Source organism: Ostrea edulis, chromosome 6 (assembly GCF_947568905.1).
Source record: "Ostrea edulis chromosome 6, xbOstEdul1.1, whole genome shotgun sequence".
Lineage (NCBI taxonomy): Eukaryota > Metazoa > Mollusca > Bivalvia > Ostreida > Ostreidae > Ostrea > Ostrea edulis.
This window is the reverse complement of record NC_079169.1, coordinates 71,998,513-72,051,039: the sequence shown is the minus strand read 5'-3', so window position 1 is coordinate 72,051,039 and position 52,527 is coordinate 71,998,513. Positions and strand designations below refer to the sequence as shown.

General features: G+C 35.4%; 1 protein-coding gene across 4 annotated transcripts; it reads right to left on the bottom strand.

The window, feature by feature from the left end:
• Positions 1–6,475: 6,475 nt before the first annotated feature.
• LOC125647940 (APOBEC1 complementation factor-like) lies at positions 6,476–51,499 on the bottom strand. Of its 4 annotated transcripts, XM_048874811.2 has the most exons (11): positions 49,240–51,499; positions 43,871–44,051; positions 43,484–43,584; positions 37,935–37,985; positions 33,129–33,196; positions 31,033–31,180; positions 20,609–20,698; positions 17,512–17,607; positions 16,589–16,706; positions 9,761–9,982; positions 6,476–9,220 (listed from the first exon to the last, which is right to left on the bottom strand). In XM_048874811.2, the coding sequence occupies exons 1-11, from the start codon at positions 49,939–49,941 to the stop codon at positions 9,189–9,191; spliced, it is 1,809 nt and encodes a 602-aa protein (XP_048730768.2). In that variant the 5' UTR covers positions 49,942–51,499; the 3' UTR covers positions 6,476–9,188. The 4 variants fall into 4 exon arrangements, with proteins under 4 accessions (XP_048730768.2, XP_048730770.2, XP_048730769.2 ...); XM_048874813.2 differs by lacking the exon at positions 20,609–20,698; XM_048874812.2 differs by lacking the exon at positions 37,935–37,985.
• Positions 51,500–52,527: the final 1,028 nt, after the last annotated feature.

Sequence of the window (52,527 nt, the reverse complement as noted above, 5' to 3'; positions counted from 1 at the left end):
CAGCTCTTATTAGTTTTAACCAAAAAATTGCTTTAATTGAAAATAGCAGCCTTCATCCATCTCAAACTGGCATCATTCAGAAATTACATGTACCAATTTATTGCAAGATAACATTTTAAAACTTTGACCTTTGAATCAATATGCATCTTCCTAACAGCTATCAAAATTGTTGCATATGATTACGTAGTAAGTGACCTTGACTAATGACCATTTAAATCTAGATATCAAAGGTCAAATAAATTGACTGTGAACTTTTGACCCAGAAACCAATACTACCAGTCATTTCTGTACACAGTACGAGGCTGAAATTTGGAATTGTTCTCTTGTGGTTTCCAGAACAGTTTGACCTGACTGACTGACCTTGACCTACAGTCTTTCAATCCTCAAATCAATATATGCACTTTGGACAAATATCTGATATTAAAGTACAGAATTTATTCAAAAGTTTTTGCACGATAAGAAAATAAATCTCTTGTTGTGGCCAACATTTCCACCTCTTGATTAACAATATTCACTTCCATTCATATGTTGGTTAATACAACCAAGTGAGCTGAAAATAAAAGACACCACAAGGTCTTCCATATCTGCTTTATATTTAGATATTTTATTGAACATGGACGTTAACGGTAAGTTACCAACTTGGCTTTATACGAACGGGGTGACGTCAGTTTCTCCATCGTCGGCTCTCCGTATTCCATTAATGATTATCATCAGGGTGTTTATGTTCGATACGCGAGAGCGTGTTTCACGCATGATTAATTTTTTAAACCAAAGAAGACTCCTAACAAATAAGTTTATGTTACAGGGGTTTCAACAATCTCGTTTAAAGTCGGCATTTCCCATGCATGATATGGTGATATAATTTGCAAATACAACCTGTCGGAATTCTGTCTGACGTGTTTTACATCAATTGTAAGGTCGTTATTGTACATACTGATTTTGACTACGGATTACTCAGTTTGCCTAATCAATATATAGGGTTCACGACCGGTCAACAGGATGCTTGCTCCTCCTAGGCACCTGATCCCACCTCAGGTGTTTCTAGGGGTCTGTATTTGCCCGTTTGCCCTGCTCTCAATTTTATATTAATTTTTTTATAGGATTCAGTTATTTTCACATTTCCATTGTACTCTTTCCATTTCGTGTTCGAGGCTTGGTGGTCAGTGAATGGTAGGTTCCATATTTTGTTCACGAACAGAAATGATTTATATAATCATTAAGCGACTGACTTCGATAAGGAAGAGAGCATATCAATCCACACAATTTTTTAATGTGAGAGGCGTTCACTCAACCAGTGTACACTATCGGCACTTCTCCCCGCTTATAAATGTCTGTTCTGAAAAAAGGAAATTATAATAAATTCTTTTATTTAGACAGGATAGCACAATTAGTACAAATGACTAGTTTACATTGTGGTCCTGTATAAAACATAATCACAGACAGATAAATGAGAGAATAGAAAAATAGATAACATAATATAAAACATATACATGTACATAAAATATACACAAAAATTCTGAAGTACAAGAGAAAAAACACAAACTGGTAATGCGTGTCACAAAAACAGTAGAAAAGGACATGAAAACTGCAGAGAATAAAAGTGACTATGACAAAATCAGTAAAGTTCGAGTTATTGATTTGATTCAATCCAATCTGTAGAAAAACCACACGATGTCCGAAATTAAAGATGATGAATCTTAGCATCACGGAAAGGCATTTGACTTTACCCGACTATATAGAGATTAATATCGTGCAGAATTACGTGGTTGAGAGTATGACAACGCTCAGAGAAAGATACTTGTCATTTATCCCGACTCATTTGACAGTGATTACAAACCTTGGAAACTGAAATAAAAAATAGAGAGAAAATTTGGAAAAGTCCATAAGGCAAACTTTGATATCCTGCAGGTGTCTGGACTCGGGTTAGCCCTTCAGCCAAAAGACAAGTCAAAGTATCTGGTATTTGTATGATAATCAGAAGACAGATTTTCGACTGCCACAAAACTGCCAAGAACCTACCATTGCCACCTATCCATCATCTCTGAATATATAGAATAATTATCTTCGAAATATCTTATTACATTTCTCCGCTACGAATATTACCTAAAGATCTCACTCTTGAAATGACTGTGCGTCATCTGACCGGTAGTACTGAGTTAACTAGGAAGAATTGTTTTAGCAAACTAAAAATGATGTCTCCCCTTCCCCTATATTTTGACCAGGTAAACAGTGTAATCCGCAATCAATAACGACCTAACAATTGATAAGAAACAGGTCAGATGGCATTCGACATAATAGAAGGTTGTATTTTTAGATTAGATCGTTATGATAACGACTATAGAATTTGTAAAATGCTGACTTTAAACGCGACTGTTCAATCCCCTATAACATCTACTTATTTGTCAGTAGCCTGCCTCGATTTAAAAACTGATCATACGCAGAACATGCTCTTGCGTGTCGAATCAGTGTTAAGAGATATAGCACCACATACAAGTTATAATGGAATATTGCTACATTACATATGGAAAGCTGACGATGGAGAAACTGAAGTCATCCCATTTGTCAGAAAGTCGAGTTGTTAGTTTGACGTTAACAAAAATGTCCAAGTATGAAGCAGATATGAAAGACTCTGTGGTGTCTTTTATTTCGAATTCAATGGGATATATCGAATCAACATATGAATGAAGATAAGTATTGTTAATAAATAAAACGTGGTCGATATATCTGAATGTCGAGTTGAAGGCCACAACAAAAGATTTTGTCTTCTCGTGTAGAAGCTTTTGAATAAATTATGCCTTGTAAAAATATAAAAACAGGTCCGCTAATAAAGGATCACAATTCATGCCAATGAGAATTCCGGCAGACAGTTGGAAGACCTGATTACCAAAGACTACGTAGACATTGTCTATGAGGAACTCCCATCTTTTTAACACCAACTTCAGGGTATTTGTGCGCAGTCAGAGTAATGTTTCACCAAGTGATTTTTTGGATGACTGATCACAACATAAGAATATTTCCGTGTTAATTCCTGTTTTCCTGAAGCATCAAAAAGCATAGTCTTTAAGTTTATCGTGAGGAATGGTCGTGTCAAGTGTAGATAAGTCATACGTTTTGATGTTGATTTGGGAAAGGTTATGTATTTCAAATTGACTAAAAGTTCTTTGGAAATGTTTAGAATCCACGTTTTATTTACACCGTTTTCCGCAGGTTTGTAAGAGTTATATCCTTTGTAGGTACGGTAGTACCTCATATTGATTCATCCTGGGATACTTCTAAATGTCTTTACTTTTGTGGTAGAAATCAACGGGGGAAAAGAGATTTTCTCTCTCGGTAGAGTCAGGTGAAAAATTTGTTCTTCGTGTGTTATTTATAGAAAATCGTGTTTTTGGCAAGTATAAAAAGAAAATTAAAAACAAGATGTGTTTGTGAAACACAAATGCCCCCGATAATGGCCAATTCCAAAGATGGCCAAGGTCACAAGGACAACTATCTTGGTACCAGTAGAAAGATGTTGTCACAAGAAATGCTCATGTACAATATGAAAAGCTGTAATATTTACCATTTAGAAGTTATGACCAATGTAAAAAAAAAATAATTAAAAGTAGGTCAAATGTCAAGGTCAAAAGGTTTAGTACCAACGGAAAGGTCTTGTCACAAGGAATACTCGTGTGAAATATCATCTGAAGCTCTATCACATACTGTTCAAAAGTTATAAGCAAGGTTTTTTTTTTAGAAAAAATAGGTCAAACTCCAAGATCACTGGGTAAAAAATGTTGGTACCCACGGAAAGGTCGTGTCATAAGGAATACTCATGTGAAATATCAAAGCTCTATCACTTACTGTTCAAAAGTTATTACAAAGGTTAAAGTTTTCAAAAAGTAGGTCAAACTCCAAGGTCAAAGTTACAGGGTAAAAAATTTCGGCACCCACGGAAAGGTCTTGTTACAAGGAATACTCATGTGAAATATCAAAGCTCTATCACTTACTGTTCAAAAGATATTAGCAAGGTTAAAGTTTCAGACATGATTACAGAATGACAGACAGGACAAAAACAATATGCCCCCCATCTTCGATCTCGGTGGCATAAAAAGAAGTTCAAAATAATCTAATGTAGATTCATAAAGGCGCTTATTTGGTACGAAATATTTAATCACAATTATATAGAATGTAAATCGTACCTATTAACCAAAGAATGTGCATGTCCATACACATAATTAAAGATTTGTTTTATTGAATTTCCCAAAGAATACATAAAATAATGAAAATCAGTAACTTCTGGGGGCGTATTTGATATCTAAAAAGAAAATCAATGTCGAAAAGCAGGGCTACACGCAAGGAAAGCGCCAACTAATGGTTCTTCTGCATTTTCCCGGGTGAGGGGGGAGTGTCCGGTCCTGTAAATTCTGATAAGGGTGCGACCGTACATGGTACATTTTGTAATATTAGCCCATCCAGACTGCATTCAAGGTTAGAAATGACCTGTCGACGTTTGAATTCTAATATAATGCTAGAAGTAAGAGTCCGCTATAAGATTTGTTTGATCCTATTTCCTTACGATGGTCTATGTGTTGTAGTATGATGGTATTTCCTGGCTGCTGATGGGCGCAATGGAGATCAAGAAATGGTTAAACCAAAATGGGGAGTGTTACCGTTTCCCCACAGAATGAATTGGACAAACCAAGTTTCTTGATGTTTTAGAAATTGACTTCATAGTAATATTTTTACATATACACGAGATTGATCACTGTTCGTTCTCTTCACCTTTTCATATAGACATGTGTTTATTTCAGATACAGGACGTAAAGTCAGAATTATGATAAATCCAAGCGACACAGGAACATGTGAATACAGGATTTGGTGAACAGAAATTTGACAATCTTGATTCACTCGAAATCAATGAATTGAATGAGTGTAAGTAATCATGATACCTAACTGTACATTTATGACTTCACAATCTCAAAAATACCTGTCATTTGTACATGTACCAGGTATAACGGATGTTGCTAAAACGAGGAAAGGAAAATGTTATATGCAATATTGTTACGAGGAGGTCAGCAAAATTTTGTAAATTTTATGAACAAGGGAAGCAGAAATGAGAGAGAACGGGAAGTCATCCAGTTTCACGTCCTCCATACGCATTTTAAAACCATTATAACGTATTAGGAAAAATATTTAAGCAAATTAAGCCAGCGTCTGTGGGTATCATCCACTTTCCCGACTTTGTCATTTTCTGCCCCCCCCCCCCTCCCATTGTGACAATATGTTGTTTCACAAATGAAAAAAAAAATGCTGAAAAAGACTTGAATTATAATCTAACCCCTTTCAAATTTTATTAACTTTATTTTGGTTGCCACCTAAAGAAAAGATTTTATGAGCCTTCCAATTAATAAGGTTTTCAACACCCCCCCCCCCCTTTCCACCAAGAAGACATTGAAAAATGTATTAAAAAAAAAAAAAAAAAAAAAAAAATATTAAAAAAAAAAAAAAAAAAAAAAAAAATTTGGATGCAATCTTTCTATATCAACGGCAAAATCTGGGTTGAAATACACCTCTGTGTAGTAAAGAAAAAAGAAAAGTAGCAAGTTTTTATATAGGTTTGACATTCTATACAGCAGTCAGACGGAAAAATAACTTATTGGTATGCTTCTCGATATTTCGGGAATCAAATCAAATTAATATAGGCCTATGAATTTCAAATCATTGCATTATTCATGCCAAAAAAATGTGTAATATCAATTGAAAGTTTTATGTGTTGTAGATACTGGAAGTAAAAAGAAAAATAGCATAGATCCAAGCGACACAGGAACAGACGTGGATACAGGGCTTAGTGATCAGGAATTTGACAATCTAGTTTCACTGGAAATCTGTAAATTGATTGAGTGTATTCAGACTTGTATGCAAAATGATTAAATCTTCATTTGTTATTAAAATACAAAATGTATTCATTTTGTTCTTCTGCAGGCATGTTCACGAAGCTGTCTTAGGACCAAGGCGTGTATGTCTTAGGACACGTCTTAGTCTCAAGTCAGGTTGAAGCTTTCCTAAATTTAGGACACGTCTCAAGTTCATCCTAATTTAAGGACAGTATAACCCTAGTCCTAAGACCATCCCAAGTTTAACGTCCCCCTCGAGAATAGTTCACTCATATGGAGACGTCACCAATGCCGGTGAAGGGCTGCAAAAATTTAGGCCTGTGCTCGGCGCTTTTGGGCTTTGAGCAGGGAGGGATCTTTATCGTGTCACACCTGCTGTGACACAGGACCTCGGTTTTTGCGGTCTCATCCGAAGGACCGCCCCATTTACTCGCCTCTTACGACAAGCAAGGGGTACTGAGGACCTATTCTAACCTGGATCCCCACGGGAGTCCATAGATCAGAAAAAAAATATACTGCACAGACACTAACATATCATTGTAGATCCACTACAACCTAACAATATATCTGGTAGAACACTATACTTAGGTAGAAGCCAAACATTTTGTGTACATAGATGAATAACTTTTATTATTTAAGCTCTGATTGATACAATGGAATGTTGATACATATATATCAATTGTTGCATTTGTTACATATTGGAATGTAATATTACAAAAAAACCAGTTAGATTATGGTGAACAAATCGTAACAAAATTTCCCTCTTTGCAATCGAAACCAATCTCTGCCTTGAATCATTTCTCAACAAATCATAACAATCCTGAGAAAAATAGTTAAAATACACTAAAAGTAAAGAATTCCAGCTTTTTAGTGGAAAGCTAATAACATCACGATTACTGTCTTCCTGGAAAGTCTACTTAAGTTTCCCATTTAATATCATGATCTATAGTTGTTTTCTTTATGAAAAGGACTAAAACAGGATGTATATAATGGCAGCCTTTTGTGGTTGTGATATCTATAATATATTTAAATTATCCAAGTTCATGGAGATTATTTCCACTTAGGATAATAACTCAATAAATATACTTACCAGACCAAAAGATATCTAGATGATTTTAATTCTAAAAAATTTTTGATCCAATTTCAAAGGATTATGCAAATACACTAGCATTTCTTAAATTCCCTGGTCCCATTTTAATCTAAAATTGAGGGCTGCCATATTCAATTTATCACAGTTATGCTGGGCAAGGAAACAAAATAAATCCTGAGTTTTAAACAACCACCAAGATCACTTCTATGTTAAGCAAAAAGTCAATGAAATATCTTGTGCTTCAAAATCACTATGTAGTCATTTTAAGTGGTTGATACGGAAAGCTGGTTGATGAAAGTTGAGAAAACTATTTCATCTGGTGGCTGCCACGCAAGTTTATGGTGGCCTCCAAACAAGTTTCTGGTGGCAGCCACATATGTATCTGGTGGCTGCTGATAAATTTAAGGCAGCAGCTAGATAATTTTAAGTGGCAGCCACCAGAAACTTGTTTGACGGCTGCCATAAAATAATCTGGTGGCCACCAGATCTTATATTCTTCCCATCTAGCAACAACCGCCTTTGTTAGAGATAATGAGCGGCATCTTTCTTCAGCAAAAACAGAAGAAAAAAAATCTGTTAAAACAATCTTTTCCATTTGAGCTAGAAGCTTCAGTTGATGGCAAACTACATGTACATACACAACATTGAAAAAAAAAATCTATACTATAATGACAAAAACTATGCCTAATACATAAAAACTAACTATGCCTCGATACAAGACAAACTAATAATAATAATGATAAAATCAAAATTCTGAACATGACTTAAAATCTTAAATTGTGTACAATATTTCACTAAATTGACTTAAACAGAATACAATGTGTACAATATTTGATCAGGGACTACATCAATAGGTCCCTGATCAGGAGCTACATCAATAGGTCCCTGATCAGACTGCACAGAATAGGAAATGTAATGGTTTCCATTTTCTACTAAATATTAATAACAGAAACACAAATCAAACAAAAATCTGGTTATAAATCATCAAGACTATGAATTCTACTCTACATATCAAACATACCATCACCAACTTTAAACTAAGAAAGGAGACATGTCTCTGTTTTTTTACCCAGCCGGCAAGATGAAAATTGTTCAGTACCTATACTGCACATATATACAGGTAATTATACACTGTACTGGTAAGATATAGCACCACTGTTTATAGATCTACCAATAGTCAAAAGATTACTTTGCTGACAGGCTATGAGCTTAATACCCAGTACATATAGATATCAACTATAATTATTTAACAATGCAAAATTCTATCGGCAAATATTCCCCCCTAAAATTGGCAAGTTTGTGCTACTTGTAAATTTGCTTACTACACTTTAATTATGGATGCACACAACACTAGCAAGGTAAGAGAAAAAGAGCGTTTCTTTGCAATGCCTACTTCAGTTTCATTAAATACCATATAATGAAGTATTATATGGTATATACATAGGTATGGTCTATTGAATTGTAACAAGCATTTTGCTATTGATCTAATGATTATCTTCTTTTCAGTCACAAGGATTCCAAATTTTCTAACTAAGTAAACTAACAAGTTCATATTATATACTTGTAAGGCTTTTGGCACTGTACATGGCATGCACTCTCGGGGGTTAAGTGTATAACATTCAGAATCAACAGGTTTTTATCAACAAATTAAGAGCACTGTATGATATTGTACCACAAAGATTACTGTTACAGTACAATATAATGATACTTATAATTAAGAATGCAGATACACAGATGATCACGACAATGATGTAAGTATACATTAATTAGTATGGAAATAGGTGTTACTTTGTGGTACAATATCAATGGTCACTCATTCTAATAATTAATATATGTTAAAATTTGACCTTTGTATAAGTAATAAAAAACCACTTCTCAAAAAGAGAGAATAAAATCCTGTGAACATGTGTGTTCAATAGAACACTGCTAAAACTTAAAACAATTTCAACATTTAACATCAAAATTGCATGCAATAATACACATATAACAACTAGAAATGTAATACCATTAGATACAATATCTCCTGTCCTTCAATAAAATGTAAACATACATCCTGACCAATTGTAAAATACAGCCACTATTTTCCTTAATCAAAACTATAGATTAAATGTTGGAATCATTTCCAAAGACACCGACTTATTCTTCTTAGATTGAAAAAATCCTTCATTACTAAAGTAAAAATATTATGCAAATCTGCCACAAGAAAATTATGGTGACCTGTAATCTCACTTTATGTATCCTGTGTCAAAACCAGCAACTGTCAAAAGAAAACATACATACTTTCTCATAAAAAAACATTTTCTCCAATTTTGTATTCCTTTGCAGTTATAACTTGTGAACTTTAGTATAGAAGCAGTATATTTACAATCTATCTGTCAACAGTTTCATCATGTTGAAAAAGTTTGATACTTGTATAAATTTCGATCTCCGCAAGCCAATGCCTCCGCAGTTATAACTTTTAAAGTCTAGAAGCAGTATATCTACAATTTATCTGTCAATAGTTTTTATCATGTTGATAAAGTTTAGTACTCATATATACATTTCCATCTTCGAAGGCCAAGTGTCCGATTCACTTCAAGAGTAAGGGAACTGACACTTGGCTTGTGAAGAAAATACATTTCTTTACTTTTCAAAACTGTACGAGTTATTCTTTAGAATAGAGTTATACTTCAATCACTTTCCTAAGAAAGGATATTAGGTCTCTGAAAGAGAAAATTGAAATATACCACCCCTGTTACAGACCTGAAGTTAAATTCCTAGCCAATGTGAGAAACACAAGCCCTGTGAATGAGCTTACTTTGAGGTTGATGGGGTGGTGGTGGTACCTCGCCATGTGCCATAACATAAGAAGGTGGTGCAGTAGTCACCACTGGCATGGTAGAAGCAAAAGTCAAGTCTGGACGGGCAGACACGCCACTTGGAATAGATGCATAAGCAGGTCCTATAGGCCTACCCTGATATGGGTTAGGGGCAACAGGTGCTGAAGCCACTAAAGGTCCTGTAGGCATTTCTGGTGGACCTGTGGAAGCATTCAGAAATATCTAACAAAAAGTATCTATTCAAAATGCATTATAAATTAATACATGGTATTTTGGTATTTATAAAAGACATCACATCCTATTTCCTACATGAGACCTATGAGCTAACAGTCACCATAGTATCACACAACAAAAAACTTGTATTAGAAGAGCTGTATGTTGTTGGTGAACTGAATGCAACAAACTTTCGAAATAAAAGAAATGATCATTACAAATCCATGGCCTGGACAAACATTTCTGACTTTCTTATCTGCAACCTAGATCTAGATCAACCTCTGCATAAACAAGAGGTACTGTGAGCAATGCTCACTAAGAATACCCCCCGCTTACCCCAATCTCCCAAAGGGTGTTGGTAATAGGTATAAACTACCTCTTTTCTGAGTGTAAAAAACAAATGGCATGACAAACCGAACCATTTTGCTACTTCGATGTCCAGTGCGCTTGACCTTTGACCTTTTGACCCCAAAATTGATAGGGAACATCTTCATCCTATGGGTAGTCCATATGTATGATATGGTGACTGTAGGTGGAAAGGATAACGCTTTAGAGCTCGGAAACATTATTTCTACTTCAATGTCCAGTGCGCTTGACCTTTGACCTTTTGACCCCAAAAGCGATAGGGAACATCTTCATCCCATGGGTAGTCCATATGTATGATATGGTGACTGTAGGTGGAAAGGATAACGCTTTAGAGCCCGGAAACCATATTGCTACTTCGATGTCCAGTGCGCTTGACCTTTGACCTTTTGACCCCAAAATCGATAGGGAACATCTTCATCCCATGGGTAGTCCATATGTATGATATGGTGACTGTAGGTGGAAAGGATAACGCTTTAGTGCTCGGAAACCATATTGCTACTTCGATGTCCAGTGCGCTTGACCTTTGACCTTTTGACCCCAAAATCGATAGGGAACATCTTCATTCCATGGGTAGTCCATATGTATGATATGGTGACTGTAGGTGGAAAGGATAATGCTTTAGAGCCCGGAAACCATTGCGTCTACAGACGGACGGACGGACAGACAGACGGACAACCCGATTCCAGTATACCCCCCCCCCCCCCCCACAACTTGTTGCGGGGGGGGGGGGGGGTATAATTATGAATTTTTAATCATCTCTCCATTATGGCTTGGAACAAAGACTTCTAACATGCTTACAAGTTACCTTGACTTGGGCTAACTGAATGACATTGATCCATATATGACAATACATGTATCAACACTTCGCCACGAGTTACGTCCCTTTGCGGGGTCAGCCAAAGGTCAATCGGTGAAAAACCAAGTTTTCCTTCTTTACCTTACCAAATGTAAGATGTTCTTACTTTGAATTTTAGCCAATTACCAAGTTTTCATACAAGTTAATGGGTTGCCCCAATCTGGGGCATTATTGGAGTTGACTGCAATTGATGGAAAAATAACAGATGTCAAAGCTACAGATAGGAAAATTACAAAGGCCAATGTAGGGAAATACGATTTTTATCCGGGAGATGGCGGACAAGGGACGTAACTTTTGCGAAGTGTTGATACGTGTATTGAACTGGACCCAGTTGCGTGATGGTTACTTAACTTTAAAAGACGTTAACTTCACATTAACTCTTAGATTTATATAGCATTAACTAAATGTTAACTGTCAGTTTAATTTAACTCTTCATGCAACTGGGCCCTGGTCATAACTAATCTTCGTGCCTAGTTTAAACTTCTAATATCCTTTTGCTGTAAAGTTTAAGACCACAAACATATTTAAATGCTCAGTTTCCTGACACCTTGACCAATAACCTTGGTTCAGGGTCATGACATACTCTTCAGTTAAAAGAAATCTTTGCATCAAGTATAATGCTTTATTGTAACATGATAAGAGGGTTGTGGTCTAAATAAGGTAATTATTTCTTAACCTTTTAATTTATGTTAAAGAACTTGATAAAATATTCTTGGTTCGGGCCCAATATACCTATTGTCTGGTTACTTGTGACCTTTGTACTAAGTATATCTGTATTACAAAGTTATAGCCTTCAAAAATAATTCTAAATCGTTCAATTAGTGACCATGACCGTGTCCAAAATGGCCTGGTAGAGGAAAATACATGTATTGACATTTCCAATATTTTTGCCTTTTGTGAACAATGTGCATATGAATCTTGATAAATATAATACATCTATCTAAATGGCTGGAAATTCTGATAGAAATGTCAGTAGAATGTAAATATAAACAGGTAGCCCACAGGCCTCATCGGTCATCACAAGGTCCAAGGGCTATGAAATCTAGAAAAAAATCCTGTTCTGCATATCTAATCTTAATTCTAATATTCAGCAACAGTATATATACAGTAAACTTGATCTGAAAAGTCAGGCCACATAGAGTTGACAGGCGCAGATCATCAGATGAAACAAGATGCGAAGTGTCGAGTTTGATCTGATGATCCGTGTCTGTCAACGAGACGTGATAAAACTCTTCGGCTAAAGTTACTGTAGTAATGATAAGTTTATTATATACCTCATGTATTTAGAAGATAATAAATGCATTTCAAATTATCAAACAAACATACAGTGAAATTATTTTTTGTGTACACAGATTTGTTTGTGACACTGTGAATTCCTATGTGTATCAACATTTGAACATTTTTAAGTTCTTGATAACATCCTATTCCATTTTTTTCAAATTTAGTATGAAGCATCTTTTGGACAAGGGGAACATGAATCATGAATTTCAGGACTCCTGCACTTATGGGGCTTTAGGGGTGGGACAATATTGACCAATTTTCAAAATCTTCTTTACAAGTGCACATCTGTAAGAAAAACTAAATACATAGTCATGTAGAGCAGGTAGGCCTCTACCAACATTGTAAATTTCTTGATTTCCAGGATTGAGGTTCTGACTTCAGGGCAGGGCCAAACTTGATATAAAGTGTTATGTGTAGAACATTTAAATAACATCTTTAATGTGATTGATATTGATTTGAAACTAAATACATATTTTGAAGGAGCAGGTAGTCCTTTAAAAAAATTGTAAATTTCATTATCCCAAAGGGTATGGGGTTTTGTTCCAGAGTGGGACCCAAATTAGTGATTGTCTTTATCATTTGAAAGGCTCCCTCTTTAATTTTGCTGATATTGTATAGAAGTTGGATACATATTTAGGAAGCAGAAAAGGATTGACCAAAATAGTGAATTTTGTAACCCCAGGGTTTTGACTCTAGGATGGGTCTGTCCAAATTAGTCCCATCATGTTAATGTTAACATTATGTAAAGTTTTCACCAGTATAGGCACTTTCAGGGGCATTTAAGTTTTAAGAACACACCTTTTTTAATCACTGGGCGCGCATGTGCCAGCGATTATTAGGAGGGTAGTCAAAAGTCTTCCAATCAACGACACCTATCGGCAAATTTATAAAGTATTCAGAACAAATAGTGTAAGGAACAATAACTCTGGGTAGACATTGAAAATGCCCTTCTCATGCCCTTCTGTCAAAATACCGACGCAGTATCTTTCTTTAAAGTACTTAGAATATTCTTGTGCTGCAATAGCAAGCAAGTGTTTTGTGACATGATTTGAAACGCGTAGCGTAGGATATAAAATCTGCATGGGTTGGTTTGGAAGTTTGTAAACAATCATCGGGTGTTGCTAAAACGTGGAATGGAAATTGGAACGGAACGTAAACTACTGTATGCATAGTTGATATTAATCAAAAGGCTTATTGTATAATTACGAACAAGGACAGCAGAAATTAAACGTTTACCAGTTAATGCGAATTTTAAAAATCTGAAACACGTTCACACGGAAATTTTAATGCGTATTCATGTGGACGCGGCATAAACTTAATCAATTTATGGTGCAGAATATTTTAAAAAGAAAAGTTTTTACCGCTTGTAAAGAAATTCCTGAAATTTTGATTTTTATGAAATTAATGTATTTGCCCGATCTAAAAAAAAAATCTTAGCTGCATATATTATTTTAAATCCCCATTAATCTTGCGTACAAAAAAATCATTGGTTGCCTTTATAAGAATTTAATTAACGGTTTCCAAGTCTTGCAATTCAGCGTTGACAGAGGTACATGTATTAGTGAGCAGCTACATACATAATGAGTTTTTCACCCCACCCACCCTTCTTGAAATGGAAAAGAACAATAGTAAGAAACGGAAAAACATCGAACCGACCCATGAACGAACTACTGACATTTGTTAATACTAGTAACTGAGTGTTGTGAGTAGTTCGGAAATTTTGTTCAAATGATTATACGCACTGGTCACTGCGTCATATATCGTTATATTTCTTTCAAATATTTAAAATGTTAGATATTAAATTGGGGAAAAATTTCTTTAAAAATATAAAAGCATGTAGAATGCACACAATATTTCAAGTTTGTCTTTTAAGAAATCATAAGACTTCGCTGCATTTGTCATTTCTATTCATCCATTTTGACTAGATCACCTTTGTATGATTGCGAAATTGTATGAGGACAGAAAAGATAAGCCTCCTTTTGCCCCTTGACGGTAGTGTCTTTTTGAAACGTGTCGGCTGTTCTTTGAAACGAGGACAGTTCAAGGTTTAACTACCCAGACCTCCATTTTTTCCTGAAGACAGATTGAAGCATGATGTGGATAATAACTGTGATTAAGTATTATCTTATGTACGTGCTAGATATTCCTCATTAAAACGTAGAATTGCTGGCTAGTGCATTTTTTGTAATTTATTTCTTAATACAGTAGTATTTGATGCTGACAATGCTTTTTTGTTTGCAAAATTTCGAATTATATACAATGCGCTAATTGCTGAATGTATGGAAGGTATGCACTCTCTATTATCAGTGTTATGGCACAGGAATATATTTTAATACATTTTGTAGAATAATATCATATTTTCATTAATATAAATCATCCCGTGGGGATCCGGGTTAGAATAGGTCCTCAGTACCCCCTTGCTTGTTGTAAGAGGCGACTAATTGCGACGGTCCTTCGGATGAGACCGCAAAAACCGATGTCCCGTGTCGTAGCAGATGTGGCACGATAAAGATCCCTCCCTGCTCAATGGCCATAAGCGCCGAGCATAGGCCTAAACTTTGCAGCCCTTCACCGGCAGTGGTGACGTCTCCATATGAATGAAATATTCTCGAGAGGGACGTAAAATAATATTCAATCAATCAATCATTAATATAAATCAATGTGCATTGATATTCATTGATGCATGTATAAAGACAAAATCTACCTCTGTTATATTTCGTTAAGAAAACTATATGATTTGTATATTTTGAAAATCCCGATCCGTTTTTTGTTCTGTTTTGTTTTCCGTTCCGCGTTATGTTTTTGCTTTTTTCTCGGATCGAATATCCTACCCGTGATTTGTATGAATTAGACTACTGTAGAAATATTAACAATATTAACTTTTGACTGTGCATGAAATGATTCTACCGATGTTGATATATCAAATTATCATACATCATACATGTATTCATTGTATTGATAAGAAAATGAAAACAGTGATGATGCCTGTGGACGTTATTGTATATTAAACTTTCGTTCAAAGTGTGTTATATGGAATAGCAATTTTACTGGTATTATATCATAATATTAAGCAAACATATTTAAACCCTAACTTTTAATTTAGAGATAACGTTATGTGATTTTCAAATTTGATACAATTATCCTACAAAACTAATATCAAATTTGGATATTTTTTCTTTCTTCTAGTAAATTGAGAAGAATGAAGTTTTATATGAAAATTAAAGAAAATCACAATATTGTTTTGGAATCATTCTCAAACAAATTCTTAATTATACTAGTTGTTTGAGAAAATGAAATTTAGCATCATTACAAGCCAAGCCTAGCGATTCTCAGTACTTTCAGTACTTTGATTTTATTATATACCCACCATCTGTGTTTTAATACTGTAAAATTTACAGAGTGTGATCCGACTTTCCGGATCACCACACTGGTTTTCTGATTTGGTATCAGTATCCTCCGAAACTGATGACATCACAATGCATCAACGCAACATTTTTGTGTGGAAAATATCGACCCTTACAATTTTGGTAAAGCACTACCTTATCCTCCTAAATGTCTTTCAAAGTAATGTCTTTTTAGTTTCACAGTAGTATCAATAGCATTAAAGAAGATGTTACTAGTATTTAGTAGAGTTTGTTTCAGATGACTGCCAATATATATGGACAATTTTTGTGGACACCTAAAAAGCAAAATGAAGATAATTAAAGGATCTAGTTGAAAATTGTGTGATGTTTAGTACTATACTATTCTGTTTTTTTATTCACACAAAATGTTAAGAAGAAAGGACAGTGTGACTTTCAAACCAAAAGTCTATTGGAACCTTTGTTTTTCTGCAATTTGACATCTCTAAAGTTCGACGAGACTTTTTACTAAAAATGTACAAAAGGGTGAACCCAATGATTACAACTATATCTCCATCACATCTTTATTGTAAGAGATAATAACAATTAAACTTTGCCAGATAGAATATGTTATGTTCAAAATCAGCATATAGGATTCATTCACTTTAAAAGCCAAAACAGAAAAGAACAATGTAAAGAAAAGGCCACAGTTTTTCTACAGCTACACAGTCATGCGAAAAATAACTTACCATCCATTGGAATGCCCATCTGAGACATCACAAATTCTGCTGCGTAACATTTTGCATCTTCAACAGTGCGACATAACTTGTTGGGTTGGAATGAACTTGGATAGGCAGGAACTGTTACCTTAAAACAAGTATTCACAAGTAACAGTGGTGTTTACAATACATTTTACAAAGGAGTACCAAATCTTGAGTGAATCACCAGTCCCCTAAGATTAAATGTTCAATATTTTTAAAAAAAATATTTGTTTGATCTTTTTTGTAACTGATGTTTCTTGAAAATTTGAGCCGTATATTTAAAAAATGTTAACAAATAAGGTTTTTAACATTCATAAACATCGAAATCAAAATGTCCTTCTGTGAGTCTTTTAAGCATAGTTAATTAGACATTCATATCATGCATCAAATCTGAGAAATTTGGACTCTAAAATATCTTATTTGCAAATAAAACACCTTTTTTTTAAAATCCCCCCCCCCCCTCATCATATAAAATAATTGAGCTTGAATTCTTTAGATGATATTAAAACTATACTTCATATGAGGTGCTTTAATAAGCAATCTTTAAAATGAAAGAAAGCAGAGGTGAGCAAGCTCACATACCCCACGCTCCAACATTGCTTGACAATGCCTCACATAATGAATGATAATGTTATGCAATACTGCAAGAACAGGACAGACAGGCTCAAAATTTTAAGTTCAAAAGGGGCATAACTCCAAGAAAAATTATTGAATAAGAATTTCCTGGGAATATGCACATTTACACAGTGGGTCCTTATTAACTACAGAGTTTCACAAAATTCTGTTGAGTGGTCTCAGAGGAGTTGCACTGACAAGAAATGGACTGACAGACAGGTCAAAAACATTATACCCTCTGCAACTTCATTGCGTGGGGTATAATGAAAATATGGTATAATGAGTAATGTCTTTACCTTGTACAAAAATAATTGGGCATCTCCATTCAAAGTGGAATGTAGTTGGTAAATTGGAGAACCAAGTCCATTTTTTTGGCAAAAGTCATCTAAAATCTAAGAAAAGATTTAATTTGATGATATTAGTTTGTATGATTAAACTATAGACTATTAAACCATAAAATACTCTTTTAAATAGAGGCCCTTCACAGTCACTTGAGTTTCACACACTTTTGAGCCATTCTTAATCTTCTACTATTCCTATATCACATACCTAGTTATAACTGGTCTTTCCTATTTCACAAGGTCTTGACCTTCACAAAATGACACTCGTTCAGAGTCAAGACACAATTTTTAGTATGAGCCTCCAGTCTCTCTAACAACAGTATGTTGGCCTACACACATTTATAACAAGAGGTACTGTGAGCAATGCTCACTAAGAATACCCCCCACTTACCCCAATCTCCCAAAGGGTGTTGGTAATAGGTATAAATTACCTCTTTCCTGAGTGTAAAAAAGAAAGGGCATGACAAAACCTTGGGTAGTCTCTTCTCTAGGAGTGCACTTGTCCTTTGACCTTAGGGAACATATTCGTCCCATGGGTAGACATATGTATGATATGGTGACTGTAGGTGGAAATGATAACGCTTTAGAGCCCAGAAACCATATTGCTATTTCGATGTCCAGTGCGCTTGATCTTTGACCTTTTGACCCCAAAATCGATAGGGAACATCTTCATCCCATGGGTAGTCCATATGTATGATATGATGACTGTTGGTGGAAAGAATAACGCTTTAGAGCCTGGAAACCATTGCGTCTACAGATGGACAGACAGATGGACAACCCAATTCCAGTAACAACCCCCCCCCCACTTTGTACCAGTGTACCAAGTTTGATGAATGTCAAGTAAAGGGTTCTCAAGATATTGTGTGGACCCTTGATATTTGACCTCTGAAAATCACTAGAGGTCATCTACTTCTTTGGTAGAACCAGTGTTCCAAGTTATATGTCTGTTAAGCAAAGGGTTCTCAAGATATTAAACAGACAATATCTTACTATGTCTAGTTTGACCCTTGACCTTGTGACATCAAAATCAATAGGGGACATCTACTTCTTAGTGGGAACCAACATACCAAGTTTGATGTCTGTCAAGCAAAAGGGTTCTTGAGATATTGAGCAGACAATATTTTCTTATGTCCAGTTTGACCATGGGCCATCAATTTCACAATTTTGGTACAGGTCTCCATACTCGTAAAATCATTTTGCAAACAGTTTTAATGTTTAATGTCCATGACCTTTTTCTCTTTTAAGGTATAGCTCCACCCTCATATTACTCATCAATATTAACGGTTTTAAGTAGAAAACCTGTATTAATTTCCGTTAACTTAATATAGTCTAATCTAATCAATAACCAAAGAATATATATATATATGTTGACACCTTTTTAAAAGATATTAGACATACATAAAAAGAAGTACAAGTCAACATCAGAAATTTGCACATTTTCATTAAACAGCATGCTGTAATAAAAATACATAAAAACTGGAATTTTTTTTTTTTTAATTATCTTTCAACAGTTCATAAAAACTGCTACTTTTTAATGTATATATATATTAATTGAGGATGTCAAGGAAATCATTATATGATAGGCATACAATTTATAAAAAATACAAGTATAAGAGTTATTGTCCTTGACAACATTTTTTAAAAATATATAATCATTCATAAAAAATAAACTTTTTCAGTATCAAATAGTTTACCAAAATTTTTATTACACCCAGTAAATAAAATCAAAATGATATATATGACACAACATGAAAGTGGAGCTACCTAAAATAATAATGCAGTTTCACTATATGAGCCATAGAGCCAAACCCCGATACGAAAACCCCGATTTATCTTAAAGGTCATGCAATTTTGATAGAGGAGGCCTTGTTCATCACAACTATGTATACAGTTGTCTGAAAGTAAAGAATTTTTTGAGGATTGCATTGTTTTTAAAATAAATGTTTACCCTTAGGGGGCTCACACCCAAATAATTCATTTTCTATTGACATTATCCAGTAGATGCTATGAACCTAAACTTTGGCCTACTAGTAATCTGAGAAGAAGTTGAAAATGTTATAATGTTAATACACAACGCAGGCAAAACAAATTGCGGCAGGTCACTTGACCCGTGTGACAGATCCAAAATGATAAATATTTTCTACACATCAAACTATACTAGGAGTGATGCATTGTATTCATTAATTGTGTGCCGAGGAAGCTGTGGTTACTTCAACTATTACAAAAGAGCAGGGTTTTTATATATGTCACTAAAACGTTTGGGGTAAATAGGAATCACCCAGTCTATGTCAGCATTTTTGTCCAGACCAAGATTTTGTCCATGTAACGGAGAGACCTTAGAAGCTTTTATACTCATCACAAAGTTGATTTGTGGTCAGATCTTGTGTCATGACTATGACGTGTCATTTGGCCGGGATCAACGTCCCTGATAAAACGAGATCAAAGTCCCTGATAAAACAAGAGAGGCTGCTGCTTTTTCTCATGTAAAAGAATCTCAATTATGCCTTCCCTGACTCCCTGTATCTAGTGGCTCCAGTTTATGGTCTGAACAAACTTGACTGTATCCCAATATGATAATGTATGCAAGGATTTTACTTTAGAAGCTTGTATTTGATTGGCTAACAAAAGGTCATGCAGACATGATCCTCTATTAGGTTACTTCAGATCCTTGTGTAGCAATCTACAGAAGCAGATCAAAGGATCTGATTTTAATCAGATTGGGTATGGTCCAGACACAATCTGATATTTTCCCTTTAATTGAACTTGTCCTTGACCAAATGACATTAACTTAGGTCCACAAAAAACCCCAAGGTCAAAAACACTGTAATGTGAACAAGTGTGTCTGCTTAAAAGTTTTGGCTACAGTATCAATGCAATAGACAGACAAACAGAAAGGTTAATTTCTAAATACCTCATACTTGCCAACCAGGGGTAAAAATATGTCCCACACTTCAGATAAGTAATCAGATTCGCATTATCTTTAGATTGAAGCACAAATGATAAGATAAAGAAAAAGGACAACACTATTAGAGCTAAAGAAACACCGCAGTACCTGTGATGGAGGTTTGACAGTTTGTGGTTTGAGTGTTATAGGATTAGTAGGTGTCAGTTCCATGCCAGGCAGCAGATCATACAAACGGTCCTAATAGCAACAAGAAAATAGCATGCACAAACCAGAAACAAAGTATTTTGTAGATTATTTGATGATGCCATTGATGCAAAAATAAAATCAGAAACATTCTTTGTCCTTTTAAAGTTCATCACCTATCTGATTTATGGCATTAGTTTGGCAATCTATTGATTGCATGTCTGAGTCAAATAGAGTTTAAAATTTACACATGTATAAAAACATGGAGAGAAACCCAACTGCCCCTCATGTGGCAATATTGAAAACAATCAACATTTAATTTAGAATGCCTACAGTGATAGTGAAAAATAAGGGTTATCCTACTAGTCAGGGGCAATCCACATTACTAAGTTTGATCTCCCAAGATACCAAGATATTTCTAAATAACCAGTCATTTGATTTATGACATTTGACCTTGTGACTTGAAAACCATTGGGGGTCATCTATCTACTCTTTAGGGGGTACCAGTGTACCAAGTTTGATATCTGTTATCAAATGGGTTCACAAGATATCAAGCAGTAAATACTTTATGTTCAGAGCTAGTACTCATACATGCCAACTTTCCCGATTTGTGCGGGATTCTCCCGATTTGAAGCAGTTGAAAAGACAAATCCCGATATCCCGATTGGGATTGTAAAAATACCCAGAAATCCTGATTTTCTAAAAATATCTCCCATTTCATGACAACAAACCCCCATTTCCAACCGGAATTTGAAATTCCGCGTCATTTCTGAACTGGCCAATCAGAAATCGGGACAATAGTCAGCCATTGCTGTTTACCTGTGTCGCATGGTATCCGGGTGATGTAATTTACCCGGTCTGCCTGTGTCAGGGTGCTTATCGGACAGTGCGAAGCATGTTTTGATAGTGATTAATCGGGAAGACGGATTTCAAATTGACATATCCTTTACTCAAACGTGAATGACAATGATGATAGTGTCACCACCAAACAATCGGACATTCCCGAATTTTGCCTCTCGCTGACAGCATCCAAAATATGCAATAAGGTACGTCAAATACATGTTTTTCCAACTATAACAAGAGGTACTGTGAGCAATGCTCACTAAGAATACCCCCCGCTTACCCCAATCTCCCAAAGGGTGTTGGTAATAGGTAAAACTTCAGTATTATGATCCAAAAGGTATCTAGGAACACAGCATCTCCATGCGATGAAAAAAGCCGTTAAAGAATTTAAATGGAAACCATATTGCTACTTCGATGTCCAGTGCGCTTGACCTTTGACCTTTTGACCCCAAAATCGATAGGGAACATCTTCATCCCATGGGTAGTCCATATGTATGATATGGTGACTGTAGGTGGAAAGGATAACGCTTTAGAGCCCGGAAACCATATTGCTACTTCAAAGTCCAGTGCGCTTGACCTTTGACCCCAAAATCGATAGGGAACATCTTCATCCCATGAGTAGTCCACATGTATGATATGGTGACTGTAGGTGGAAAGGATAACACTTTAGAGCCCGGAAACCATATTGCTACTTCGATGTCTAGTGCGCTTGACCTTTGACCTCAAAATCGATAGGGAACATCTTCATCCTATGGGTAGTCCATATATATGATATGGTGACTGTAGGTGGAAAGGATAATGCTTTAGAGCCCGGAAACCATTGCGTCTACAGACGGACGGACAAGCCGATTCCAGTATACTCCCCCCCCCCCCCCCCCCCCCCCCCACCACTTGTTGCGGGGGGTATAATAATATAGGCTATCCGAATCTATCTGTCTATAGCGATGTATTATATAGTCTATATAGTGTAGTATTCAATAGACTTTGTGATGCGTAATTCGCACAAGTCTGTACTGAATTTTATATTACTAAGTAGCCTTAATCTGTTAATTTACAAGTAAAAACGTATATTTTGATGTGTTTTTTCCTGGTAATTATTTCAGATGTCATGGGTTTTATTCGCAAACTTCATAGCAGGGCAGATAACTCCTTTTCTGGTTGCAATGCAGATTGTTCCACCAGACTCTGCAAGCCCATGTTTACAGACAAGCAAGATCGCCTTTGTAGTTGTACCTAAATGCATGTGCTTAATCTAAATTTTGATATATAGACCAGCCAATGTGTATATGGTGTAAAAGGATGCAACTTTAAGTATTATTTGATAATATGCATGTGACTTGTTGTTGGAGAGGATTTTTTGCTGAATAGATGATTTTAATAAAATACTTCTGCATATCTTTTAAAGTGTTTTTTATATATATAGTTTTGTTCAAGTTAATGGTCAAACACACTTGATGTTGTGTTAATATATGATACATGTGCAATGATTAGATTGATATTTTATTTGAAAAGAAAAATATTTATTTTTATGGTAAAATGTCGCGAATTTTGAGCGTTGAAAAAAGGTCGTCGCGAGCAAAATCCCGCATGGGGATTTTTAAAAGTTGGCATGTATGAGTACTTTGGCCTTGTGACCTTAAAATCAATATGGGTCATCTACTTGTTAGGATGTACCAGTGTACCAAGTTTGATGTCTGTAAAGCAAACGGTACTCGAGATATTGAGCAGACAATATCTTCCTATGTCCAGAGTAATGTGACTTGTGACCTCAAAATCAACAAGGGACATCTGCTTCCTAGGTAGAATCAGTGCACCAAGTTTGACATCTGTCAAGCATAGGGTTCTCTAGATATAAATATCTTACTATGTCCAGTTTGACCCTTAACCTTTGGACCTCAAAATCAATAGGGGTCATCTACATCTTAGGATGTACCAATTTAAGTTTAATGTCTGTCTATATAAAGCAAATGATTCTCAAGATATAGAGCAGATAATATCTTACTAACTATAGTTTGACTCTTGCTATTTGATCTCGTGACCTCAAAATCAATTGAGGTCATTTATGTTTTGGAGGGAACCAGTGTACAAAGTTTGATGTCTCTCAAGCATAGGGTTTTCAAGATAATGATCGAACTACATTTTCCTTCTGTCCAGAGTGGTATGACCCTTGACCTTTGCTTGACAGTTACCAATTGTTGTCCTTAGAGTAAATGAGCCTTATTGATTTTTAAATCACAAGGTAAAATGTCAAGGGTCAAACTAGACACACGATATTGTCTGCTCTATATCTTGAGAATGCTTTGCTTGACAGACATCAAACTTGGCACTCGGATTTCCCCTTAGAAGTAGATTTTGAGGTCACAAGGTCAAACTGGACATAATAAGATATTGTCCACTCAATATTTTGAGAACATTTGCTTGACAGACATTAAACTTGGTACACTGGTTCTACCAAAGGAGTAGACGACTCCAGTTGACTTTGAGGTAAAAGTCAAACTATTCTGGACATGAAATATTTTCCACTCAATACCTAGACAATCAGTTACCAAACTTGGTACAGTGGTTGCCCCTAGAGGGTAGGTGACCCCTATTGATTTTCAGGTCACATGGTCAAAGGTCAGTCTGTTGGTCTGTAGACCAAATCTTGTCAGCTCAATATCTAAAGAACCCTTTGCTTGACAGTTACTAAACTTTGTACGAAGGACATTTGAAATGTTTTGAATATTGATGCGCTATTAGAAATGCAACGTTTTTACCTTTAAAATGTTAACATTAATCCTTAAAAATACTCTTCATTGACTTGAATACACTCCGAGTCTTTTTCTAAATTTTACTTGGAAAATGTTCATTGGTATGTCTCTTTAGGTATGCCTTTTATACACTGGAAAATGACACTTCTGACAGCATGCTAAGTTTCAAATTGCCAACTGTTTAGGACTTCTTCGATGATTGAGTTTAACCAAACATCACATGGAGCTAAATCAGGACTATAGTGTGGATGTGGCAAAACAACAATTCCATTATCCTTCAAATAGCATGTTAAGATTTTTGCACTTCCGTAAGGAAGAAGAGGGCTTACCGAGTACAAACTTTCTGATGCTTTAACTATTCTCTTAGAATTCTGAAAACAGCTGACAAATCAAAGTTCATAATATTTGCAAGGTCTTCCATGGTATATCTTGAGCAATTGGAGTTTTCACAATCTTTTCTCGTATACGCTGACAATGGCCGACCAGAACGAAGGTCATCTTCAAGTGACTTTCTGCCCAATTTAGTCATCTTCAAGCGACTTTCTGCCCAATTTAGAATGATGCTTCCACCTTAATACTGATGCATATGAGAATGTTTGGTCTCTGTAAACTTTGTCCAAATCAGTTTTAATGTCCGTTGGCGTAAACCCTAATAACGCGCTAACTTTGCAGTAAGCTCTTGCCAAGTTGAAAAATTGTTCTCTTTTTCACATCAGTCTACTGATATTATCTTAAATACGACATACATATATTATTACATCATATTTGTCAGAAAATATTTTTGTGATATCACAATTAAAGCATATTTTCCTGACATTTACATACATGTTAAAAACATTATATTCAGATTTCAGTGTTTTTGACTTTAAATAACAGATATTCATAACTTTTCAATGCCCCTCCCATGGTGATTGCCCTAGAAAGTAGATGACCCTTATTGGTTTTCAGATCACAAGTTCAAATGTCAAACTGGACATAGTAATATATCATCTGCTCAATATATTGAGAACCCTTTGCTTGACAGACATGAAACTTGGCACATTGGTTTCCCCTAAGAATTAGATGCCCCCTATTGATTTTGAGGCCAAAGGTCAAACTGGACACAATAAGATATTATCTACTCAATTCTCTTGAGAACCCTATACTTGACAAACATCAAACTGGGTACACTACACTGGTTGTACCTAAGGAGTAGATGAATCCTATTGATTTTGAGGTCTGAAGGTCAATGGTAAAACTACTCTGATTGTTCATTCAATACCTTGAGAACCCTTTGCTTGACAGACATCTAACTTGGTAAATCATAAGATATAGATAACCCAAATTGATTTTAAGGTCAACAGGTCTCTGGACATAAATTATTGTCTGCTCAGTATCTTGAGAACCCTTTGCTTGACAGATATCAAACTTTGTACCCTAGTGCCCCTAAAGAGTAGATGACCCCCATTGGTTTTCAAGTCACAAAGTTAAAGGTCATGACTCAAATATTTGGCTGGTTATATGGAAATGTCTGTAAAGTATCTTGAAAGATCAAACTTATCATCATGCATACTTGCCTCTTTCTAATAGATAACCTATATTTTTCAGTCATTACACACATCCTAAATGCAAAGTTGATTTTTTTCAATATTGCCTCATGGGGGGCATATATGTTTCTAAAGCATTTCTGTTTTACTTCAATCATTCAGTAAAGATTTTCCCAAATTTTATAAAATTTACTTGCTTTTGAAAGAAACCTTTATTCCTATTGCTCATTCAAACCTTACAATAATGTTGCTAGTCAATAAATAAGGAAATTGACATCATAGGATTTCCAAATTGGATAGGTGGTGAACTTTTTCAAATAATCCACAATTCAATTATAAAATGCAAAATCCTCTGGTACAGTATGCAAGAAATAAAAAGAGGCCCACGGGCCTTCACAGTCACCCGAGTATCATAGACCTGTCATAAAGTCTATATTTGCATTTAAGCCTCATTCAGGAGTCTTTTGTGCACAGCTATATGGCTTTATAAATATGCATACAATTCCCCATTTAATTACAATAGAAGGAGATATGAAGTTTGAAGCATTTAAATCAGCACTTATAAAATCCCCCCAATCCCCCCAATATCTATCCCATGGGGCATCATTTTCATAACTTAGGGAAAGAGTTTCATGGACATCATAACCATGCATTTAGTTTTTCCTCACACAAATCTGAGAGTAAAGAAGAATTTGTAAGATTTAATACATTTTCACAATCTAACCATATTGGCCATACCCTAGGCCTGAACCCCTAACCCAGGGGCCATGAGTTTCACAAATTATGTAGAGATTTTCATGGACATCATAACCATGCATTTAGTTTTTCTCACACGTCTGAGAGTAGAAAAGATTTTCTAAGATTTAATATATCTTTACTATATGGACATATTGGAGCCACACTAGAGACTGAACCCCTGACCAAGGGGCCATGAATTTCACAATTTTGGTAAAGGGCTTCATGGACATCATAACCATGCATTTGGTTTTTCTCCAGCATGTGTTGGAGTAGTGAAGATTTTTGAAAATTTTGCATTTTTTTCAGTTTTGGCTACACCCATGAGGCCCTGGAGGAGATAAGATAATAAATTTCACAATTCACATTCCTCTTATCCTAAAGAAGCTTCACAACAATGGTAACAATTGGCCTTGTTGCTTTCATGATTGATTGAATACTGTTTTACATCCCTCTCGAGAATCTTTCACTCATATAGAGATGTCACCACTGCCGGTGAAGGGCTGCAAAATTTAGGCCTATGCTCAACGCTTATGGCCATTGAGCAGGGAGGAATCTTTATCGTGCCACACCTGCTGTGCCAAGGGACCTCGGTTTTTGTGGTCTCATCCAAAGGACCGCCCCATTTAGTCACCTCTTACGACAAGCAAGGGGGTACTGAGGACCTTTCTAACCCGGATCCCCAAATGTAAAATTGTTAATGGACGATGCACCACGACGGACGAAAACCAATGACAATAGGTCACGCAAGTGACTCAGGATACCTAAAAACTATATAAATCTGGGCAAAACCAAATCCCACAATTTTAAATAATAACATGTCTCTAAACATATACATCTAATTTGTATCATTTGTTTTGTATTGAAGCTTTTAGCATACAGGATTACAATTACTATTCATACCAGTCAACTAAGCTGGTTACATATCATGAATATGCCAGAATGTACTTAATTGAGACTTTTCTCACTCTAAATGCTCTACTAAGCAGTCTGGTCTATCAAAGATACTTTCCTGTCTAAACTTACAAGACAACTTTTCTGTCTAGCAACCAGTTTGATTCAAAAGCTGGGTTTATGTCGATCTAACTGTTGAAAAGGTTACAAGAAGTGCAACAGAACACTTTTGCTCGATTATTAAGATACTTGCTGCTATCGTTATCTAGTATTTTGGAAAAAAATTCCAACAATTGATTTGTATTAATTAATTACAGTTCATCCCCATAATTAGAATAAAACCCACTTGTATTTTCCCAGTCTGCCATTTTGTTTAACTTTAACAAGGGTTGGACACCAGTACAATGTACTCAGTACCAATACCTAATAATGATAAATTGTTTCAAAATTACTTGTAAAATACCATTTCACTTCATACTGGTATCCGCAGTGGCCGAGAGGTTAAAGCGTTTGCCCCGCATGCGGAAGGCCGGGGTTTGAATCCCGGCCACGACAGACCTAAGTCGCAAAAAACAGGTAGTGACAGTTCCATCGCCAAACACTCGGCATCAGGTGTGACTGTCACGGGTCCTCGGAGATGACCTTAAAAACAGATGACCCGTGTCACAGTAGTGTGGCACGCTAAAGAACCCTCACTGCTCAAAGGCCGTAAGCGCCGAGCATAGGCCTAAATTTGAAGCCCTTCACCGGTCTTGGTAACGTCTCCATATGAGTGATAAATTCTCGAGCGAGACGTTAAGCAAGATACAATCAATCAATCATACTGGTATCAATATTGGTATTTGATAATCCTTTGAATTCTTAGTCCATACCTTGCATTACTGTTGAATGAATTGATTCAATATGTTCTAAGGTTTTGCTAATCGATGAAATGCAACAAACGATAACCAACTAGACATTTCAATTATTCGATAAATACTTGAAATGTATGATTTTCAATTAAGTGTATGTCAACTTAGCATTACTTTTGTTAAGTCTTTTAGTTTATGACACATTTTTCAGATACTGGAATGCTAAAACAGAAGTGATTATTCTTCAGGTTTCCTGTATCTTCTTCTATTAGTATCATCGCTATTTTACTGTAAAGATTTACTGTGCGTGTTTACAGCGATTGGTAAAGGTGAAAAGTATTCTAGAAAAGAAACATGAAATCTTGAGCTTTCAGCTCAGGGTGAGCTAACAATATAGGGATACTTCAATATCAGACCTGTGATTCTTCCGTCGGAAGACAAAATCTCCCGAATTTGAGCCCCCCTTCCGTTCCTTCCGTTAAAATGTAAAATCTTCCGTCATTTCAAATTTTCAACAACAAAAATTTTCTGAGCGCTATTTTTCGATATTGATAAGGAAAAACCCCGAGACAATCGAAAGTCGTCTTTTGAATTACGTATTTCCGATCGAGCTCGAGCTTCGCGATATTTGTGTAACTGAAAGTGTTTCCGGTCAAAACAAACCTTACAATTTCGTGTTTAATTCCATTTATTTCATAAGTATTTGTTGTTTATTTCACCTCAGCATTTGAGATACAGGAATATTGACGGTATATTTACCCGTCCATTCTTTTTCAGTTTTTTTTTATCCCGGGATATTCAATAAAGTTTAATATATTTATACTTTGAATTTTCGATCAGCTGACTTGCATTTTCTGTTGTTACTTTGCAACTTGTTTTATAAAATCATTCCATCTGGTTTACCATAAGTGTGTTGCACTTACCGAAAGTGAACATTTGTTATTGTTTGGTACGCTAACTAAATTTCATTCCAGTTTTCTAGTTTCATATTACCCTTTTAATTCAAACTAGGAATAGAATAGCAAAATTTCCCCTGTGTTTCACTTGTTCATTCAGAACAACCCTCCTGTTTTTATTTTAAATCAGTTCAGCTTATTCTACTTTGCTTGTAATTCTGAATTAAGCATTCTGGAAGACTTCGTAGCCATTGGTAATGTATTGATTATACAAATATTTTAGTGTGATAATTGTTATAACTTGTTATCTCTGTAATAAATATATAAATATAACAAGTTTTTTTTCATTTAATTGTGGTTTTTAAGGTATTGACTTAAGAATTATCAATGTTCTTAACACAAAAAAGGATTTATCAATGTTCTCAACACAAAAAGGATCTGATGATTATGAACTCAGACACTTGGAACACAAAAAAAACCAACTACTAGTAGCATGATTTCATTACCCAATGAACACACAAAAACGGTAAAAAAATGTCGATAAAAAATCTCCAGTTATCAGACCAAAACTCCAGCTGAAAATTTCAAATCTCCAGTTGTGGCATGACAGTTCTGTCACAGGTATGCAATATCAATATTACCAACAAGGCCTTCCTGTACTACGTTCCACAGAAAACTTCCATGTAGTGTGTAAAAATTCCATCCCCATCATAAAACCAGGGTCCATAATTTGAAAAGAAAACTCGAAACAACACAACTTGGGAATGTTTGCACATCAAAATGATATTGTGTGACCCTCCTACTCTTGAAAAGAATGTTTTAAAATTTCCTACATATTCTCATCTTAAACTTTGAATTCCTATTTCAGCCTCATGCACCCTTGCCCTAAGGGTCATGATTTCATAAAATATTACCCTACATCTGAATACTTGTAAATTAATACGACTAATCATGGACAATGGTTTTAGAAAGAATTTGTAAAGAATTTTTAAAAGTAATTCCCAAGTGAAATTATGGTCCCCTATTGTAGCTCCACCTTACCCCAAGGAACCATGATTCAAACCAACTTGAATCTGGACTACCTCAGAATGATTACTAATCTTTGTTCTTGAAAAGATATTGAACTTTTCCTTCCATACATTCCCATTACTTTCACATATTGCCATGTATATTGTTAAGGCCCCATCCCATGATTTGAACAAACTTGATCTGCACTATCTTATCATACTTGCATATCAATATACCACCCCCCCCCCCCCCCTGAATAATTAAAATTCTAAACTATGTCAGCAGAGGTATCATATAACTTTCATCTTTTCTAGCTAGCCTATGGTTCTTGAGAAGATTTTTAAATGACCCCACTCTATTTTTTTTCTTGATTATCCCCTCTTGAAAGAAGGCATGACCCTTTGAACAATTTTGAATCCCTTTACCAAAAGATGCTCTGTACAGTACCAACTTTGGTTGAAATTGGTCCAGTGGTTTTAAAGAAGTTGAAAAGTGAAAAGTTTAAGATGATGACGGTTACATGTAATGAACAAATTTTGATAAAAAAAAAATCACTCGAGTCTATTGCTCAAGAGAGCTAAAAAGACCGTATTTCAGGCAATAAATATATATATAATCCATCTAGTTAACGAGGACAACTATCTATTTTAATTATGACATAAAACCACCATAGACCAGACTGTTTAGCACCTTGATCCATCACCTAATTTTTATCTTCATTTACACATTAAATTGACTTACAAGTACTCCTTGAGCAAAACTGTCAATTTACAAAATAAAGGTTGTATCCTGTTGTCGCATGAAACTCTAAAATAACTGTGCAAAATAACATAATGAATTCAAACAACACAAGTGTCATGCAAATTCAAACAGTGAGTGACATACTTCATGCGAGTATCTTCGGAGGCCTCTGCCCATTAGACCAGGAATGAATCCAGCCCTCTGATTTCCAGCACCTCTTGATCCTGCTGCCCCACGTCCTCTCCCCCTCAGGGCACCCCGAATCCCTACAGCAGTTCTTCCTTGGAATTCCCTATGGTGGTAAATGCATGGGTATCAATACATGATTGTGTTTTGCATACCCAGTCCATAGTTTATTTTCCAGGGTTCAAAATTAAGATGGCTCAATCACTACACCTTGAATGAGTTTCTCAAATCAGCATAAAATGATTTAATTATAAAACACATGATAATATCAATGTAATAATTACATATGTCAACAAGAGGCCCATGGGCCACATCGCTCACCTGAGTAACCTTGGCCCATATTTAAAGATCTTCCCTATATATTCACAAGTAAAACTTCAATCCCTATTGTGGTCCCAACTTACACCCGGGGATCATGATTTTTACAAACTTGAATCTGCACTATATCAGGAAGCTTTCATGTAAATGTAAACTTTTCTGGCCCAGTGGTTCTTGAGAAGAAGATTTTGAAATCACTCCACCCTATTTTTGCATTTTTGTGATTAACTACCCTTTAAAAGGAGCATGGTCCTTCATTTGAACAAACTTGAATCCCCTTCACCCAAGGATGATTTGTATAAAGTTTGGTTGAAATTGTTCAAGTGGTTCTGGATAAGAAGTTGAAAGTATGAAAAGCTTACAGACGAACATACAGACGATGGATAATGGGTGATCAGAAAAGCTCACTTGAGCTTGTGAGCTAAAAAGGCAAAAATGTGCAATTTTGAATTTTAAAAGAACAAAAAAGATCTTTTTTTTTTTTTTTTAAATCTATTTCATTACATATTCACAAAAGACAATGGTGGATTTGAATTCTTTGCATTGGTATTATAAAAAGTATAAGTCTTGGTGAAGTGAGCTAAGTGGAAATAACTAAATGCATCCAAAAAAATTAAATTTTCAACTGTGTTGCATTATATGCTTGCAACTTTATTGATGAATATTTAGGATCTTTGTTATACACATTCTAAGTTTTTCAATTCTGGATTTTAATCATAACAAGAGGCCAATGGACCTTAATGGTCACCTGAGTATTAAAATTTTTTGGTCTTTAGAAATCATTGCATTACCTATGCGCTTTTTAATACTCCTCTATTTTTATACTTTGTACTAGATAATAGACATATTGGTATATGTATAACTTGTACACAATTGGTAATTCACAATTCTTTTATAGAGAAGTATGTTTTGTTACAACACAGCAAAATGCGATTTCAAATGTCCAAATATTCAGTATATTTAATAGAAAACCTAATCCTCAAAGATTGTGTACTTGATGTACAGGAATAAAAAGAAGTTAATGCATTTGTCAACATATGATCAATAGTCCTATCCTGGGACCACAAATTAATCCTTAACAATACAACATGCATTTCACAATTTTGGTAGAAGCTCAGTTTCTGGATGTCCAGAAATACAGAAGATTTTCAATGAAATATAAAGCATTTTCAATATACAATAAACTCTTCCTCAACCTAGGTCTCAATACAGTTGCCATGGATTTCAGAAGTTTGCTAGTGCAAAGTGGGCTCAATGCATGCTCCACATTATAATCATACAGTAAGACTGCTAGATGTACAAAAGTAAAAGGGGTTCATGGGCCACATTACTCACATGAATCACCTTGGCCCTGCTGTTGTTCAGCTACTGTGATTTTAAAAAGATTTTATTCCCATGAATTTTTTTTTTTACCCATATTATGGTTCCAACCTAACCCCATAGGGTCACGACATAACCATGACAAAAAAGGGACTGATGAACCGACAGACTGATGGATGGGTAAAAAACATTATACCCTTCACAACTTTGTTGTGTGCATGGGGTATAAAAAAACCCTACCATTTCTTCTACTATTATTTGGACACAAAATTCCCAAAATAAATGGGCATTAGAAACATTGGTTAATACTTTCAATCTTTACAGAGAATACAAATTTTTCCATGGATGTTACACATTTTACAAATTTGAATCTGTTGATAGGTTTAAAATGCTGCTTTATGTCACAAATTCCTTACCTGCCAGGCTGCGGGAAAACTTGGCTAAACATGGCTTGATCACCATATACATTGTATCCACTAAATGCCTACAACATAACCGTTAAACATATATCATCAGCCATACCAGACATGTATGGCTACCTAAGCACAAACATTTCTTATAATTATTTGCTGCATGTTTCTTTTAAAGAATTTTGGTTGAAATTTTAAAATAAAGAAAATCAAATAACATTTTCAATGAACTGTAAACCAACAGTAAGAGCACTGCAAAGCAGGGCATATACCCTCACAACATGGGCATTCTGAATTTTAAATTCCCACATGAAGTGACCTTGATTTTTTACTTTAAACTAGAAAATAAATAGGAATTCCAGTTATATCTCAGTAAATTTGCTAAAATTTGGGTTGAAATGTTTTTTATACATAGATCTTGTACATAAATGCATGAACTTCAAACTTTTGAATTGAACTTTTCTTCTCATCAAGATGAACTTAGATTCAATACCTTAAATATTATATTCAAGGTTAAACCTTTGAGCAAGGTGGGATCATTCTATGAAAATGTCATTGAAACTGAATACAAAATTTTTCTATATCATGAAAGTCAAGAATTTCAGAACAAGTCATTTCACATTAACCCTAAAAATCAATAGGAGCAAGAAATGTAATCAAAATCTTGTTCACAATTTAAAAGAGCAAATCAACTGATGAACACATGAACATAAAAACACACAAACAAGCAAAATATCTTATTTCCATTGCAATTCTGTTGCATGGGAACATTCACTGCATTTTAGACAACTGTTTTTATTTTGTTGATTTATGGATTTCTTAATATAGAAAATTAGGATCAGTTGGTCAAAATAAAACTAAATTTAAAAAATGCTAAGCAATATAACACAGAAAATTTATCAAATATTTAACATTACCCCACATTTACCTTTTCAGATTATGCATGTATACACCCTCTATTAGATATATCTAAAACAAGACAAGATTGTAATCTGCCAAAATACAAAGTCTTCCAAATGAAGTAGTGGCTGTATAAAAGTGGGGTTTCTGAGTACTACTGTTTTTCCCCACATTAATAACTCCCTTGCACAAAATCCCTGCCAACAGGAGACATTTAAAAAATCAATATATGCACCCAGGGGTGCATAAGCCGAGTTGCATGGGATACATTGTAAAGTCAGGAATGATGTGGCATATTTATAATTGTGAAGAACTAATTTCAGTTTTAAACTTTTCGAGTTACTGTCCAGAAACCATATTTGTCTGAAGTTTTCCATCTATTTTTGGTCACTGCGACCTTGAACTTTGACCATTTTTCTCCAAAATCAATAGGGATCTTCCTTACCTGGTACCCAACAATATATCAAAGTTTCATTTGATTAGATTGTAAACTTCTTGAGTTATCATCCGGAAACCAATTGTTGACACCTAACCGCCCGCATCACCAAACCAATAGCCGAGTTCAACTTCGTTGCAACTCAAGTAATAAAGTGTGGAACATGCCTGTCAATCATTTATCAAAATCCTTCTATCACATTTGAATATTCCACATCTCTATTGGTCCCAATTCTAAAGTAATACGAGTTTTTTTGTCCAAGGTCTAAGATCAAGGTCACTGGAGATACTAGTTTGTATGTGACAACATCCTTTTGTCATTTCTGAAGATTCCATGTTTCTATCAGTCCTGGTTCTAAAGTAAAATGGGTTTCTATGATTAAGGTTAAAAGGGTCATTTGACCTTGACACTAGTTTGAAATCCTCTTATCATTTCTGAAGATCCCACATCTCCATCAATTCTAGTTCTACAGTTATACCAGTTTTCATGTTCAAGGTCAGAGGTCAAGGTCACTGGAGTAATTCAATCTAGCTACTAATTTGTAGGCCCCATCATCCTTTTATCATTTCTAAAGATCTCACATCTGTCAGACCTGGTTCTGAAGCAATACCAGTTTTATGTTTAAGGTCAGATGTCAAGGTCACTTGACCTTGATACTGGTTTGTAGGTCCTATCATCCTCTAATAATTTCTGAATATTCAATATCGCTTTCAGTCCTGATTCTACAGTTATACCAGGTTTAATGTTCAAGGTCAGAGGTCAAGGTCATTGGAGTCACTTATCCTTGATACTAATTTGTAGGTCCCATCATCCTCTCATCAATTCTGAAGATTCCATGTCTCTACCACACCTAGTTCTGAAGTAATACCAGTTTTTATGTTCATGGCCAGAGGTCAAGGTCATTGGGGTCCCTTAACTAGTTTATAGGCCTTGTAATTCTCTAATCATTCCTGAAGACCCAAGAACTCTATCTATCATGTCTGTCAAGTTATATCTGTTAAATTTTGGAATTAATTTCCCCTCCATAGAGTTCAATTAGACCCCACCCCCATCTGATCCCCCCAAAATGTACCATAACCCCTTCAATCTGAAAACAAAAATAGTTCTGCACAACTAGATACATTTGCCATTCATATCCTTGAGTATCTAATACTTTTATCAACAGGTTACAGAGAACAGCTGTGGACATTTTTAGGTGCAAGAAAGAACAAGAAGTGGAAGAATTTGACAATAACAAGAACCGAGCAAAAACGAATCTCCAGATTTCATTTGGAAGACAATTCATATTAAAAATTGTGTCGGGAGATCTGAAAACTAACATATAGATATATATTTAAAAAACTGTTGCCTCCAATATCAGTTTTACTTAATATATTCATAAATTAAAAAAGAACCTTCATATCAAACAGAACACTCCAATATTGGAAAGGATTAATAAAATGTTAGTTCTAAAGTAGCTACATTGAATATCAAAATGAAGACTTCACAACTCTTAATAAAGTTTAAATCTAGACAACCAAAATTATAACTTTTCAAATATATTTCGCATTAACACCATGGGGAACATGCAAACCAAGTTTAATGATTCTAGCCTATCAGTATCAGTTTTCCTTTATGATCCATGAAGCATGACATTGACCTTGAAAAACAACAGGCATCTTCCTCTCACCACGAAGAATATGTACCAGGCTTGGATTTCTCGAAAAAATCTCAAACTTAAAGCAATACAAGCTGTAACTGACAGTAAATAGATTGAAAAATAAAAGAACAAATATTCAACATTGAAGCAACAAACCTGTCAAATAAGCCCATAAGCCACATCGCCCACCTGAGTCACCTTGGCCCATATCTGAAAACTTTCCATATATATTTGCATTTAAAACCTTAGTCCCTATTGTGGCCCCAACCTACCCCTGGAGGCCATTATTTTTACAAACTCGAATCTGCACTATGTCAGAAAGCTTTCATGTAAATGTCAACTTCTTTGGCCCAATGCTTCTTGAAAGGAAGATTTTTAAAGATTTTCCCTATATATTTCTATGTAAAACTTTGATCCCCTATTGTGGCCTTAACCTATCCCTGGGGGCCATGATTTGAACAAACTTGAATCTGTACTATGTCAGGAAGCTTTCATGTAAATCTTAGCTCTTCTGGTTCAGTGGTTCTTGAGAAGAAGATTTTTAAAGATTTTCCCTATATATTTCTATGTAAAACTTTGATTCCCTATTGTGGCCCTAACCTATCCCCGGGGGCCATGATTTGATCAAACTTGAATCTGTACTATGTCAGGAAACTTTCATGTAAATCTTAGCTCTTCTGGTTCAGTGGTTCTTGATTCGGGGGCCATGATTTGAACAAATCAGAATTTATTTTCTGTCTCAAAGAGTTATTTACAAATCATCGTTTCTAGACAACCAGCTGTTCATGAACTTCAGATAGAGGGGGTTTCCATTTCATGGCTGTCAGACTTACTGTTCTTGATTTTCTTGACAAGCCTCTGCCTACTTTCCATTGCTTCAAGAAGTCATAAATCCCCCCTTAACTTACAATGATGTTGCGATGAAGTTTCGCCCTCTCTCGATAGTGAAGTTACTGTTCTTGTAACGTATTTATAATGACAAACTTTGTGGCCTCCGTTAAATGCACTATCCTTCCTTGATTCCAAAAAATATCTTTTTACACAAAGCAAATAAAGCTTTCGGAAAGCACCATACTCTATTAGATTTTCATTTTAAGGTAGTACTCTACATCGTCATAATGGCTGACTTCCTTTAAAAACATGGATGAAAAAATCGATATCAGTAATATTGGACTTTTCCTTTTCCATTTAAATACCTAGCCGAGTAGCTCAGTAGGTTAGAATACCGACTGATGAACTGTAGGTCGCAGGTTCGAGTCCAGCAGGGGTTTTAAATTTTTTTCAGATTACCTTCTACTAAAACTGTATTTTTTGACAAAATAAAGTAAATTTGAAAATTATCAACTTCAAAATATTGTTGTACATATTCTCCACTTTTCATCTACATCAAATTTCTCTGGTGTAGCGTACCTCCTTAAGCCTGATAGTTTCCAAGTTAAACAGAAAACCTGAAAAACGCAAAACTTGATGGCCCTAACAAATGCAAACCACGATAGAAAACTGAAAACCTGGTAAGCACAAAACCTGATATGATAGGATACACACACACACAATAGGATAGGATATACACACAATAGGACAGGATACAAACACGACAGAACACCTTAGAAAATGTAAAGAACTACACTTCTACATTACTGAAAATATTGGACAAGTGTATTCTGCAGTGCAATCATTGCTCTTGTTAATTGGAGTATGTAGGCCTTGGTTGCTTTGATCTGCATGATATTAATTTCGGCCCCTTCACTATATTTAACAGTATTTAGATATGGTTAGTCATATAACATGTAACTAATCAAAAACATGCACCATATGAATTATATGAAAGATCAAGAACCTCAAATGAAAGTTGCTTTAATTGTGATTCTAAAGTCCCTTCAATTTCATCCTATAGAAAATAAAAACATGATTTTAAAAAACAAAAGTAGTCAAGTCATGATATATTAAGCAAATGGGGGATAGTAGTGAGTTATTGTTCCTAATGTAGCAGTGCTATGTGTACTGCTCCAAGTGATAACTTCTACTAACATTCGTGAATCATAACGTTACAAGTGATGGGCAATTGGGGGGGGGGGGGGGGGGGGGAATTAATCGATGATCAGATCAATCGGATGTACCTTTTTGATTGATTAATCGAAAAATAATCAAATTTTAATGATTTCAAATTTATGGCATAAATATATTAAATTTACTTTATGTTTTACCCTAAAATCATTAGATTGATTGTATCTTGGTTAACATCTCTCTCTCTAGAGAGAGAGAGAGAGAGAGAGAGAGAGAGAATTTTTCAATCATATGGAGATGTCCAAAATCATAATTAGATATTTGAAGTTAATAATCCCATACTTTCGATTTTATTTTCCCGGGATAGGGATAGATCTCTTGACTTTTGTTGTTCTTTTGGGATCCGGGTTAGGATAGAGCCTCACTACCCCTTGCTTGTTGTAAGAGGCAAAATCTGAGGCCCCATGTCACAACAGGTGTGGCACGATAAAGATTCCTCCCTGTTCAAAGACTGTAAGCGCCGAGCATAGGCCTAAATTTTGCAGGCCTTTACCGGCAATGGTGACATCTCCATGTGTGTGAAAGATTCTCAAGAGAAACGTTAAACAATATTAAATCATTCAATCTTATCAGATGATTCAGCTTCGCCAGCCATTTTTTATTTTAGATAAGTCAAGGCAGGAATATTCGTATTATTTTTTAAAAATACCGACGTCGGTGATTTTCGATTTTCAAAATGACAATCGATTATTCACATCATTTCAGTTATAGCAACCGACAATCGAAAGTCGGCGACAATATCACTAGACGTTACACTGTTTTTAGCTATATTTGAAATTGAAACTGTCCAATTCCTGCAATTACTGATTACAGCATTGAAAACAAGACTGACCAGCCTTTCATCGTTCATAGTAGACCTGATCCAATGCTTAAAACACTTCATTGTAGAAAATGATCTCCCTAGGCAAAGAACAAACTGGCATAGTAGTGACTAGATCTAATTGATATAATCATTCCTTTTCTATTTTGTAAAATAATTATTATCTTGTCACTATTTCAAGACTTCTTGTTTATTTTCCTTTTCCTAAACAATTATGACTAATTTGTTTAATTCTTAGAGCTATCTAGAATTTGATCGATCTCTTTGAAGTTAATTTAATTTCAAACTTTATTGAAACATTAATTGACGCATACATGTAACGGCTTGTACTTCACCGATTGAAATGAATCTCTTTGTAGATTGTATGATGGTAGAGAATTGTTTGTTCAATGTACGTAGAAGTTGTAATTTTATAACAGTATCATGGAGTGTTTGCATTACATACAGCATTTATTTTGATGAAAAGACGAGGGTGGGTGGGTGTTGTTGCGAAAAATCCAGTGAAGCTGTTGCCACAATGGAAGCTACGCCTGTAAGTGACAAACTTCTCATCAAACTTTTCGAAATATTTATGCAATGTACCAATACTGAAACCATGGAATGTGGTATCTGAATTGACGTACCAAGTACATGTATGTATCATTACTAAGGAGACCACTCTGGGTCCAGCTTCTCTACTTTTCCAAAGTTGGCATTTCTAATCTATGCCTCACGTCTGTTTAAAAAACAAGATGTGTTTGTGAAACACTGATGCCCATGGAATACAACAAAGTGGAACTCATTTAGGTGAACAATTTTCAAAGTAGGTCAGAGGTCAATTTCAAGATCACAAGGTCAACAAATTTGGTAACAATAGAAAGGTCTTCTCACAAAAAATGCACATGTATGCTAAATTCTGAAAGCAGTACCTTGCAGTTTTAAAAGATATGGCTTATATTACAATTTTATAAAAGTAGATCAAAGGTCAAAGATCTTGGTACCAATCAAAAGGTCTTGCTAAAATATGAAAGCTGTACCTTTTATGTTGTAAAAGAGATGACCAAGGTTAAAGGGGCATGGACACGGTTTGAGACGAAAATTTAAAAATTTTATTTTTCCATTTTTAATGTTTAGATTGCTTCAATAAGGTATTGCTAATGGTCAGCAAAAATTTGAATGTCAGTTGTCGAGGTATATGGGAGATACAGAACTCACAATTCTTTGGTATGTAAACAAGGCTCGCACCACATGTTAAGATACTACCAAAAGTTTCGTTTAAAGCAGATTTTTCAAATTACAAGTTAATTCTGAACACAAATGAACAGTTTCTAATGTTTGACACATCTTGTTTTATTTAAAACATGATACATGTATTTTCTATCGAGCAATCTATATGTAAACAAAAACATGGCACGAGCCTTGTTTACATAACTAAGAATTATGAGTGCTGTATCTCACTTGTAGCTCAACAATTGATATTCAAATTTTGGTTAATGATTAGCAATAGTTTAGTTAAGCATTGTAAACAATAAATATGGAAAAACAAAATTTGAAAATTTTCAGCTTAAATTGTGGTTTTTTGTTTTTTTTTAGATTTCCAAAAACTAGGTCAATGGTCAAGATCACAAGGTAAACAAATCTGATACAAATGAGCCGTTCCTAGCAAAAAGGACCCTTAAGTATATTAATGCTTAAGTATGAATTATAGATTGATTGATTGATGTTTTCTGCCACACTCAACAATTTTTCAGTTATCTGGTGGTGCCTGGTTTTTATTGGTGGAAGAGAGAACCCAGATACAATGTATCTGGGAAGAGACCATCGACCTTCCAAAGGTAAACTGGAAAACTTTCTCACTTAACGGCGCGAGCGGGATTCGAACCCGCGCCGAAAGAGGTGAGAGGCCATGTGATTTTGAGCGTGATGCTCTAACCACTCAACTCCTTGAATTGAATAGAACATCCCTAAAAATATTAGAGCAATGTTGATTGTTGTTAAAATATTACAGTCAATCAAAGATGACAACCAACTCGTGATTGGTAATCATGACCTTTTTCTTTACAAGTATGCAAAAAATGACGTTACGTTTTTTCATTATAACGCTTTTTGAAAAACATTGTTGTATAAAATAAGGGCCTTTTTTGCTGGGAACGGCTCAAATAGAAAAATTTTCTCACAAGCAATGCACTTGTAAGCTTAATATAAAAATAGCACCTCTTACAATTTGAAAGATATGGCTTATATTCAAATTTTCTTAAAGTGGGTCAAAAGGTCAATGTTAAGGTCACCAGGTCAAAGATTTTAGTGCAAATAGAAAGGTTTCCCAAGGAATACACATTTATATACAAAATATGAAAGGTCCATTTCTTAAGGTGTAAAAGATGACCAATGTTATTTGAAAATTTCAACAACAAAAATAGGTCAATGTCAAGGTAACAAGGTCAACAAATCTGGTATTGTTGGAAAGATCTTTTCACAAGAAATGCACACACTTGATAAAAATACAGTACCTCTCACGATTTCAAAGACATGGCTTACATTCGAATTTTCTAAAAATACAGTCAAAACTGCCATAGCGACCCACTGTATTATGTGACCATAAAAAGCCCCCCCCCCCCCCCCCCCCCCTTAAGACGTTTCTCTATATATTGTACCTGTATTAAACGACCACCTGTCTGACGTGACCAACGACCATGATTTTTACAACCTTTTCGTGTATTTTCACGAAATTTTACCTCTATTTGACGACTGTTCGTTTTTCGATTACAACGCGATTACTACTTTCGATTTCAGTTGAGCTGACTATTCTGGGAATTATCGCCCCTAACACTTTCATTTTTAAACGCACGACTATTCTGGGAATTCTTTCGTTTTGATACGCACAGTTTGGCGATGATCTTGTTTAGTCGGCCCTCTGAATAAATTATTATACCTAAGCTGTCAACATGCAGTGTCGTGTGTGGTTAATTAATAAAACCCAAGTTGATGTTTATTTAACAAAATCAAGGATCAGGGAATCAAGGCCGGCGTATTTGAAGGTGTGAATTTCGACAAATTTTAAGAAGTGCCGGGTAGGCTAGATCGGAAATGAAAATCTACCACTTGTTATACCATTATGTTCAACAGAGTAAAAATTTGCCCCATTGTGATATAAATCAGATAAATATTGTGCTTAGGACTGAAATTTTCAATGGAGTATTCACAGTTTTTCCTGCATGAGATACTAGAGGTTTCCAGAATAATGACCGGAACTAGCGGCTCACTTCGACATGTCCCGAGTATTTGACACGTCTGAGTTCAAGAAAATTGCCTGCATTAGTTCTAAGATTTGCTGTGCATGTACAATGGATATTGTGATTTATTTAATGTTTCTCAAATTGAATAACATTTTTCCAGCATGTATTGTACAAAAGGAGACGCAACACTTCACCATTTGCTTTCTTACCACAAGCAGTGCATTTTTTAGTTACACTGTACAAGTAGGCTATACATAAATACCCTTTACAACAAAGTGTTAAAGTTTTAGAAAATTTACATGCAGTTCATAAATAATTTTTAAATCTCATGTAAATGTGTAATATGAAATGCATGCAAAGTTTATCATTCTTAAATAGATTAAATGTATAATTTTCGATGAATAAAAAATTATGATACAACACATCATATTCTAGATTTTTAACTACAGTGTATTATTAATTTTATTTTACAACTATTAAAACCGTACTTGATATTCGTAATGATAAATTCCAAGTACATGTAGTCATTTTCTCCATTGTACAAATTATTTACGATATTTTATCCATTAACTGCGGAAAATAGGCAACCTGTATTAAGAGACCACCTGTCATATGTGACCTTTTTTCCATTCTCCGTTGGACGGTCTCTTAATAAAGGTTTGACTGTAGTTCAATGTAAAGTCACCAAGTCAAAGATTTTGGTGCCAGTGGAAAGGTTTTGCCACAAGGAATACATATACCATATATGAAAGGTTTATCTCTTATGGTGAAAAAAGAAGATATGAACAAGGTTAAAGTTCTTTTTTACTACAATTAGACAGGCCAAAAACTAAATGCCCCCAGACCTTTGATTCCAGGGTAATAAAAAAACCCACATTTTTCTTCTTTTTTAATTCACGAAGAGATAATGCTTGAATGTAACATGTGGTTTTCAGTATCGAATTACCCGTCAACAAGTTTTCTCCTCTGACATGAGATTCTCACATTTCTCTCCCTTAATTTGTTTTTAAACAAAACTAAACTCATTATAGGATATTTGTAGTTCTTCATTATCATTTCTTTTGCAATGTCCACATTCCCGATTTAAAATATAAGCGACGAAAAAATTGTTAAACTTTACTGCCCTTATCTTGCATCCAATGTAAAAAAAGATGTTCTTGGATCAAGACAAGTATCGCCACCTATTGGGAAACAGTTGGAACACAACTCACTACTATCTCCCATTAACAGATCCTTCTTTTTAAATTTCTTAATCATCTACCTTCTTTACCTGAAATAAAAATTTACCTGTTGAAATGCATTTTTGCCTCTTGTATAGTTCCTATAGTCATTTTTATCAACAGGTTTTGCCAAAACAACTTCCACTCTGGCTCCATCTAGAGTTGTATCTGTTAAGTTAAAAAATTCATTTTAAAAAATCAACTAAATTTTCACTGTTGCTGGCACAATTGGGGGTCCTGGACTGTTTGCATCTGGCATAATCATGAATCAACACTATCTGGGTTGTATTATCGATAATACCATGATGATATATTAGTATCAATAAAAAAACCCAGTTTGGTTAAACAGTACATTAATCACCAACTCTTGTAAATCACTTAAAAGATTTGTCCTAATTTACAGAATCCACATTCTTAAACCAAGCTAAAAGCAAAATTGATGCTAAAGGCTCACCATGGGAAAGTTCCATGGCTTGAAGAGCATCATCTCGATCTTTAAAATGAACAAAGGCATAGTCTTTGATTTTTTTCACACGCTCCACTGCATTTTCCTTGCCCAGTTTAGTGTTCATGAACCTCTGTATTGTTTCTTCAGTTGTACTCAACATCAAGTTACGCACATACAGTATTTTAACCTGGAAATGAGAATATGCATTTTCAAATTGTGAAGGACAAACCAGTGTTATCTGAAATTTCATTCTAATACAGTGATCGTTAATTCAGGTATCTTTTACATGTACATATGTAAAGGAATAGACATAAGACAAAAAAAAATATGTTTACAGTAACCTGCTGGGGGGGGGGGGGGGGGAAATGGGGTCAGTAGGTCAATTTTTGGTGTTGGATTTTTGCTATTTTTTTGTGTGTACTTGTTCTTGACAGTTTTAAACAACCTCACCAACTGCTAGGGATGGTGTTATCTCGTGCAATTTCCCCACAACTTTACATTCATTGTTCTTAATGGTTGGTTGGTTACCAATCTGATTAAAATCAGATCTTTGATCTGCTCTCTTGTACTGTAATATCAAGTGTAGTGACATTACAATAATGGAGTGGATCAAAGATTTGATTTTTAATCAGATTGGGTTGGTTACATTTTCCATCTCACCCTAGAATATTTCACTCAAATGGAGAGCATACATGATCATGAAGTCGTGTTACCAAAAAGAACTAGCACTCTACATTGGGTGTCTAAGCTGAAGAATACATTACTATAATGATTGAAAATGTATTGGAAGGAAATCCAAACGAGTCAAATAATTATTAATTTTCAAAGTGAGAAGATAGAATTCAATGCCAAAAAAATTATTATGATAATGATATTATAAGGTAACCTTGTTAATATATACATGTATATAGGCTTATTTATTTACAGTCCTAGATTAACAAGACACAATTTCAGTATGCATTATCAACAAGTCAAATTTTATTTTCAGAACTCTGCACAATTTTTGACTGACATTTGAACCAAAAAACTTGCTTAAGGTTTCTTGTTACATATTAAAGAACTTTAATCTAACATTTAAAACAGTAAATAAATATAAACATAAAGTAAGAAACATCATTAATGATATTGGAATGTAAAATTTTCAACAAATAATGAAATACTGTTTCAACTTTGGTTTCCCATTATGATATTAATAAAAGAAGAATGGGTGGGGGAAAAATACTGTCCCTCTAGCAAGTCTCTCAAACAAACATAATCCTCAGAAAAAATGTTGAAATTTAAGAACTTTTGAAAATGGATACCAAAAGAAACCAAATTATGGTCCATATATCCTATTACTCAAACAGTCCAGTATATATTGAATAGCCTTAGGTCAGGGATTTTTAGAAAAAGGTCAAACTCCAAGGTCAAAAGATTAAACACCATTGTGTACAAGGTCTTGACATAAAGAATCTATATACATAATATGAAAGCCCCACCTAAAATAGTTCCGAATATATTTGAATCAGTAGGTTATCAGGCCTCAAAATAATGATTAAACTGGTTGAAATTTCGACTTCAAATTGTCTCTTGTGACCAAAAATAAAGAGACAATCACCATCTGGCAAGCTGGGGTTTTCCTTCTGATTTGCGTAAATGAATGAATTGCATGAAGTATGAGTTAATACTTGTACAAAGTCTGGATCATAAGAGTTTGATGAAAGCATTTGGTACCTAACATCTTATTTGGTTTACTTGAAGCACTTAAGGGGCAAGATCAAAAGATCTAAATTCAAATAGTTAGGGGGAGGGAGGGTAAAAACTCCCATAAGTTTTTGTCATCTGACATCGATTACACTTCAGTGGAAAAAGAAAAAAGACAAATGAATGTTAAAAACCACATAATGATATTATATTCTAACAAGAGGTACTGTGAGCAATGCTCACTAAGAATACCCCCCGCTTACCCCAATCTCCCAAAGGGTGTTGGTAATAGGTATAAACTACCTCTTTTCTGAGTGTAAAAAACAAATGGCATGACAAACCGAACCATATTGCTACTTCGATGTCCAGTGCACGTGACCTTTGACCTTTTGACCCCAAAATCGATAGGGAACATCTTCATCCCATGGGTAGTCCATATGTATGATATGGTGACTGTAGGTGGAAAAGATAACGTTTTAGAGCCCGGAAACCATATTGCTACTTCGATGTCTAGTGCACTTGACCTTTGGACCCCAAAATCGATAGGGAACATCTTCATCCCATGGGTAGTTCATATGTATGATATGGTGACTGTAGGTGGAAAGGATAACGCTTTAGAGCCCGGAAACCATATTGCTACTTAGATGTCCAGTGCGTTTGACCTTTGACCTTTTGACCCCAAAATCGATAGGGAACATCTTCATCCCATGGGTAGTCCATATGTATGACATGGTGACGGTAGGTGGAAAGGATAACGCTTTAGAGCCCGGAAACCATATTGCTACTTAGATGTCCAGTGCACTTGACCTTTGACCTTTTGACCCCAAAATCGATAGGGAACATTTTCATCCCATGGGTAGTCCATATGTATGATATGGTGACGGTAGGTGGAAAGGATAACGCTTTAGAGCCCGGAAACCATATTGCTACTTAGATGTTCAGTGCACTTGACCTTTGACCTTTTGACCCCAAAATCGATAGGGAACATCTTCATCCCATGGGTAGTTCATATGTATGATATGGTGACTGTAGGTGGAAAGGATAACGCTTTAGAGCCCGGAAACCATATTGCTACTTAGATGTCCAGTGCGTTTGACCTTTGACCTTTTGACCCCAAAATCGATAGGGAACATCTTCATCCCATGGGTAGTCCATATGTATGATATGGTGACGGTAGGTGGAAAGGATAACGCTTTAGAGCCCGGAAACCATATTGCTACTTAGATGTTCAGTGCACTTGACCTTTGACCTTTTGACCCCAAAATCGATAGGGAACATCTTCATCCCATGGGTAGTTCATATGTATGATATGGTGACTGTAGGTGGAAAGGATAATGCTTTAGAGCCCGGAAACCATATTGCTACTTAGATGTCCAGTGCGTTTGACCTTTGACCTTTTGACCCCAAAATCGATAGGGAACATCTTCATCCCATGGGTAGTCCATATGTATGATATGGTGACGGTAGGTGGAAAGGATAACGCTTTAGAGCCCGGAAACCATATTGCTACTTAGATGTCCAGTGCGCTTGACCTTTGACCTTTTGACCCCAAAATCGATAGGGAACATCTTCATTCCATGGGTAGTCCATATGTATGATATGGTGACGGTAGGTGGAAAGGATAACGCTTTAGAGCCCGGAAACCATATTGCTACTTCGATGTCCAGTGCGTTTGACCTTTGACCTTTTGACCCCAAAATCGATAGGGAACATCTTCATCCCATGGGTAGTCCATATATATGATATGGTGACGGTAGGTGGAAAGGATAATGCTTTAGAGCCCGGAAACCATTGCGTCTACAGACGGACGGACGGACGGACAGACAGACGGACAACCCGATTCCAGTATACCCCCCCCCCCCACAACTTGTTGCGGGGGGTATAATAAACATTTAATCATAGTTTTAATGTACACTTTCATTTGTGAATAAACAGAATAAAAAGTAGAAAAGGTACATACAGAGTGTTATTTATATTCAATCATATGTTCTTACTTGTTAATTGATTAGTTTCAACATTCATCATATTTAGTTTTTTAATGAATTTCAATAGTATCAGTGTTTGGTCATTAACCAGTTTGCAGATATACATGTACCTATTATTACCTTTTACTATCGGTGTTTTAGTTTGATGAAAGGCTGTAAGGCCTATGTAGCTAACATATGGAGTACATGAGTACTATGTAACACTCATTAATGTTGAAAAAATATGTGCTATTACCAGTGGCGCACGCCCCCCCTAAAATTTTCAGATTTAAGGTAAATCGTGGTCTCTTGTTTAGAAGAATGTAAACGATAGAAGAAGTAATAATTTCTTCCACTCTCGGAGAAATAAATGACAAAATCTTTTTATTTATTGAATTACTTTCACTGGGAGAACTTGCATTTCTTCCAAAAACCCTTAAAATTTGCGTCATAATCATTTTATTCATTTCACCTATCAAAAATGACAGAAACTTCAAAGTAGTAAAAATTACTGCATAGGAGACATATTTCTAGCCCTATAAAATCTGCAAAATCCAGGAGCTTCCAGGGGATTTGCCCCCTGGACCTCCACCAGGGCTTTGCCCTGGACCTACTGGGGGCCTCAAGGCAGCCCCCAGACCCCCTGCCTCAAAAAATTGCGCCCCTCCCTTAATTGCAATTCCTGGATCCACCCCTGATTACCCACCAAATAAAAGAAACTGAACCTCAGCATCTCCTCTGTTTTATTAGGTACAATAGACCTGGCTACATATTAGCACCGAGCATAGGCCTAAATTTTGCAGCCCTTCACCGGCAATGGTGACGTCTCCATATGAGTGAAAGATTCTTGAGAGGGACATTAAACAATATTCAATCAATCATAAACTTACCAAGATTCAATTTATAATAACTTCTACACCCCCCCCCCCCCCAACATTACCAACTGTAAGAACATTTTCTTTCCTCTCTTACTGAGGATATATATAATATAAGGAAATGAAATGCTAAAAGCTGACGTTAAAGTTTCATCAGTCATATTTCTGCAATTGTTGGTAAAGGTTTTAAAAATCATGGACTGAATTTAAGTCCATTATGTTTTGTAATAAATGTTTTAGATTTCATAAAGGACATTAAAAAGTTAGAGCAATAATGAGCTCAGAATGATTGTTCAAACAACGGATATTTTTCAATAACATACATAGCGTGAAATGTGAAACCTGACTCATTTATGGCACTACATTGTACATACAAAATTATCATAGCATAATAGCACATTTTTAACAAAATAAAAATTTTCAGGTTAAGAGCTAATATTGCTTTATTAACATGTTTAAGATACTGTACAAGTTCAACATGTCAGAGAGCAACATATATAAACTCCTGACTTGACATAAATGTTTAAAAATCAAACACATGCAGGATGATAACGTGTCTGTACATTCTGATCTCTTTAGCAAACACCAACATTGTTGACAGATAATCTGCGTTATCTATGATAAGAGCAAACAGGAACAAGGCGATCCAGGTATGACAAGGTGACCTACTTTCTGTACTCGAGTATTTCAGCAATTTTCAGCTTACAAGCACACAAAAAATGCACAATCATTAACTTTTGCAAATTTACAAAATTAGGGTGATAGCAACTCGAAATAACGCGGTATACAAACTGCAAGTACTCTTCTTTGTTTACATTTTACGCATGACTTAAAACACGTGTGTTGCGCTTACCTTTGACATCGTCTCTGGGTCTACGTCTTGTTCGGGCTCGGCCCAGTCGACAGCAATCTGATGGGACCATAATTGAATTCTTCCAGGAATCAACTTTCTTCTGGCCATTGCCGCAGCCCGATGACTCTCGTATTCCACGAATGCAAATCCGCGATTTTTGCTCTTATCCACAGCACTGGGATACACAATAACATCAACAACTCCCTCTGTGACTTTGTTCATCTCTTGCAGGATTTCATCTCGGTTTTTAGTTTTAGGGATTCCACCAACAAATAAACGACAATTATCTACTGAGGTGCATACACCTAATAATCGACCCTTTCGAATTTCAAAGTTATTCAGCTCCCGAACTGCTTTTTGAGCGTCGTGACGATTTGTGAACATTACGAATGCATACCCTCGGTTGCTTCCTGAAAAGTCCATCATTAGTCTTAGTTCGTAGAGTTTTCCAACGCGTTCAAAAACGGGAACAAGTTCATCTTCATAGCAATCTCTTGGTATTTTACCTACAAAAATTTCGCACCCACGAGGAGGTGACTGTTTGTTCCAGTCAGGGGGTGGTCCATATTTTCTCTGTCCATTTTCTTGCACCATTGGATAGCCTGTACGTTCCATTAATTTCAGCAGATTTGCTTCATTCGGGGTTCCCGTAAGCGATTGCTGTTTTTCCTCCATATTCGACGTGTGACCAGGGACTGTCATAGTCTTAGCAGACGTCAGAATTATGGGTCATAAGGTTGCTACACATGCGTATTTGAGTAAAATTGATCCACGTGCAATAGGTCAACAAATAGAATCATTTAACCATTGGTCGAGTATTTACTCACGTGGTAAAATTTGACGATCAAAGTCAACATTTTCAACGCTTATCAGTTTCACCTTGAAATATGCACGTTTGTAAAAATAAAAAAAATAAAACAAACCAAACATTTGCAAAGGGTTTATTATTCGCAAGTATTCCACGTAGATAACCCTACTAGGTAACCCTATAAATTACCTAGATTTCATGGTTTATATTAGTTTATTTTCTTTGTTAAACGAGTAAGGGACAGCGGGTATTTCCACACTGTAAGTATTTTATAATGCCTAATTTAGACTAAATCTGACTAATAGTTTAAACATTTTATCATTTGTGGATTCCACAGGCCTAGTCATTGTAAATGATATCTAGATCCATTTTGTACGGTCCGACTGAAGACAAACAGAAAATATATCAAAAGTGTTCAACATTTTTCACCTGTATTGATAAAATATCCAAATTATTAAAAGGAATCAAATTTAGCACTTAGAATGACATTAAAATTATTGGCATTCAATGTGTCCGAATTTTCTCTGTCGTATACATTGGTCATGGTTATTTTATGCACCATCTCTAGAGGATGGGAGGTGGGGATCGCCATAATTTGTTTTAAATACCTTTATTTACCCAAGAGGAGCTCTTGTATCTGCACACACCCACACATTTTATATTTTAAAATTTAAGCCAGCTTATACAGAAAATAGCAAAGAAATTTTTATAGGAAAAAATGGAAGATATACAATGCAACTCCAAGTATTACATATGAAAGCATTTTCATCGAGCAGATTTTTGGAAAATAAAGTTTCTCTGGCTTCGATATCTAATATATTCGTATAACGATTATAAAATACAAAAGGTTTTCCGATCCGGTCCCCCCCCCCACCCCCCACCCCCCGTTCTTTTTGTTGTTGTTGTTGTTGTTATAAAGTGTTTTTTTTATCGTATTTTCAATTTTTGTTTCAGAGCCTGGTTAATTACTTCTATGCGCAATAGCATATCTAATTTTCCCATAAATTTATAGCTTAAGTTCGGGAAGATTGTTTTTTTTTAAAGGTATGTCATTTGAAAAGTTGCATGAAGAAAAGGGGGTGTTTTAAAAGATCTTTTAATTCAATTCCCATAGGACTAAGTAATACAAAATCTTAGGAGTAGGACAAACACGAACCCCTGGAAACACCAGGGGTGGATCAGGTGCCTGGGAGAAGTTACATGTATATAGTTCCCTTACCTATACGTACTGTTGCAGATCAGAAGATGACAATATGTGGAAACTACTATAAAGTGTATAGAATTATGTTCAAATATAACTGATTTTTGTCAGTCCTATTATTTCATGTATGTTTCGTAGGAAAATACTCTATGTGAAACATTGGAATATGGCGCAAATGACCCATCCTGGCGATTTCATCAAGGAATTCATTTTCTTTATTCCCCGGTAAACAAAATAAAAAGTTAAGTCTTCTTTTTTTTTTTTAAAAAAACCCAGTTCCTTTTGAATTTTGTTTCCAAAGGGTATATTTTTCATAATTACAAATCTGCTAATTTCTTTAACAACATTATTATATGCGAAATGGACTTCAAAGACATTGTTCTTCTCAAGTGCACATTGGCCGTTTTATTAATTCTTTCTTCTTCTAAATCTCGTGAATATAGTAAGCTTTTAAATGGTGAATTTTACAAAGTATCAAACAGCAATATATATATATTTGAGTTTTTTAATCAGTAGAAATATATTGACTTTTGTAATAATGTAGCTTCAGAACTGTAGCTCTCTGAAAAAATATTTTGACATATCCTCTGATATGTCAAAATATTTTTTCAGAGAGCTACAGTTCTGCAGCTATGCCAAACCATTCTAAGAAAGCCAACAACGGTCGACAGGGAATGTTTCCTTCGCCCAGGCACCTGCTCAAACCTCTGGTATATCCAGGGGTCTGTGTTTGCCCAATTCTCTATTTCGTATTGCTTATAGGAGTTATGAGACTGATCACTTCGTTATATCTCCACACAGCTCGTGTTTCAGCGTCTAGTGATAGGTGGGCACATACATTTTATAGACAGTTCAAATTTGTGCTATCGAGTTTACCACCCTCTATGTTTGACAACAATGGCTTTCCACGTGAAGCGTCTAAAGCTGTGTTAGCTGACTCATCTGGGACGGTAAGTGTCTGGCTGACGGTCAAATGGAGCAGGATGCCCAGTACGTCTTGGATGGTGGATCGCTTTTACACAGAATTCCGTGGGAGGTGGGGACAACATTTTCAATATTATGTTCAATCTACATTGACCATGTAAAGAGGACTTATCCAGAAGCGATTGTAGTTTTTGATGGATATCCAGTTTGTCCAAACATGAAAGATGTTGCACACATGCGGAGATCCAAAGGACATAAAACGACATATCCTTTATTCACGGAGACCACACCATGCAAGATGAAGAAAGAACTCCTTCTTGCTAATGATATGAACAAACAGAAATTCTTCAATCTA

Excerpts from the sequence above, each read along its gene's own strand:
- LOC125647940 (XM_048874811.2), bottom strand. The coding sequence starts at position 49,941 with ATGACAGTCCCTGGTCACACGTCGAATATGGAGGAAAAACAGCAATCG. Across the intron at positions 44,052-49,239 it reads ACCCAGAGACGATGTCAAAG|GTTAAAATACTGTATGTGCG; the intron begins GTAAGCGCAACA and ends TCTCATTTCCAG. Across the intron at positions 17,608-20,608 it reads CTGTCAAACCTCCATCACAG|ATTTTAGATGACTTTTGCCA; the intron begins GTACTGCGGTGT and ends ATCTTTTCTTAG.